Source organism: Coffea eugenioides, chromosome 10, assembly GCF_003713205.1.
Source record: "Coffea eugenioides isolate CCC68of chromosome 10, Ceug_1.0, whole genome shotgun sequence".
Taxonomy (NCBI): domain Eukaryota; kingdom Viridiplantae; phylum Streptophyta; class Magnoliopsida; order Gentianales; family Rubiaceae; genus Coffea; species Coffea eugenioides.
In genome coordinates, this window is record NC_040044.1 from 19187230 (window position 1) to 19259318 (window position 72089).

At 36.3% G+C, this 72089-nt stretch overlaps 2 protein-coding genes across 5 annotated transcripts; both read left to right on the top strand.

The window, feature by feature from the left end:
* The first annotated feature begins 31827 nt into the window (after positions 1-31827).
* On the top strand, positions 31828-46059 carry LOC113748639 (origin of replication complex subunit 3). 3 transcript variants are annotated; one of them, XM_027292140.1, is made up of 18 exons: positions 31828-32113; positions 32253-32333; positions 32751-32939; positions 33038-33224; positions 33697-33866; positions 33968-34098; positions 35293-35566; positions 35670-35747; positions 36019-36095; positions 36204-36291; positions 36796-37007; positions 37957-38026; positions 41366-41451; positions 42429-42518; positions 43236-43311; positions 44547-44674; positions 44883-45065; positions 45699-46059. In XM_027292140.1, exons 2-18 carry the CDS (start codon positions 32289-32291, stop codon positions 45802-45804), a joined length of 2190 nt encoding a protein of 729 aa, XP_027147941.1. In that variant the 5' UTR covers positions 31828-32113; positions 32253-32288; the 3' UTR covers positions 45805-46059. The 3 variants fall into 3 exon arrangements, with proteins under 3 accessions (XP_027147941.1, XP_027147942.1, XP_027147943.1); XM_027292141.1 differs by having other exon boundaries at positions 32257-32333; XM_027292142.1 differs by lacking the exon at positions 44883-45065.
* Positions 46060-50363: 4304 nt separating this feature from the next.
* LOC113749928 lies at positions 50364-52607 on the top strand. Of its 2 annotated transcripts, XM_027293807.1 has the most exons (9): positions 50364-50469; positions 50573-50779; positions 50884-50973; positions 51075-51170; positions 51248-51553; positions 51637-51720; positions 51826-51957; positions 52112-52166; positions 52431-52607. In XM_027293807.1, the coding sequence occupies exons 3-8, from the start codon at positions 50926-50928 to the stop codon at positions 52163-52165; spliced, it is 720 nt and encodes a 239-aa protein (XP_027149608.1). In that variant the 5' UTR covers positions 50364-50469; positions 50573-50779; positions 50884-50925; the 3' UTR covers position 52166; positions 52431-52607. The 2 variants fall into 2 exon arrangements, with proteins under 2 accessions (XP_027149608.1, XP_027149609.1); XM_027293808.1 differs by lacking the exon at positions 52431-52607 and having other exon boundaries at positions 52112-52320.
* Positions 52608-72089: the final 19482 nt, after the last annotated feature.

Genomic DNA, 72089 nt, shown 5'->3' on the forward strand with positions numbered 1-72089 from the left:
TTTGTCCAGTTTATCACGTTTTTTCACTAGGATCCGTACTGATTTAGCTTTTTTCCAAAACCTGAAAGTTGTAGTATTCTGACTTAGCTTTTAAATTCCTTTAAGAACACCTGAATCGGACTTTTATAACCTGAGATATGGCCATTACAGTGCAATGTGGTTAAATAGCCGACGAGTTAGATTTTGGTTCTGTAATTTGAGGATTTGACTAAGTTACATTAGAAAATGGACTAGGTGACCTTCATGAACATTGTAGCCCTGTATCTTAGCTTCGAAACGGCATAGGCTGCGTCTTAATCCGATAAGCGTAGCCTCGGATATGTTATTTCCGCATTCACACGTCAAATCTGTCTTTTGCTAGATTGAATTTCTGCACTTGTTATTATTGTGATTCTTATTCTTATGCTATTATGAGCCTATGGAGCGGCTTTTGACCTGAATTATGATATGCGTGACTTTGGGTTGTGGCTGAGGAAAAATAATGAAGCCTAAATGGCTGGAAAATTAGGTAAACACAAAGGGCATGCTGCCCGAATTTACGCTCGAGGACTAGAAAACTATACTTGTAACTTTTGTGAAGGTTAAGTGATTATCACTTAAACTAGCGAGCACCTTTACTACTTTGTTATCGAGGGTTATACGTTAAAAACCTAAACGAACTTGTACCCTTGAGGAAAAGATATAATGGCCAATGTAAACTTGTATTTCTTTGTACTTTCAACTCAAGTGTTGTTTTCCAAGTATATATACTACAAAAACCTTACGATTTGAAAAGCGAGCAAGTGTTTCACGAATGTCTTTCAAATGAATTTCAATTGGTTGATTCTTAATGAACGGAACGTTTAAGTTTCGAATCTTACTCGTGTTTCAAAGTTCTCAAATTGGATTTCTATCGCAGATCTGGATTTCAAACCTGGAGTATAGTTGAACGTGAATACTTGAAGCACTATAATTGGAGTGAGTGATCCCTCCACTGTTCCCAAAGTTACTTTTGAACTAATTCTTGCATTTATTACTCCATTGCATATCATTTGGGTTCGGGTGTGTGCCATGACATAATTTGGCTCCAATGAGTTCCTGGAAAGTCTTGTGCTTAGAACCAATGTCTCCACTATTGTTTACATATTCTTTGGAGCCCGATGGCTCCTTACTTCTGTTTCACGGTTACCTGATCTAAACGAGCATTGGATATTTAAGTACAAGAACTTCACTGGCTCACATGAGCAATAAATGAACATTTGATTACTGCATCATGACATCATATCAATGCTTTATTGTGAAATATACTTGGCTGTTGATTTTACTGGTCACTCGCTGAGCTTCTAGCTCACCCCCTACTATCTTCTTCTCCCCACAGGGATCGAAGTAAAGGAAGAACTTGTTTTTGGATCTTTGTGTGGCTGGATGGCGTACATCTTGTATAGTTTAGTTTTGGTTTTGGTTTATGTACTTTTGGGCTTGTATAAATATTTGGAATTGAATCGGATGTAAATCTACATTTTACGCTTAGAACTAGTTTCCGCTTCGCTTATGATATGTAATTTTAGAAAATTGGATGTATTATTTGAGTTGTACCTTGTAATTTACTTGAGGAATGTAGTAAGTGAATGAGTCCCGGCGAGAGCTGGGCAGGCGGTTCGCTAAACCCTTTGGTTCGCCTTAGGGGGAGGTGGGGTCGTTACAAATGGTATCAGAGCTTAGGCTTCAGATCTTTGTAGTGTATCCTAGGCTTGAAGTTTAGGATGCCGGACTGTGGGATTGGTTTGTAAGTTCAGTGCTCTTTTGGAGCGTCAGTTGTGAATCTTGAAAGTGGTACGCGTAAGATATGATTTGGTTGAATTACGCTTGAGAGCGTACGGCCTGAGCTATACAGTTTCTTAGTTTTGGATTCTTGGCTAGGGTTTTGATAGATTCTGGTGGCCGGAATTGTTGAGAAAAGTTTTGGTTTGCATTTTTCTTCTAAATTTCCTGTTTGATTAAGGTTATACCACCCGAGTGGTAAATGTTAAGATTTGAGATATTTGAACTGTCTAAGACCGACTGGACTGAGCTCATTTGAGACTTGAATTTGTATCGGCTAGTGTACCCTTACGTACACTTGATAGACCTGACCTGACTGAAAATAGGGTATCTCTTTTACTCTTGAGCAAGTATCTTGATTCATATATGATCTGTATGTGCATTTGAGTTTGATGACTGCTTGAGAGTGTGAATTACTGGGCATAAGCTAGGCGAGTGAGTTTCTCCTCGTACCCGTGTCCCTTGAACCTGAAATAATTGACCCTGCTTTTGAACCGATATACTTGAACCCTGCTTTTGACTCTGTTTCTGAACATTTTCGTACTTGTTTGGTTATAGACCGGCTACTACTCTTCTGTAGCGGTTGAACAGAACCTCTCTGGTGAGGCATTGCCTGTTGTGTTTTCAAGCACCGTCATTCTTCTGGCGAGGCATGCCTGCTGTGTTTCAAAGCACCATCAGGGATTGAAATTCTTGAACAGAACCTCTCTGATGAGGTATGGCCTGTTGTGTTTTCAAGCACCGTCATTCTTCTGGCGAGGCATGCCTGTTGTGTTTCCAAGCACCATCAGGGATGAAACTTTGACTTGAGGCTCTCTGGTGAAGCTTAGCCGTAGTGCTAGCTTGTTGTGTTTCCAAGCACCATCAGGGCCAATTTCTTGAGCTAAGATCCTCTGGTGAAGTTTAGCCGTTGTGCTAGCTTGTTGTGTTATAAAGCACCACCAAGGATGAAATTTTGAACTGAGGTTCTTTGGCGAGGTATAGCCGTTGTGCTAACCTGTTGTGTTGTCCAGCACCGCCATGGACAAAATCTTGCATCTGAGGCTCTGGTGAAGTATAGCTGAGTGCTAGCTTGTTGTGTTTTCAAGCACCACCGGGGACAAATTCCTGAGACTTTCTGGTGAAGTATAGCTGAGTGCTAGCTTGTTGTGTTTTCAAGCACCACCAGGGGTAATTTCTGACTTGAGACATCGTTATGTCCTGGACTGTTTTTACAAATATCAGGGACTTTAAGTCCGATTTCGAGCCTTTTGTATATGTATCTAGTTACTCGTCTGACTATCTATTGGATCAAGATTATTTGAGAAGTTGGATTGGATTACTTTTAGTACTTGATTGTGATGAGTGATTCTTAGAATGTGATTAACCTTTGAAATATTTGATCTGATTAGTATTTGATTATGATAAGCAAGATTGAAATGATTCTTAATACGTGATCGACTTTCGAGAACTATTTTGATCTGATTAGTACAAGTTGGAATGTCGAGGACGACATTCTTTTAAGGAGGGGAGTTGTAACGCCCCGAGGCAGAAGAAAAGGGAAAAATTTCTGGTGAATAGTGTTTTGTGGGGAATCCGGCCAGAAGCCGTGCAAATTCCTTATATTTTTCTTAAAATTTCCTTTTCTCTGACAAATACCACTTTATAATGGCCCTACTACTCAATCACCCCACAATAAGTGCCAATGAACCTAGAAAGTAGGGTTTCACGCTTCGGTTTCAAGTTTAGAGCAAAATTAGGGTTTTCGCGATTTTTCGCCGGATGAATTTTCGGTACAGAGTAAGGATTAAATTTGGAGAGTAAAAGTGACTTTTAAGTGAGAAATAATATGTGATTAGTAGCAATGATATAAGGTTAGTGAATGGGAAGTAAAAACCCTAGTACGTGAGTTTTTAAGAAAAACGGCGCGAACCGGCGGGTCCCGCGCACTACCGATTGAACGCACCACTTGACCACCATTTTTCTTACCAAACAAGCTTATTGATTTTGAGCAAAATATCTTCTTAAATTAAAGCTAAGGCTGACCGAAATTGGTGGCTAAAATGACAAGGAAAAGAAAGAGAAAAAAAAGAAAGGTGGTGGTGGCGACAAGTGTCGCCACCTAAGAGCATCTTGACCAAGACACTTTGCCTTCTTACTTAACCAATTTTCTGCACTTTCCCCTTCATTTTTCCAGTAGCTGCCGACCAAAAGAGAGAGAGAAAGTGAGAGCAAAAAAACAATTCCATCTTCTTGATTTGCTTCAACTAAGCGAGGAATTCCAATTCCAAACCGATTAAAGGGTAGGTTGTGAGTTGGGAAGCTTGAGGAACCAAGAAATCTCAAAGGGAGTGAACTATCACTCATCCAAGCCTTGCTTTTGAGGTATAAACATCTGATCATGATCCTTGTTGCTTTAAATCTTGCTTTAAGATGTTTTTTTTAGCTTAAGTTTTGGCTTGATTTCATGATTATGCAAGTGGGTGTGATGAATATGGGATGAATAAGCAAGTTAGGGTTTCATAATTTTCTGCCTAAACTTGCTGTATGATTGCACATGTTGTAAATAAGGTTATAAAAGGGGCTTTGGTAGTGATTAGCACAAGAAAATTGAGAAAGTTCCATTAAATACCAAAAATTCCAGAATCTGGAAAATTTGCCCCATCATTCTGTCCGGTTTTGTAGCCCTATGCTAGAGGCCGAATTGGCCTTAGGTCAAAGAATAAAAGTTGTATAGAATGGTATTTTATAGGTGCCTACAAAATTTCAGCTCAATCGGAGCAACGTAGGTCATGAAAAGTCCAAAATACCCTTACTGTTTTAAGTTTTTCCCCAGCAGTCCGTTTGTCCAGTTTATCACGTTTTTTCACTAGGATCCGTACTGATTTAGCTTTTTTCCAAAACCTGAAAGTTGTAGTATTCTGACTTAGCTTTTAAATTCCTTTAAGAACACCTGAATCGGACTTTTATAACCTGAGATATGGCCATTACAGTGCAATGTGGTTAAATAGCCGACGAGTTAGATTTTGGTTCTGTAATTTGAGGATTTGACTAAGTTACATTAGAAAATGGACTAGGTGACCTTCATGAACATTGTAGCCCTGTATCTTAGCTTCGAAACGGCATAGGCTGCGTCTTAATCCGATAAGCGTAGCCTCGGATATGTTATTTCCGCATTCACACGTCAAATCTGTCTTTTGCTAGATTGAATTTCTGCACTTGTTATTATTGTGATTCTTATTCTTATGCTATTATGAGCCTATGGAGCGGCTTTTGACCTGAATTATGATATGCGTGACTTTGGGTTGTGGCTGAGGAAAAATAATGAAGCCTAAATGGCTGGAAAATTAGGTAAACACAAAGGGCATGCTGCCCGAATTTACGCTCGAGGACTAGAAAACTATACTTGTAACTTTTGTGAAGGTTAAGTGATTATCACTTAAACTAGCGAGCACCTTTACTACTTTGTTATCGAGGGTCATACGTTAAAAACCTAAACGAACTTGTACCCTTGAGGAAAAGATATAATGGCCAATGTAAACTTGTATTTCTTTGTACTTTCAACTCAAGTGTTGTTTTCCAAGTATATATACTACAAAAACCTTACGATTTGAAAAGCGAGCAAGTGTTTCATGAATGTCTTTCAAATGAATTTCAATTGGTTGATTCTTAATGAACGGAACGTTTAAGTTTCGAATCTTACTCGTGTTTCAAAGTTCTCAAATTGGATTTCTATCGCAGATTTGGACTTCAAACCTAGAGTATAGTTGAACGTGAATGCTTGAAACACTATAATTGGAGTGAGTGATCCCTCGACTGTTCCCAAAGTTACTTTTGAACTAATTCTTGCATTTATTACTCCATTGCATATCATTTGGGTTCGGGTGTGTGCCATGACATAATTTGGCTCCAATGAGTTCCTGGAAAGTCTTGTGCTTAGAACCAATGTCTCCACTATTGTTTACATATTCTTTGGAGCCCGATGGCTCCTTACTTCTGTTTCACGGTTACCTGATCTAAACGAGCATTGGATATTTAAGTACAAGAACTTCACTGGCTCACATGAGCAATAAATGAACATTTGATTACTGCATCATGACATCATATCAATGCTTTATTGTGAAATATACTTGGCTGTTGATTTGACTGGTCACTCGCTGAGCTTCTAGCTCACCCCCTACTATCTTCTTCTCCCCACAGGGATCGAAGTAAAGGAAGAACTTGTTTTTGGATCTTTGTGTGGCTGGATGGCGTACATCTTGTATAGTTTAGTTTTGGTTTTGGTTTATGTACTTTTGGGCTTGTATAAATATTTGGAATTGAATCGGATGTAAATCTACATTTTACGCTTAGAACTAGTTTCCGCTTCGCTTATGATATGTAATTTTAGAAAATTGGATGTATTATTTGAGTTGTACCTTGTAATTTACTTGAGGAATGTAGTAAGTGAATGAGTCCCGGCGAGAGCTGGGCAGGCGGTTCGCTAAACCCTTTGGTTCGCCTTAGGGGGAGGTGGGGTCGTTACAAATGGTATCAGAGCTTAGGCTTCAGATCTTTGTAGTGTATCCTAGGCTTGAAGTTTAGGATGCCGGACTGTGGGATTGGTTTGTAAGTTCAGTGCTCTTTTGGAGCGTCAGTTGTGAATCTTGAAAGTGGTACGCGTAAGATATGATTTGGTTGAATTACGCTTGAGAGCGTACGGCCTGAGCTATACAGTTTCTTAGTTTTGGATTCTTGGCTAGGGTTTTGATAGATTCTGGTGGCCGGAATTGTTGAGAAAAGTTTTGGTTTGCATTTTTCTTCTAAATTTCCTGTTTGATTAAGGTTATACCACCCGAGTGGTAAATGTTAAGATTTGAGATATTTGAACTGTCTAAGACCGACTGGACTGAGCTCATTTGAGACTTGAATTTGTATCGGCTAGTGTACCCTTACGTACACTTGATAGACCTGACCTGACTGAAAATAGGGTATCTCTTTTACTCATGAGCAAATATCTTGATTCATATATGATCTGTATGTGCATTTGAGTTTGATGACTGCTTGAGAGTGTGAATTACTGGGCATAAGCTAGGCGAGTGAGTTTCTCCTCGTACCCGTGTCCCTTGAACCTGAAATAATTGACCCTGCTTTTGAACCGATATACTTGAACCCTGCTTTTGACTCTGTTTCTGAACATTTTCGTACTTGTTTGGTTATAGACCGGCTACTACTCTTCTGTAGCAGTTGAACAGAACCTCTCTGGTGAGGCATTGCCTGTTGTGTTTTCAAGCACCGTCATTCTTCTGGCGAGGCATGCCTGCTGTGTTTCAAAGCACCATCAGGGATTGAAATTCTTGAACAGAACCTCTCTGATGAGGTATGGCCTGTTGTGTTTTCAAGCACCGTCATTCTTCTGGCGAGGCATGCCTGTTGTGTTTCCAAGCACCATCAGGGATGAAACTTTGACTTGAGGCTCTCTGGTGAAGCTTAGCCGTAGTGCTAGCTTGTTGTGTTTCCAAGCACCATCAGGGCCAATTTCTTGAGCTAAGATCCTCTGGTGAAGTTTAGCCGTTGTGCTAGCTTGTTGTGTTATAAAGCACCACCAAGGATGAAATTTTGAACTGAGGTTCTTTGGCGAGGTATAGCCGTTGTGCTAACCTGTTGTGTTGTCCAGCACCGCCATGGACAAAATCTTGCATCTGAGGCTCTGGTGAAGTATAGCTGAGTGCTAGCTTGTTGTGTTTTCAAGCACCACCGGGGACAAATTCCTGAGACTTTCTGGTGAAGTATAGCTGAGTGCTAGCTTGTTGTGTTTTCAAGCACCACCAGGGGTAATTTCTGACTTGAGACATCGTTATGTCCTGGACTGTTTTTACAAATATCAGGGACTTTAAGTCCGATTTCGAGCCTTTTGTATATGTATCTAGTTACTCGTCTGACTATCTATTGGATCAAGATTATTTGAGAAGTTGGATTGGATTACTTTTAGTACTTGATTGTGATGAGTGATTCTTAGAATGTGATTAACCTTTGAAATATTTGATCTGATTAGTATTTGATTATGATAAGCAAGATTGAAATGATTCTTAATACGTGATCGACTTTCGAGAACTATTTTGATCTGATTAGTACAAGTTGGAATGTCGAGGACGACATTCTTTTAAGGAGGGGAGTTGTAACGCCCCGAGGCAGAAGAAAAGGGAAAAATTTCTGGTGAATAGTGTTTTGTGGGGAATCCGGCCAGAAGCCGTGCAAATTCCTTATATTTTTCTTAAAATTCCCTTTTCTCTGACAAATACCACTTTATAATGGTCCTACTACTCAATCACCCCACAATAAGTGCCAATGAACCTAGAAAGTAGGGTTTCACGCTTCGGTTTCAAGTTTAGAGCAAAATTAGGGTTTTTGCGATTTTTCGCCAGATGAATTTTCGGTACAGAGTAAGGATTAAATTTGGAGAGTAAAAGTGACTTTTAAGTGAGAAATAATATGTGATTAGTAGCAATGATATAAGGTTAGTGAATGGGAAGTAAAAACCCTAGTACGTGAGTTTTTAAGAAAAACGGCGCGAACCGGCGGGTCCCGCGCACTACCGATTGAACGCACCACTTGACCACCATTTTTCTTACCAAACAAGCTTATTGATTTTGAGCAAAATATCTTCTTAAATTAAAGCTAAGGCTGACCGAAATTGGTGGCTAAAATGACAAGGAAAAGAAAGAGAAAAAAAAGAAAGGTGGTGGTGGCGACAAGTGTCGCCACCTAAGAGCATCTTGACCAAGACACTTTGCCTTCTTACTTAACCAATTTTCTGCACTTTCCCCTTCATTTTTCCAGTAGCTGCCGACCAAAAGAGAGAGAGAAAGTGAGAGCAAAAAAACAATTCCATCTTCTTGATTTGCTTCAACTAAGCGAGGAATTCCAATTCCAAACCGATTAAAGGGTAGGTTGTGAGTTGGGAAGCTTGAGGAACCAAGAAATCTCAAAGGGAGTGAACTATCACTCATCCAAGCCTTGCTTTTGAGGTATAAACATCTGATCATGATCCTTGTTGCTTTAAATCTTGCTTTAAGATGTTTTTTTTAGCTTAAGTTTTGGCTTGATTTCATGATTATGCAAGTGGGTGTGATGAATATGGGATGAATAAGCAAGTTAGGGTTTCATAATTTTCTGCCTAAACTTGCTGTATGATTGCACATGTTGTAAATAAGGTTATAAAAGGGGCTTTGGTAGTGATTAGCACAAGAAAATTGAGAAAGTTCCATTAAATACCAAAAATTCCAGAATCTGGAAAATTTGCCCCATCATTCTGTCCGGTTTTGTAGCCCTATGCTAGAGGCCGAATTGGCCTTAGGTCAAAGAATAAAAGTTGTATAGAATGGTATTTTATAGGTGCCTACAAAATTTCAGCTCAATCGGAGCAACGTAGGTCATGAAAAGTCCAAAATACCCTTACTGTTTTAAGTTTTTCCCCAGCAGTCCGTTTGTCCAGTTTATCACGTTTTTTCACTAGGATCCGTACTGATTTAGCTTTTTTCCAAAACCTGAAAGTTGTAGTATTCTGACTTAGCTTTTAAATTCCTTTAAGAACACCTGAATCGGACTTTTATAACCTGAGATATGGCCATTACAGTGCAATGTGGTTAAATAGCCGACGAGTTAGATTTTGGTTCTGTAATTTGAGGATTTGACTAAGTTACATTAGAAAATGGACTAGGTGACCTTCATGAACATTGTAGCCCTGTATCTTAGCTTCGAAACGGCATAGGCTGCGTCTTAATCCGATAAGCGTAGCCTCGGATATGTTATTTCCGCATTCACACGTCAAATCTGTCTTTTGCTAGATTGAATTTCTGCACTTGTTATTATTGTGATTCTTATTCTTATGCTATTATGAGCCTATGGAGCGGCTTTTGACCTGAATTATGATATGCGTGACTTTGGGTTGTGGCTGAGGAAAAATAATGAAGCCTAAATGGCTGGAAAATTAGGTAAACACAAAGGGCATGCTGCCCGAATTTACGCTCGAGGACTAGAAAACTATACTTGTAACTTTTGTGAAGGTTAAGTGATTATCACTTAAACTAGCGAGCACCTTTACTACTTTGTTATCGAGGGTCATACGTTAAAAACCTAAACGAACTTGTACCCTTGAGGAAAAGATATAATGGCCAATGTAAACTTGTATTTCTTTGTACTTTCAACTCAAGTGTTGTTTTCCAAGTATATATACTACAAAAACCTTACGATTTGAAAAGCGAGCAAGTGTTTCACGAATGTCTTTCAAATGAATTTCAATTGGTTGATTCTTAATGAACGGAACGTTTAAGTTTCGAATCTTACTCGTGTTTCAAAGTTCTCAAATTGGATTTCTATCGCAGATCTGGATTTCAAACCTGGAGTATAGTTGAACGTGAATACTTGAAGCACTATAATTGGAGTGAGTGATCCCTCCACTGTTCCCAAAGTTACTTTTGAACTAATTCTTGCATTTATTACTCCATTGCATATCATTTGGGTTCGGGTGTGTGCCATGACATAATTTGGCTCCAATGAGTTCCTGGAAAGTCTTGTGCTTAGAACCAATGTCTCCACTATTGTTTACATATTCTTTGGAGCCCGATGGCTCCTTACTTCTGTTTCACGGTTACCTGATCTAAACGAGCATTGGATATTTAAGTACAAGAACTTCACTGGCTCACATGAGCAATAAATGAACATTTGATTACTGCATCATGACATCATATCAATGCTTTATTGTGAAATATACTTGGCTGTTGATTTGACTGGTCACTCGCTGAGCTTCTAGCTCACCCCCTACTATCTTCTTCTCCCCACAGGGATCGAAGTAAAGGAAGAACTTGTTTTTGGATCTTTGTGTGGCTGGATGGCGTACATCTTGTATAGTTTAGTTTTGGTTTTGGTTTATGTACTTTTGGGCTTGTATAAATATTTGGAATTGAATCGGATGTAAATCTACATTTTACGCTTAGAACTAGTTTCCGCTTCGCTTATGATATGTAATTTTGGAGAATTGGATGTATTATTTGAGTTGTACCTTGTAATTTACTTGAGGAATGTAGTAAGTGAATGAGTCCCGGCGAGAGTTGGGCAGGCGGTCCGCTAAACCCTTTGGTTCGTCTTAGGGGGAAGTGGGGTCGTTACTTATAGATTAGGGGCATGAGGTGGAAAATGGTTAGGGAAAAAGAAAACAACAAAAAGAAGTGAAATGGGTTCACCTTGCCAGCTGCAAAATTCTGGTTCGTGGCTCGTACGAAGGAGATGATGAATAGTTCCCTCTTTTTTTTGTTTTTGTTTTTCTGTTTTCCAAATCAATTTTAAACAACAAAATTAATTCCTAATAGAAAATTTATTTATTTTAAAGTAATTAAATCTAAAGGGCTAAAAACAAATTTTGTGAGGATTTTTCCTTCTTTCTTTTTTTCTTTTATTTTAGAAATATAATGCAAAAAATACCTTAAAATAATGAGCCTAATTTATAAAAATAATCAAAATGAACACTAACTATCATTTAATTAATAATAAAAATAGAATTGAATTAAATAACAAATAAAGCTAAAATCAAGCTAAATGAAATTTTGGTGTCTACAATGACATGTTGGATATGATATATTGTGTAATTGCCATGGTAATAAGGTTGAAAGTTGGAAGTTTTGTTGGAAAGACTTGGGGAAAATTTACTGAAATTTCTACTAGAGTTGGCCGATTAGGAGAGAGGAAATTGTTCAGCTTTTCACCATGATTTATGACTGGTAAATCTTACTTTGTTACTCAATATACTTTATAATACATTAATCTAAAGATGTGTGTTGGAATTGAGTGAAAAATTAAGAATTTTAAGGGGGGGGAACTTTGTTTCCTCAAACTCTACTTTTGCTGGAAATTTTCGCAGGAAGCTCTGTGCAACATTGGGAAATTAGCTATAACTTCGTATAGGAAAGTTGGAATTGAGCTCCGTTTGTTGCGTTTGAAACTAGACTTACAGGGCTTTTAATAGTATAAAATTCAGGGTTTTGTTCAACTCCTATAAATACCAGTAAATTTTCAAAATTTTTCTTAAAAATCATAACAATTCTGTTTTTGCACATAAGACAATAGTGAGTTTGAAATGAAAATTTGATGAACCTATGAGCTAAATTTCATAAAGATGTCTTCCAAAGGCTATTAATGCTTTGAGTCTATTTTCTAACGGTATAATATTTATGATTTTTTGACCTACGGAACTCAAGTTATGCTTTTTCAAAGAATGTTGCCCAAGATGATAATTTTATCAAATGGATTGAGTGCGACTTGAAAAACTTTGGAAAACATTTTCTGGGGTTTAAACCTTATTTTGGTGAGATTTTGGATGTTTAAATTGCTCTCCTCACTTTTAGAATACATTTAGATTTTTCCTTGATTTGTACCTTCAAATTTGCCCTTGAACCTTGCGTGTTTGAGAGGCCATCTTGCATAGGCTTGTGGCTCATAGTTGAGCCTAATATGTGAACTTTGTTCACTTAAATTTTGAATGGTTGGACCATAATATCTTTATATTGATTGTTCTTAGGGTTTGTTGGTAGGTATGAGCATAACCCGGGGACAAACTTTTGACATTTACTCTACTGATATCGGTGAGTGTCCCTTGCATATGTGTGCTTTAAATGACTATGTGAAATGTTGTGCATGTTGTCGGAATGTTAAATACTTTTCAATGATTGCTAAATAGATTTTCGATGGGCGAGTGTGTACTTTATCACACTCAACCAAAGCAAAAGTGAATTTTCAATGATTGAATGCTACTTGTGCATGAATATAAACCTTTTGGCTGAACTGGGCCCTTGCCCTTCGTTGCCAGTCGACTTGAGCCAGAAACGGATTCGGTCGAGCGGCTGATGACCCTAGAACAATGTTTGGTATACTCGAATATTATCACGAAGTCTGGTGGAGAACTGGCCAGTGAATTCAATGCAATGAAATCAATGAATGAATGACAAGAACACTGAAAGAGTTTTCACTTGAAAATGTTTTCTAATGTCGGAGGGATAAGGAAAATGGTTGGCGAATGAATGAATGAATGACTAGAATGAATGGTTTCAAGTGAGCATGTATCCTTTCAATGAATGATTGATTGATTCTTGAATGACTGCTTATTACTGTGCCAAGTGTATAAAGTGCAAAATATAAATATTTCCGTGTTTTGCCTGTTTGAATGCTTGTTTGGGAATCTCACTGGATTTTTAGCTCATTCAATTAGTTTGTTTTCCTTACAGGAGTGGAGGTTGGAGCAAGTAAGCGTGAACTAGTGTGTATAAGTTTCTTGTACTTGTACTTTTATGGATTGAATGTATTTGGGATATTTGGTAATATAAAGTTACGTTTCACTTTTGGCTTGTAAATGAAGTTGAATTATGGTTGATTTGATAACCTTACCATTTTCAAGAATGCTAGTGAATAAGTCCTGGCGAGAGTTGGGCAGGCGATACGCCAAGCCCTTGGTTTCGCCCTAGGGAGAGGTGGGGTCATCACAGGTGATATCAGAGCCACCTCATGTTGTCTCTGCACGGTGGTGAGTTTAAGCCAAGTGGTGTTATGGTCCCGATTACGTGAAAAATATAAAGGATTAGATTCTCTTCTTGAGCATAAGCTATGAATCATGAATATTATAGGTATAAACCCTTTATCTCGATTCTTGGGAAAAATTAGATATGTATGTCGGGTAGAAATCTCAAATGTGGTTAATTTGCTCTTGAGACCGGCCGATTCTAGTTGTAAATTATTTTATTTCAGATTCTTGTACCCGAGTACTCAAGAGTTGAGGGCATTTGGATGAAAGTCGATGTTACGACTACCTTTTAGGTAAATATGAATGGAAAAGGTTAACGCATATAAGATTTTAATATGTGACTTAGGAATTGAATTGATTGAGGAGAATGGATCGATGAGTAGTATAATGGACTAATCCAGTAACTGGTTGGTTAGGGTTTCTATGACTGGTGGTTAGATTGTCATGCATGTTAGAGAAGCCAGTATTGCAGACCCATCTCCTTTTAATTTGATTTTTAATTGACTACCCTTGCCTATACTTCCTTGATACCTACCCCTTGATGAAAAAGTAGGGATTTGACTTTGATTCCTATCTTACTCATATTGAGAGTTTTGGATTAGGTATGGAAGTTTTGGAGAAAAGGGTTTGGATTCTAATCTTGTATATATTATTTTGGCGAACGTAGGATGACCACTCCAATTGAGAATAGAAAGGATACTGTGGAGGCAAATAGCCATAGTATCTTTTGGGTATGGCTTTGACAATGACCATGAGTAAATTGGAGGTTGCAGACTTGAGTTTTTGCGAGCATATATTAGAATTTCGAGGACGAAATTCTTTTAAGGGGAAGAGAGTATGAGGATCCAAAATTTTCATACCTTTCATTTTAGATTACTTGCTTGCATATACAGTGAATGATAACGGACTATTGTACCTTATTGTTTCTTTTAATTGATTGTCTAACGTTTTATGGCATGACATATTTATGGAAAGAAAAAGATTTTAACACGAGTTTCAAACCCTAGTTTTGACCAAGAAAAGCAAAAAAAAGTTTTGTTCATTTTTGCTCACTTTTAGATGTTTGCAAGTTGTGTTGTAACCCGACAGTTAGTTACATGTTTTCTTTGATTTTCATTTACTTGCCTCGAATTCTTGGTAGTTTTATTACTTGAATCATGATTTTGACCTATTTTCTTATTTTACTTGGTGTATGTTTCATTTGATGCATGTTAAGTCTCATAGTGCATGATACTAGTGTGATCGACTAGTGAGGTGCGTGCGATAAATTTGGAGGATTAGAGGGAGTTTTACGCAAAAGGAATTATATGACAAGAGGTGTTAAGAGTTAATTAGAGGAGCATTAGATATGTTAGTGATTAGAGACAAATAGAGAGACAAAAAGATAGACAATACATCTTTCCTTGATATTTGTCAATTAACCAACCAAGTTTGACCAAGACCAAGCCTTTTTCTTACTTATCTTGACCAAACCTTTTTGTCTTCATCACTTTTTTCTTCTTGCACACATGATGGATGAAATTTTGAGAGAGGAAAGGGAGAGAAAACACACAAAAATCCAGCCTTGATCTCTTGCTTGAATCATGAATAAACTAAAGAAAAACCCTAATCCACTCCATAAAACCTTGAATCAATCTTGGAAGGAAGCTATCGGAGAAGTTTTGGTGGAAGAAAGCCTTGTAACCTTCTTGATTTGTTTGCTATCCTTGGGTTTGAAGGTAAAGAGGTGAACTTTGTTAGAAATCTTTCCTTATTATTGAGTTTAATTAATATATGATGTTATAGAAACTAAAGGAAGGACTTGTCCGGTGGATTTCATGATTTTCAAGTTATGTTGAGAAATTTATAGCTTTTGTTTTGTGAGGAAAAGGGAGGTAAAATTGCTATAATACCTTTCATTTCTCCATTACTTTTGGGTATTCTAGTTGTATGTTAAATTTAAGCCAAAAGGTAGGAGTTTTGTGGAAGAAAAATCACTTTTCGAAGTTATGGGTTGCTGAAATTTCGAGTTAGGGGCATGGGATGGATAGTTTTGATTTGCAGCCTTGTAATTGGAACATTAATGGATTTCTTTAGTACGAATACATGCTATATAACTCATGACATGTTGGATATGATATATTGTGTAATTGTCATGGAAATAAGATTGAAAGTTGGAAGTTTTGTTGGAAAGACTTGGGAAAATTTTACTGAAATTTCTACTAGAGTTGGCCGATTAGGAGAGAGGAAATTGTCCAGCTTTTCACCATGATTTGTGACTAGTAAATCTTACTTTGTTACTCAATATACTTTATAATACATTAATCTAAAGATGTATGATGGAATTGAGTGAAAAATTTAGAATTTTAAGGGGGGAAAACTTTGTTTCCTCAAACTCTACTTTTGCTGGAAATTTTCGCAAGAAGCTCTGTGCAGCATTGGGAAATTGGCTATAACTTCGTATAGGAAAGGCGGAATTGAGTTCAGTTTGTTGCATTTGAAACTAGACTCACAAGGCTTTCAACAGTATAAAATTCAGGGTTTCGTTCAACTCCTATAAATATCAGCAAATTTGCAAAATTTCTTTAAAATCATAACAATTCTGTTTTTGCACATGAGACAGCAATGAGTTTGAACTGAAAATTTGACTAACCTATGAGTTGAATTTCATAAAGATGTCTTCCAAAACCTATTAATGCTTTGAGTCTATTTTCTAACGGTATAAGATTTATGATTTTTTGACCTAGGAAACTCAAGTTATGTTTTTTCAAAGAACGTCGCCCAAACTAAAAATTTTATCAAATGGATTGAGTGGGACTTGAAAATTTTTGGAAAACATTTTCTGGGGTTTAAACCTTATTTTGGTGAGATTTTGGATGCTTAAATTGTTCTCCTCACTTTTGGAATACATTTAGATTTTTTCTTGATTTGCACCTTCAAATTTGCCCTTGAACTCTACATGTTTGAGAGGCCATCTTATATAGCTTTGTGACTCATAGTTGAGCCTAATATGTGAACTTTGTTCACTTAAGTTTTGGATGGTTGAACCATAATATCTTTATCTTGATTGTTCTTAGGGTTTGTTGGTGAGTATGTGTGAGGACTCGAATTTTTTCTTATTTTTATTTTATTTTACTGGCTTATTTGATTATTTATTCACCCGTTTACCCCAAATAATTTATTTCATCTGTTTCAAGTCCATTTGTATGCAAAAATGTCTATTTTATAATTTTAAAATGTTTCGTTAGCAAATTTAATTTTTCTACAGCTCGTTTAGCTAGAAATAGCGAATACTCATTTTTTGAGGTAAATTCGATCAAAGAGTACATTAGTCTTGGAGAATTAAGAATGATCAATAGTAGACTAAGAAAAGTTAATTAAGGGATTAGATGTGAGTGAGTTAAAATTTAAGCTTTTACCGCGCGCGCGTCGATAGTTTCTCGAAAGTCGGGCTGGTACGACTAATTGGAGATTTGAGGAATTAATATTAAACTAGTAAAAGTGAGTAATTACAGAGTTAAAGGAAGTACCTTAGAGGATTAGTGCACGAGTATATCAAACCCGAGAGAAAACGGTGGTACGAAACCCTCACGCGACAACTATTCCTAGTTGACTTTTGGATTGCTTAACCTTACTTTTCTCTCCAAGCTTCCAAGACAAGCCAAAACCATCACACACTCTCTCTCTTACCTCTCCATTTTCAGCCAAAGCAAGACAAGGAAGAAGGAAGAAGAAAAACTCCATTGTTTAGCTTCAAATCACTCAACAAACCTCCACCAAATCGCAAATAACTTGGAGTAACCTTCCATCTTGGAGCAAGGAGCGATCTTGTGGACTTTTCTTGGAGGAATTTCGGTTGAAAATTCTGGTTTCACCTAGGGTTTGAAGGGTAACCATCTCATCCCTTTAAACTCTTCATTTCTTCCAAGTTTTAGCGGTTAATCTCCGTGGGTTTGAAACCCTAATCGCGTATAAGTTAGCGGGCTTAAGGAAAACCATTTATCTTGCTTTAATCCTAGGCTAGTAGTCTTGAGGAGGCTTGTAGGTAGCTGACTTGAGGATTAAAATGCTTGATTATTGTTGTTTATGTGTTATATGAGCGGATTACGGTTAGAAGGACGAGAGAAAGTTAGAAAAACTGGCGGGATTCAAGCTGGCCGAAATTTCTGGTCTTACTATTCTGTTTTCATTTCAAATTTTTGATGCTTGGTGGACTGTGAAATCGATGGATATATGTTGTATATTGTGTGTATAAAGTGTCTTTCAAAAATCGTATCATTTGGTTGTGCAAAACGTGAGTTTTGGGAAGAGTTTCAAATCTGGAAATTGATAACAGTGCACTCGGACAGTGCTTCTTTGTCCGAATGTATCTCTATGTACAAAAGTCAAAATTGAGTGTCATCGATGGCATTCAAAACTAGACATTCATAGCTTTCCAACGGTATAAAAATCTCTTGCTGGTTCATTTTGAGTGAACCGTAGTGAGTCGGCAAAGTCGGCTATTCTGTTTTGACTGTTCATATGAATGAAACTGGAAGCTGCGTTTTGTGGCTTGATTTTGTCCCACTTGTGAAATGATTTTCAAAATGATGTCTTCTGATGAATTGTAGTATTTGGAACTTAGTTTCCAACACCATAAACCAATCTCAATTTAGAGTTGTATAGAGCTAGATATGGTTTGGTTTCGAAAATGCGATAAAGCTGAAAATTGGAAGAATTTCCCTTCCTTGTTGACTGAATGGTCGAATCTATTTTGGGAGATTATATTTCAAAAATTTTAGTGTCATTTAATCATAAATTGTTTATTAAATATTTCTGGAACTTTGGTTTCAAAATTGGAGCGAATTGGGGCTGATTGTGTTGGACAAAACGTTTAAAAAGGAAAGAAAAGCAAGAGGGCAGATTAGCTTTGAAACATTTTACGAACTTTGGTCGTTTCGTTAACTGCTTTCCCGTACGAATTTTTACCTGAATTTTGGTAGATAAGTAGTTCATATATATAAGTTTAAGTGTACCAAATTTGGTTTGATTTCAATGCCATTTCGATACCCAAATGATGCTCCAAAGATTGCTCTTCAAATCTGAAAATCCACTGTTCAAGTAGTGAAAATCAACCGACTTTAAGCTGTTATATCTTGATGCTCAAAACTCCAAATTTGGTTCCATTTATCGTGTTTGAAACCTTTTTTGGAACTCTTATAGTGTTACAAATTTCAAGGGCTGATTCACTTTCTGTGAATTTTTCCGAATTTCCAAAGATTACAAGAAAACCAAGACTAGTTCAAACCTGTCTTCTTGGAACTGGAACTTTGAACGGAAAAATGAATGCTTTCTGTTTGGAACCTTGAAAAGTGTCTTCTAGGAACTTTTAGTACCTTGAATCTAGTTTCCAATGGTATAAAGTTTTCCGTTTTTGGACGTACCAAACTCAAGATCTAATTTTTCAAATTTTGTCGCGTAAAGCTGAAATTTTCTGATTTCTTAAGAAACTAACTTTTAAGAACATTCAACTTCCTTTTAAGATTGATGGTTCATTTTAAACTTGATTTCATGGAGGATACAAGTTTTCCTTTGTACTTGATGTTTCCTTGTATTTAAATGAGAAACCTTAATGTTCTTTAATTATGCTTAGTTCTTGACCTAGAACTTGATTCCTCATGGTTTTATTCATACTTTTGAACTTTAAGTTTGAAAAGGCTTGATTCAAGACTATAACGACTTGCTTTATCCTTTAGTATACATTTGAGAATTATATACCAACCTCTTGTTTCTTCACTTTTTAAGTACGAAAACCCTAAGTGATGTGAAACCCCGATCTAGACAACCAAAACTCCATGGCTTAGGCAGCGGAAATTTGACCCAACTAATCCCTAGAAGTCATGAACAATTTTGATATTATCTCAACCCGTAACTACTCGAATTAACGAACCAAATTGGAGGTAGTAGAACGCCACAATCAAGGAGATACTCGATTGATAAGTTCGGGTGAATAACTTGAGAAGATTCTCAAGTATTCAAAGGCAACTCTCTTGCCAAAGAGAAAGTGAAAACTCACTAATTGTATTTAATAGTCAGAAACTGATCCCAAACAAAGAGGAAGTGGGGCTATTTATAGCCCTTACAAGCATTAACCCTAATCCAAAGGTTGACCAAACTACCCTACATACTTAAGAAAGATTTTGGGCCTTACTTACTAACAAATGGGTCGCAATTAAACTATCTTAATTACCTAGACTTTTTAAAATGAGAAATAACCAAAATCAACGAGGAAAATCAAATAATCCTACTTAACTCAAGCATTCGTGCAATCAACTAGTCTTCACTTGAATCTTCCAATTCCCCATGTGCTTGAATGGGCCTTGGTCTTTATATTCTCATCACTAAGATTTTGTTTTTCACTTCCATATAAACTTATTGGTTCTTACCTCAGGACTCGAGGGTAATCAAGGGTGTTATCCAGGAACCGAGACATATCGCACGTAACTGTGAGTGTTCCTTGTAGGTGTTTGTGACTTGAATAGTTTTACTACATGTTTACCGCATATTTCTTGTGTATTTAACTGTTAAGTGTTATCTATAATTGCTCCTATGTAATTTTTCACCGTTTTAAGGCGAGTATGTACTTTATCTCACTTGACCTACTAAAATCAAATTTCTACGATTTACCGGTTTATTTGATTACTTGCGCATGTTGTAAGCTCTTAGCTGAACTGGGTCCTGCCCTTGGTTACTAGCCTGCTCAAGCCAGGACTGGGTTCGGTCGGGTAGGTTGGAACCCTGGGCTACCATTTCGGTATACTCGAGTATTACCACTGGAGGAATAAGGCGATGGCCAGACAACCGGGGAAATTATTGGGGTTATAAGGTGTAGCTGACCAAAACAGTTCCACGTGAACACCGTATCCTTTTAATGTGTGTTTATTTCTATACAATGATAAATGTCTCATTTTAATGTGCCAATGTGAAATCTTGAACCACATATGTGTTATGCTTAATTTACTTGATCTATTAGAACTGCTTATGTGTTTTGGAACCTTACTGGGCTGTTTAGCTCATTCCATGCTTTTGTTTTCCTTAACAGGGTTCAAGACCGAGAGTGCTAACGAATAATATTAAGTTGTTTTCTTTTGGAGACTTCAAGTTGTATTATAGCAATGACTGTAGTACATATTCTTTTGGTTTGTATTTAAGCTTGAAGGTTAGCAAATTTTAAGTATTAATATTTTGGAGTACTTTAAATATATATTGAAAATATTTGAAGTATTTCTGGTTTTTAAATTATGGATTGTAGTGAGCCCCGATGAGAGCTGGGCAGGCGTTCCGCGGATACCTTAGGGTTCGCCCTAAGAAGAAGTGAGGGCGTCACAATATGAGCATAACCCGGGGATGAATTTTTGACATTTACTCTACTGATATCGGTGAGTGTTCCTTGCATGTGTATGTTTTAAATGACTATGTAAAATGTTGTGAATGTTACCAGAATGTTAAATGTTTTCCAATGATTGCCAAATGAATTTTCGATAAGCGAGTGTGAATTTTCAATAATCGAATGCAACTTTTGCATGAATGTAAGTCTTTTGGCTGAATTGGGTCATTGCCCTTTGTTGCCAGTCGACTCGAACCAGAAGCGGATTCGGTCGGGCGGTTGGTGACCATGGGACAATGTTTGGTATACTCAAGTATTACCACGAAATCTAGTGGAGAACTGGCCAGTGAATTCAATGCAATGCAATCAATAAATGAATGACAAGAACACTGAAAAAGTTTTCATTTGGAAATGTTTTTTAATGTCAGAGGGATAAGGAAAATGGTTGGCGAATGAATGAATGACTTGAATGAATGGCTCCAAGTGAGCACGTATCCTTTCAATGAATGAATGATTGATTTTTGAATGACTGTTTATTACTGTGCCAAGTGTGCAAAGTACTAAATATAAATGTTTCGGTGTTTTGCCTGCTTGAATGCTTGTTTGGGAATCTCACTAGATTTTTTGCTCATTCAATTTGCTTGTTTTCCTTATAGGGGTGGAGGCTGGAGCAAGTAAGCGTGAACTAGTGTGTATAAGTTTTTTGTACTTGTACTTTTATGGATTGAATGTATTTGGGATATTTGGCAATGTAAAACTACGTTTCACTTTTGGCTTGTAAATGAAGTTGAATTATGGTTGATTTGAGAACCTTACCATTTTCAAGAATGCTAGTGAGTGAATCATGGCGAGAGTTGGGCAGGCGGTCCGTCAAACCGTTGGGTTCACCCTAGGGAGAGGTGGGGTCATCACACTAAGGGCATGTATTATGAATTTTGGTGAAGTTGGGGTCAGTACTTGATCTTGATTGAATTCGCATATAACAATAATTATCATTCATCCATTCAAATACCTCCATATGAAGCTCTCTATGGAAGGAAGTGCAAACCACCGATTTATTGAGATGAAGTAGGAGAAAGAAAAATTTTAGATCCTTCAAGTAATGGTACCATGGGTTGAGAGGAAGCTTATGAGAAGGTGAAATTAATGCGCCAAAGAATTCAAATGGCTTAAAATAGATAGAAAAGTTATGCGGATAATTGGAGGAAAGATTTGGAATTTGAAGTTGGAGATAGACTGTTCCTTAAAATCACATCACTAAAAAGTGTCACGACCGGAAAGGGCAAGAAGCTAAAATCGGAATATGTGAGACACTTTAAAAATTTTCAACGAGTGGAAAAAGTTGCTTATTGGTTGGAGTTACCCATGAGTTTGTCCAGAATTCATGATGTTTTTCATGTCTCATTGCTAAAGAAGTACCATCCAGATCCAACTCATGTGCTCCAACAAAAAAATATTGAAATTGACGAGACCCTAACCTACGAGGAACGACCCGTACAACTTTTAGATTGAAAGGTGAAATAACTAAGAAACAAGCAAATTTCCCTGGTTAAAGTTCTTTGGAAGAATCACAAATTGGAAGAAGCAATTTGGGAAGTAGAAGAAGAAATGCAAAAGAAATATTTTGAACTATTTGCAAGACAAGGTGAGAATTTCGATGACGAAATTCTTTTTAGGGGGAAAGAGTGTGAGGATCTGAAAATTTTGTCATTATATCCATTTTAACTCCATTGCATTTTATTCATTTAGTTATTTATTTATTTGTTTATAGATTTGATAATAATTTTAGTTTTAATGATTTTATTAAATTTTACATGCGAGGAGTTAGTGAATGGGGTAACTGCGACTTTTAGTAGGGTGTGAAAGAAAACCTTAATGAACAAAAGAGGGAGTTTATTGCAATAAGAGAGAATTGAGATATTTGGAGTAAGAAACTACAAGTCAACACTTGGCACAATAGGAACCAAGTTTTATTTCTTTAAGACTTCTTTGACCAAACCTTTCTTATAATTTTTCTTCCATTTCTTGTCTTAAAACAAAACAAAACAAACAACAAAAGAAAGAAAGAGAGAGGGCCGAGATCTTAGGGAAAAAAAGGAGAAGAAAACTTCATCCAATCAAGCTTTAATCATGCTTAGATTTTGTGAAAAAATGAAGGAGAGATCTTGGTTTTTCCATCAACCTTGGCTTAAACTTAGAGAGGAAGAAGATTTGGTGGATTGTGGGTTGGGTTCATCTTGGTTGGAAAGCAAAAGAGGTAAAATGCTAGATTATCCTTCTTTCTTTACCTTATATTGAAAATAAGTTTGATTGTTGGATTAAAGACAAGATTGGTGGTAATTCTTGGAAGTTTCCTAAGTTGATGATTTTTGTACTTCATTGAGTTTTAGGGTTTGGATATATATATATATATATATATGATTATGGTGGTTTTCTTGTTGAGATTTTGACTTTATATATATCTATTATTATGTTGGTGGTGAAATCTTATGGATTTGCTAGGTATGTTTGGTTGAAAATTTGGGAAATTAGTTGGAGGGATGTTGAAAAAAAAGTGGAAAAATTGCTGCTTGCTAGCTGGAATTTCAGCCTTGATTTCTAAATTTTCATGATGATTTTAAGTTCAATCTTGCTCAAAACACTCTATAAAACTTTAAACTGTAAATGTGTGTTGGATTTGAACCAAAATCATGAACTTTAAGTTGTTTAAACTCCATTTCTTTCACTGTTTTCATGGCTAGAAATCTGCTCAAAGTTGGCCGATAGAGAGAGAGCTTTTGTTAGCTTTACTCTTGGTTTTATGTGGTGAAATTTTCTTGTTAATACCTAGACATTTGATTATACTTTAACCCTAGTATAAGTGATGGATTTGAGAGCAAAATGATAGGCTTTAAGAGGTGAAAAACCTCACTTTTCCGGCCTATAAACAAAATTTATTTGGGCAGTTTTAAGCTCAAAATTTGTGAAGGAAATGAGAAGTTTTTGTACTACCATTTACTTAAACCATTAACCTAGCGTACACATGGATGTTCCCCTCGAATTGAACTAGAATCATGTGATTTAGGGTGAGATTACTTAGTTGGTTTGGAAGTAGTTTCCTTTAAATATTGTGGCTTGGAGCAGTGGTTCTTATTGGACTCTATATACTTGATTCTAGGGCTTGGAAATGAAGTCGAAGTTGCACCTGAGGCAGACATTTAAGCTTTGCTTTAAGTGGTGAGTGTTCTAAGTGCTTATAAAGTACTTAAGTGCCATGTTTACTAGCTTGAATGACCTATTTTCTTGGTTAAGATACTTGTACTTGAATTGATATTGTTTGGGCGATTGTGTATCTTATCATACTCGACCCTTCTTGGCTAGATTCCTGATATTTGTATCAAATGAATTGCTTTACTTGTGCTTGACTTAAGAGTCATTTGGGATGATTCCATCGACTCCATTGCGTGTTTGGGGCCCCAAACCCCGTTAGCTAGTTGGTCTGGTCGAGCCGGCAAGGGCTTGGTTGACGAGATCAATGAACCATAGGTCTTGTCACTGGAAATTGAACTTGAACTTGCACTTGCACTTGAGCTCTTGAATTTGAACTTGAACAGGTATACTCGAATATTATCCTTCTTCATTTTGATGTGCGGGCCCAAAAAGGGGTTGAACGGTGGTTGGAGAATGACGTGAAGTGGTGAAATACTTGATAGTATTATGGAATAACATTGACGGAGTGTCAGCAAAATCTTTGGATCTTGATCAAGCTACTTGAACAAGCTCATGAGAGCCCCGTATCCTTTTAAATGAATATGTTAATTCTTAATTGAAGTGTAATTGCTCGATCTTGTGGTGAATTACATTCTTTGTGGCTTGAATATTATATTATTGTTTCCATGATCTTCTTGGAACCCCAATGAGCAAAAACTCACTCTTTTAATTTTGTTTTCCTTACAAGGTGCTAGCGCTTGGGCGAGTGACCAGGAAGTACCGAGTTTTATCTAAATCTTTTGCTTTAGCATAGTTGTACCGACTCTAAATTTTGTTTTTGTGAGTTGGGAACTCGACTTTTGTAAGCTGAATTAGTAGTGTATGTGGCGACCCCACTTCCCCCTAAGGCGAACCAGAGGGTTGGCGGGCCGTCTGCCTAACTCTCGCCAGGACTCACGCAAGCACACTAACCCAAAACCTTCCGAAGATTAACCTAAGCTATTACAATAGCAAATCTTCCAAAATAAATCAATTGTTAACATCACATTAACTTCAAAGATAACAGCATCCGAAGTTAGCCAATCGGCGGCTCCTAAACACCTCACGCGTTACATTCAAGAAGTAAAGTCTTACAGTTTCCAAAACATAAAATTTCATACAGCCCGAATATATATACACATACAAGCCAAATATTATAATCAGGGTTTACACTTTTCCAGCTTCAAGTGGCAATCCCAAAACAAAACTATATCGTTTAATTCAAATACATTACAAGCCACAAAACGAAGTAGATACATTCTTAAGAAGATATAAGTAGCTCAGATTTCTCAAACCTCAAGACTTGTCAAGGAAAACGAATAAACGTGGGGTGAGCTAAAGCTCAGTGGTGCCCCAAAACATGCAATTAAATAAAACAACTAACACGTATTGATTTCAACTGAAGTAAACAACTAGGAAAGCGTATAACAGCACAAGGTAGGATACAGGGCTCTCAGGAGCCATTTGCCTCGCTTGATCAAAAGTTATCGTAGTTGACCCTCCGTCAACTCTCACTACTTACAGTCCATGTAGATTCTCTTATTTTTCTTACTCCGGCCACCAGACATACCCCAGCTCCGGGCCCGCACGACAAAATAAAGGAAGCAGTATACTCGAGATATACCCTTAGGAAATTGGTCGAGGGATTCACCCAGCGACGTTATGTCCAACACGTGGTTACCAGGTCAGGATAAGAGGCCCTCCCACCCTTAAGGTGTGGTACATTCCCCTGCCTGGTGATTTAGTACTTGAGATTGGATAAGAGGCCCTCCCACCCTCAGGTGTGGTACATTCCCCTACTCAGTACGTAGCAAGTATTCCAAGGTTTTAGCACTTGAGATAGGATAAGAGGCCCTCCCACCCTCAGGTGTGGTACATTCCCCTACTCAATGCTTAGCAAGTGCAAGCAAGATATTTCACGAAAGTATTTCAAGCAAGTCACCACTCGAAAGAACTAGTGCGATAAAGTACACACTGCCCACTTCGATGGATCAGAAAAACCATTTTCCGATTATCACATATCAAGTCAAGAAAGCACTTTAATCAAGTAGGCGTAGAACAAGCAGGGACACTCACCACGAGTGAAGTTCAAAAGTCAAGCTGGGAATCGTAGTCCACGTCTTCGTTAAACCCTAGAAAATTCAAGTTTTAAAAACTATAAGTTTTACTAAACGAACCCTTGGTTTATAAATAAAAGATTATCTTGTATGAAACTAGCTTAATTCCTCGAAACAAATCAATAACCTTCTCTTAAAATTAAAACTGGGAAAGGAATAAAATGGTCCGTGTGGTTTCTTTTTAAAGGTATTTCCCTCTTAGAAGCAAACTAGAGCCACATTAGTTTTAAACAAGGTTTCTTGCCGAACAAATTTTCTATGTCTTTTGTTTTGAAATTATTCGAATCTAGTGTTTTTAACAAATTTTCTCTAAACAACTAGTTAAGGTAATTTTACGAAAACTTAAAGTTTAGTAGTTATGGCAATTACTCCCTAAAAGTAATAAAACTGGTTTAAGCAAAGAAAAGCATAACTAGTCGGCAAGGTTTTAAAAGTCCCAATATCTAAGTTTTAATATTAACGTACTAAACTTAATATATATAACTTAATATTAGGGCAAAATATTCCCACAAGATTTTATTTAAAGATACTTGAATTCAAAAGACTAGAACGGACTTCACGATTCCAATTCATTTGCACATTATATTCCAAGTCGCCAATATAGAAAAAACACAATTCGAACATCAATTTCACTAGGGCTTCATCAATCATTAGCCCTAGGTCTCAACAGATTCAATTCTAATCAAAATCAACCAAAGGAAGTCCAAAGTATTAAAACAATTCCAAATCACAAATCGTGGACCTTCCAAATGCATTTCAACCAATCACTTGAACAAATTCACCAAAAATTAAATTATTGCAAAACTACTCAAATGGTCAAGAGCTTCATCAATCATTAGCTCTTGACAACCAATACTCACTTTCAAACACCAATCCATTCAAAACAAGAAGAAAAACTACAGCCAACTAATTGATCATCAATCCAACTTTTCCTTGACTAAATCAGTCTTTTAAATACTCAAGTTCAACATGCAAACACTTAGCTAGCTAATTAACATCTCTCGTTCAAAATCAGATTCAATTGACAACTACAAACATCCCAAAAATCCAGAAATTCATTCGGCTCTTCTTGGATAATCTTGCATGCAGCAGATTTTCTTGTTTATTTTTGTTTCTAGCTTAGCCGGACCAAAACACTTCATGCAAGGCTTAATCATTTAATTTTAATTAGTCAAACACCTAACCAAGTGGAAATCAAACACGTTCCAGTAAATTTCATGCTAAAATACCCAAGCAATTTCCAAAACAACTTCAACGGCTAATCTGGAAAAATTAGTTCATCAGCCCAGAAATTTTCTAATAAGTTTTCCAGCCATGCGACCGAAACTCCTAGCCATAAAGTTCACATGCAACACTAAGTAAGGAACTTATCTATCAGATTGATCCAAGATTAAGCTCAAATCATCACAACCCAACAAATTAAAACCAAAATTTCCAGCTCAAGCTCTCGGCAGCTTCATTTTCTTCTCAAACAGATTTTTCTATAACATAAGTTATCATCTAGCCACACAATCTCACATACACGCTTATAGTCAGCTTCATCAACCCATAAACATCTCCTCTAAGTTCAGAAATTACCTTAGCTTGAAGCCTAAAACACACGACTAGCTGCTGCAAACTCTTCCCTCTCAGTCAGCCCAGAAATGCAGCCCGTCACTCCCCCTCTCTCTTGTCCAAGCTTGCGACTGAAATGGAGAATGTTTAGCTCTCAGTCCTCTTCACTAACTCACGGCTAGATTAAAGAGTGAACAGCAGGTCTCCCTCCCTCTTCTTTTTAATTTACGGCCGGAAGGAAACAACGAGACACTCAGCTCTCCCTCTCGGTCGATACTTCCAAGGTAGTTGTTTCCTCACAGCTCACGGCAGAAAGCAAATGGAAGTGTACTATTATAGTGGATTGGAAATGGTATAGTGTGGAGTGTATGGTTAATGGGGTGTATATATTGAGGTTATCGTGAGTGGGGTTGGTCGGCAAAAGAAATGGAAGATGCTGGAATGAACCGACAGAAATTGGAATTGTTTGGAAATGAGTTGCTTCTAGCATTTTTTTTTCTTCGTGGCTGCATGGTGATTTTAACTTGGAAAAGGCTAATTTGGTCTTTTTACATTTCATCCAAATTTCCACTTAAGCCCTTCAATCCTAAACTAACTCCAAGATTTCCTAAATATAAATCAAATGCCTACTAATATACCAACCTTGAAAAATTCAATTATCGAGATACAACGTCCCTAAAATAATTATAAAGAGCTTTAACCTAAACGTTTCGTCTTAATTCTAGTTTTCCTTAGCACCTATCGTCGTTAATACTTAAAATTAGTTATTGGAACCAAAGAATTAAAATATAAACAATGGCACACTCAACATCAAGAAAAATTACCTTTACTTGGCAAAAATTCAAATAATCTAATATCTTGCACAATTGAATTATTTGTAATCTAAAACAAATTATTTTTGCACACTTATTTAAGACCAGATAATAACAACGTTTATTAAAGATCTAAAATGTACATGCAACACGTACATATATGTATATTTATAATTTCAAGGTTTTTACGTTCTTGGCGAACTTAGTATACTTGTATCGATTTTATCTAGAATTTACCAAATTCATCTTATTACTAAGGTTCCTATTAACACTTAACATTATTAACGATTAAAACTAGCTATCGGAATTCAAAGAAATTAATTGTTAAATCAATGAAATAATTTACCTTCGAAATATGAATTTAATGTAACTAAACTAGGAAATTTAATAGTTTAGCACAATTCTTTTATTTTGCACATAAAATTTATTTCTACGCACTTATTTAAAAACAATTAGATTTAATGCTAAAATCTATTAAAGAATTATAAATGCAAATGAAATATGCACTAATATTTATATATATATTTTCAGGGTTCTCACAGTGTATCTTAAGATTGAATTGATCACTATCTTATGTGTTTGTCCAATGATCGTTTTGTACTATCGTATTGAATATATGACTCTTGCTTTGAAGGTAGTTACACTTGTAACTAAGGTTTATTAATAAGTTAGTATTTGAGTCCTAATGAGAGTTGGGCAGACTACTCGCCGAACCCTTTGGTTTGCCTTAGGAGAAGGTGGGGTTGTCACATCTTCACATCATTGTTTTACATTAGTCGTGGCAAATCATCCATAGGGTGACATCCATAATTTTATCAAATAAAGGGTGACAACAATCATCTGAAAGTTTAGAAAATATACAGGTTAATTACTCTTATATTAAGAGTGTATATACTAATAAATTTGGATATATATACCACATGTGCACTAGACAGCTAGTATATAAACTGTTGTTGCAAGAAAAAATTATTCATATATATAACATCACTAAGAAGTAGAATAGCGCACACACACACACACATATGTATATATGTATGTATGTATGTATATATAGATGGATTAATTTTATATACACTAACGGTATATATATTATTAGGATTGAGTGCATGATAACTAAAAAAAATTTAAAAAGATTAAAAAATCCAACTTTGAGATAAAATTCGAATTTTGTATATGATATATGTATCAAATCGTGATAGTATATGCACTGTTAATATATATATATATATATAAAAGATTTATTAATATATACATTTATAAGAGTGTGTTTATTAAATTAGATAACATGAAAGCGACACATATTTTATGCATATTTGTGATGTATAATTTATTACATAGTGCAAATTTCAATATAATTGTATTCCATAAAAAATATGTATATCAATATTAAATAAAAAATATTAAAATAGCACAAATCATATGTTCATTTCATAACACAAATTTCAATGTAATTGTGTCATGTGAAAACTAAAAATTAAGAGCAAATTTCATACAAATTCCAAAAATTAAAAATGAGGAAGTACTTTCTACAATATAGGGCTTGTTTGGCAAACGAGATTTTTGCCAAGTTTTTTTTAACAATTTAGTTATATAATCTAAAAAAATTTATCAAAAATTTTAAAATGCACACTCAAAATACTCAAAAACACACACAAAATTTCCCTTCTTTCCTTTCTCTTTCTTCCTCCTCCACCTCAATGCACCACCTCGCTGTTGCACAACTCCTATCTTTTTTTTGCTTTGCTTCCTTTCTCTCCTGTCTCCCTCTTCTCACTCTCTCTCTCTCTCTAGCCACCTCCTTGCCCCTCTCTCTCTCTGCCACCCTTCCCTTTACACCAACGCAAAGCTGGTTGTCGGACTAGAGCGGGTCAGTGATCATAGTGACCAGATCTGGTCGCGTGACCAAATCTGGCTGTGCGACCAGGGTTGCGCGAGGGAAGAGGGTGGCCAGGTGAGGGAAGGGGAAGGAAATGGCGGGGGAGAGGGAAGGAGTTTTTATTTTGCCATTTGGCCAATTTTAACTTTTTATTTGAGTAGTTTTTAAGTAGTATATTTTTAGTAACAATTATTTTTATTTTTATTTTTTTCACCCACTTTTTTTTTTCCTTTTTCACTTTCTTAACCATAGCACCTTTAAATCAATCATTTAATTTCTTGCTTTATATACATTTGTATTAATTATGCCTTTCTAAACCTTTTTGTCAATTACCTCATAAATTTTCTATTTTTTAATTATTTCCGTAATCACATTTTCTATCCTTATTATTTGATTTTATTATATATTACTATTACTAAAATTTGAATAATTTTCACTCTTTCTAAAATTCAGTATTAGTTCCTATTTTGAGAGGTTGTTGAGTTGGTTACTCTGACTTTTCGCCAAGTGGACATTCTATCTTTTTGCCACATGGCTAAGTTTAATTTTTTAATTTAGTAGATTTTACATATTTTATTTTTGGTAATAATTAATTCTATCTTTATTTGTTCATATTCTCTTTTCTTTTTTGACTTCCTTAACTATAGCAACTTTTAAAGCATTTAAATATTTTGTTCTTGGTAATAATCAATTCTGTCTTTATTTTTTCGCCTACTTATTCATTTTTTTCTTTTTTCACTTCCTTAACTATAGCAACTTTCAATCAACCTTTAATTATTGACTTTATATAAGTTTGTATTAATTATGCCTTTGTAAACTTTTTCGTCAATCACCTCGTTGTTTTTGTTTTTTAATTCTTTTTCAATCACTTTTTCTATCCTTGTTAATTATTTGGTTTGATTATATAGTCCTATCAATAAAATTTGAATATTTTCTAGTCTTTCTAAAATTTAGTACATCTATCATAACTTTCAATAAATTTATCATATCATAGAATATGTCATTGAATAATTAATTGTTCAGTTTTCTATATGGCAAGTTGGTGACTTGACTACTCTAATATTATACTAAGTGGAAGCCCTATCTTTTTGCCACATGTACATATTTCATAATTTATTTGCTCAGTCTTTAGTGTTTTATTTTTCTAACAAGAATTAATCCTATCTTTTTTTCACCAACTTTTTTACTTCAATTTTCATAATTATTGTGTTTTCCACCAGTAATTCAAGTAAGCAAAATTGAATATCCCATTCATGAATTAACAATTTTTTATTGTATTTAACTTCAATATTTTTACTTAGTATTTTAAATTCTTTGATATCAGTATTTGTTACAAAGGAAAAGATAAAAAAAATCTAGAAGATAAAAATGCTCGTATAAATACACAGATGAATATCTAGTCAAAAAAAATTGAAGAATGATGCTGTATAATAATTTCTAAAACTGAATAGCACTCAGCCCACCCAATTATCAAAATCCACCCAAATGGCATTTTTAACGAAACAACTTATGTCATTGTAGCCCATTGCCAATACCCACTCCAACCCAGCAGCCACTTCCGCTCTCCTCTCCGGTCTCCACCTTTTCCCTCCATTCTTGTCGACTGAAATAGACATCGTCCTAATGGATGCCTGGAAACAAGGCCTAAAGAAGGCCTGGTGGTAACTTTCCTTTCCCCAGTGGTTTCCTGGAAACAAGGCCTAAAGAAGCGCCCTTCACCTGCTCCTTGCATATGGATGCCTCAGTCGCCCTTCTCACTCCCCATTTCATTCCTCTTCTGCTCCTTCTTTTCTCTCGGACCCACTCGCTGTTCTTTAGAAGGGTTTTCAAAAGACAAGTTTTGCCTAAAGACTGGTTCGGAGATCTGTTGCTTACTGGTTTTTGCTTGTATTTTTCCTTGCATTGATTTTGTCCAATGGGTTTTAGTTTAACAATGTTTTTGTGATGTTCTTGGGGGATTGTCTTTGTCTTTTCTGTAACTGTTGTTATGCAGACAGGTTTCTTGATTTGGTCCTGAGTTGAAGCTCACATGGCGACAAGCAATCCAGTAGTTGTGGATGAAAATAGCCTCCAGGTATTTTGATTCTCTACCTTTAGTTACCACTGCTTATCAATATGGTCGAAGTGGCACATCACAACAAATGTAGTATCTTTACTCTTAGTTCTGAGGCAAAATAGACTAAGGAGTTTTTTTAATCTCAGTTCATGGAGCATTTAGCTAAACAAGTTGAAATTAAGAAAGAATAAAAATCAAAGGGGGCAATAAAGTGGGGAAGTTTAATATGATTGCCACGCTTGGTTAGTATGTCTAAATATCACAGTCAGTGTAATAGTGATGCCTGTTTTTATAGCTTGAAGGCATGCAGGAGGGTATCGCTTTAATGAATTTGCTTAGTGGTCGTGTAATGTTAATATGTCGGCTAAAGGTTGAATAAGTCTGACTTATTAGAGTGCTACTGTTGATTGAACATTTTTCTTTGCTTTTCTGCAGCCCTTTTTTGTTCTGCACAAGGCATCACAGCCACCACGCAAGACTTCTGGAAAAACCAAAAGAAGGATTGACTTATCACCTCTAGATCCCCACAAATCCAACAATGGCTCTGTGGAAGATTTGGATTGTTTTGGAATGCGCTTGCAGACTTTCCATTTCTTTTGGTCCAAAATCGAAGTTGTTACTAAGGTTGGCCCTCCTTTTTCTACTTAATATCTCTATGCTTAAGGTAGAAAAATTAGAATGATGATGTGTCAAATTTGCTGATAAGTAGTAATTGATTCCAGGATGTGTTGAGAGAGATCAATGGCGATGTTTTTGATAAGATAGGTTGCTGGATACGCGAGTCGTTTGATGCTATTTCATCATGCAAAGTATCTGATCTCTCGCAGGCAACAAATTCATATCCTCTTCTACTTCCAGCCAGTCATCTTACTTTGTCTAAGCAACTCTTTACTGGTCTTGTTTGTACTAGTAAGTTGCACTTTCTAGAATCACATAATAGAATGTGCAATATTTTGGTGCCCTGCTTTGTATTTCTCTCAATTGAATATCATGTCTTCTGTTTCACATGTCCCGTCAAAATTTGACTACTGATGATTTTGTGCTAATCATTACTGTATATCCTGTTTCTCTATGGTCTTCATTCTTGCTGTTAAAATCTTAATTATCTTAATGAAAAGTGACAAAGCTCTTCTTTGAATATCTCATGAAAAGGGATACTTTGGAATCTGTGAAAATGTGAAAAGGACTTATTTTCTTTTTGAATAAAAAGTCATTTAGTTTGGATTCAAGTTTAGGGCTCTGGTATTTGAGTGCAGTCGACTGGTTCAGGTTTTGAACCTCATGCGTATTTATGCTGCCCCAATAAAATCTGTAATTTCAAAAGCATTTTTTTCTGTTCATTTCATGTTCTGTAATTGAGGATGTGGTTGACCATCTGCAGAAAATATGGAGTTTGTTGATGATATTCCCACATTTACGGAGCTCGCGCAACATCTGAAGTCTTGCGGATGCCATGTAGCTAATCTTTCATCCTTGGACTTTTATGAGAAGAATGGAATAAGTAATTGTCTCAGAAATTTGTTGCGGCAGTTTCTAACGGGTAGCACCGATGTAAGTGACAAAGCTATCCCTGTGTGTTTTGGCCTGAATTAATTGTGTCAGTTAAAATGCTTTGTGATACATATTCATGTTGTCATTTTTGGGTTCCCTAGGCTGCTGATATTTCTAGCTTAGCTTCATGGTATCATGAACAAGATAGATACGAAAACCCTATTATTGTGATTATTGAGGGTATAGAGAGGTGCTGTGAGTCTGTCCTGTCTGATTTCATCACTCTATTAAGGTACGTTAGTTTCTTAATGATCTTTCTTAGAAGACATCCTTTTCTCAGTTGACATTAGTTTCTTAATTATCTTTCTTAGAAAACATGCTCTCCTCAGTTGATAGGTTGGCTGAAACTTGTGGTAAAATTTCCTGCCTTTACTTCCATCTTTTCATTCTTAGTTCATCTTGGAATTGAAATAGCAGTTTTTTATAACTACCATTAATAATTTGTCATTGTGCTGTCTTTCACTTATCATTCCTGCAATCAATTTTGATTGCTGACTTTCCTTTCAGGTTTTTTGGATGCTAAAATTTTGATGAATTATAGGATTACTACTTACAATCTGCAGTTTTAATCACAACTGAATGTTATCCATGGACTGACTGTGAGCTAACGTAAATTTTGCATATGGATTCTGCATTAGATAGGCTTACACGATGTTGAAAAACCCCATTGCCAAGTTTGCATGTACAACCGTCTTAGGTTGAAAAGCAAATTCTACTACACTAATTGTTATATTGCTTCCTCATGAAAAGTAAATAGTTGTGTTGATTTGTGTTAGTTACCCAATATGAATTGCAAAACTCGTTGTGTGTATCAAATAGGTGATGGCTAGTAATAGCTGATGAAGCTAACTATAGTGGTGAGGTAATCACATAAATTTGTTAAAAACACAAAGACGAACTTCTTGGGCTTGATTAATCCAGTTGCCTAATTTTTCTGAATCGTTTGTAGACAACATGAAGTAGCGCAATTTAAACCTTGAACCTCTGTTGTCCATTCTGGATGATCAGACATCATATAGTTCTTTCTTGCAGAGGCAACCTTCCTTTTCTCAACTAAGAAATTTAGCATTACTAGGTTAATCATCCTTTCCCCATTCAATTGACCGAAAACTAGATGCCGTTTCGACAAATAAGGTTTTTCATACAAAGTATGTATCTCTGCATGCGTATTGTGATTATTCCTTTTCACTATCTTGAACATAAGTTTAACTGGTAAAGCTTCTTATTGGATATTACAAAAATTAAAGACTTGCACTAGCCAGATGCTGAGCTGTCAAATAGCCCTCTATAAACAGAAATAGGAAGTTCTGTTACACAGATTTTTGCAACATGCATGTTTGTCTGTGAACTCCTCAATGTGCTTTGGTTTTGGCAACATTTTGTTTTCTGCGGTGTATTAACATGCTTACTGATATGCTCTTATCAGTGAATGGACTGTTAAACTTCCTATAATCCTGATAATGGGAGTCACAACCATTGTTGATGCACTGAGAGATATATTGCCTTCAAGCACACTTCAGTATCTGTCACCTTCTAAATTTGTGTTGGAATCACCAACTGAGAGGATGGATGCAGTCATCGAGTCTGTCCTTGTTAAATATGGTACTTGTTTCTGCTTGGGCCATGAGGTAGCAACTTTCCTCAGAAACTACTTCTTAAGGGAAGACGGAACACTTACATCATTTATTAGAGCCTTCAAGGTTGGTATGCAGTGTATGTCTTGAAGATAGCTTACTGAAGCCAAACACAATGCTTATGTGTCTTTTTAACTGTTTTCTTCTTCCAATAACCTGTCCATTGCAGATGGCCTGTGCCCAGCATTTCATCTTATATCCATCAGGCCTTGCAATTTCTGGGTTACTAGAGAATAAATACTCTCATGTAAGATCTATGTGTCGACTTTTCTTAGTTCTTTTTTTTTTGGGGTACTTCAACCTCATTAACGTGGGACTGCTCGTAGGATTGTATTTCCACTTTGGTATCTATTTTGTCATGTTGTACTCTGGTTTCTTAGGCAGTTGAGCTTTGGTTGATGGTGTTGAGAAAGTAATTAGGCATAAACAAATTCTTTAGCCATTTGGGCTTTGATGGCTAGTAAGCTTTGAATCAGAAGAAAAATATGTCTCATATGTCATGCTATTGATTGTCCTAGGACCTGAGCTATGGTACTATTGCTTCACTCCAAGGAAGTATAGTCAAGCAGGCCTTTGGTCTTCCATCTCAGCTTAGGTACCTAAGGAAGCTGTTTCTGAACTTTAGTCTTCTGATGAACAATGAATACATGATATCACAGAAAGAGAGTATGGCTTTCTAAGTTTGGTTTACATATTTTGGTAGGAATAATCAAGTTGAACCAGATGGAGATATATTCCATGATCTGACAGAAATACAGAGGCATTGGCATCTATGGAGCTCTTTGGTTATGGTACATTTTATTCTCCATTCTCGGCTATTGCTAGCATCTTTACTGTAGCTTCTTGGTTATTGGCAGAAAGCTGGAACATTTTAGTGTTACTAATTGATTTAATATGGGTTAGCTACATGGTTATCCTTCTAGTATTTTCGCTTAATATTCTGCGGTTTGAAATGAATTTCTGTGCAGTTATTATTAAGAATATAAAGCACAACATTTGCCCTTGCAGGCTTATTGGCATCTCATTTATCTATATCAGTCTTGGAGATATTTTGGTTACACTTGTAGCCTTAGTGGCATCTCATTATTTTGCATCCAAATAGTTTTTTTAACACTCTTCACTCTTGTTTAAACTTAAAATTTTTTTTGAGAATTATGTTATAGTTTTTTCTTCTTGCCCTGTATCCTTCTCCGGTTTTATATATTGAGAGATTTTTTTTTTGGTGAATACTTATTTTAAGGAAGTTAGGTCTAGCAATCATTTCACCAATTTTTGACAGATAAACTTTGTTGCAGTGCATTTATGAAGCTGCAAAGTATCAGAAAACTACATTGTTGGATTTATACTGTGAGGTTCTTGATCCTCAGCTGTACAAGACTGAGGCTTCTGGTGATCAGGTTGCATCCAGATACAGTGGTAGCCTGTGTTCAAAAAGTCACTGTTTATTGGGAAAGCATCCTTCCTTGGAAATGTGCGGTTCCATTTGTCAGGCAGCCCGTGGACTAAGGTATGTGGTTGCAGTTTCTTTTGGTCAGGAACACACTAAATTATTTCATTTCATTGAGCTAAGAAGTACATCCAGAATTCTGTTCTGTCTTGTCAGTGTTCTAGGCAACTAAATGTCCGTGCTTTTCTTTAAACATGTGCTCTAGTTCACTCAGCTGCAGCTTGACCTAGATGAAGTACAGATGTTCGAGCTCTTAATCTTGTTCACAAAGACTTAAGTAGACAAATGCAGCCTCATTTTTAAGCATTTTAATCCATAAGATATTTTGTATGTCAAGTAGATCAAAGAAATGAAGGTTTGTAGAAACCTAGTAATTGAATATGACTCCAGGCAGTAGAATTTAAAGCAATTGTTCATTGTCTGTTTTTTGCCTGGAAATCGTTTTAGGATGCCTAAAAGAAGCATCATATTCCATGTTTCTTTTATGTACTCCAGCAATCTGGATAGTTACTCTTGATAGAGTTTAGTTCTGAATATTGAAGGTATATATATATATATTTGGACATTAGCATGATGTGGATAGGGTGTTGACATCTTTTCTGCCCAAGTGGATTAAATGTAACCTTCAGCTACATGATATTTTTTTATTTGTCAAATCAACTAATACAACTTCTCATCTCCATATACTGCTCTCAATTTTTCAAGTGAAATTCTTGTTTTACATTGTGCACTACTAAAGCTTAGGATATTCAGTTTTCTGTGATATTCCCTCTTGATGGCAAATGTCTGAGGTGTCTTTCTCATTAATGAACTGTATACTTTAAACCTAACTGCCCAAAAAATTGATGTGTTGATATCGTGCTCTTAAACATGCTAAGATTGGAGTACTGCACAAAATTGCTATTAACCAATCACATATACTGTATGTGGGACAAACTTGTCACAAAAATATTTATGTCATGCCATTGAATTATAGCGTCATCAACCAATTGATTTGTTGTATTCTTAGGGATTTACCAGCTAAGGAGTTGTGGCAGTTGCTGATGAAATGGAGTGAACTGACCAATGGCACAAGTGAGGTGAGCTTATTGTTCTTCTTTACTTTAAGTTGAGGCCTTCTTGTGGTAGTAACTTCTTGTTGTTGATAGAGCTCTTGTAGCTCTTATTTTGGGATGTCTATATCATTTATTTGTTTAGTCATCTGAAACCTAGATTAGAAGTTTTCTTTGAATATGAACATCATGATTCCTTCTAAAGATGTCATTTGGTCACAGAACTAAGCATCTTATTTGCAATTTATAACCATATTTTATTAGAAAGGGTCATGCCTAGCAAACTTCTTGGACCAAAGTAATAGATCAAACTATTTAAGCAACTTGGTTGACAATGGTTATAAACAGTAGTCTGAGTCCCACTTGATGATTGAGCGAATCATGGTTGTGATCATTTTATTCATGTGTTCTGTCACATAGATGAAGTAATGTGCATTTTCAATAGTTTCAGCTATAAGATTAACTGCTTAACTGCTTTGAGCTGTTAAGAGTGGAGAATTATCTTTTTTTTTTTTTTTTTTTAAGTTCCATATCTTTTATTGATACCCCCAGTACCAAAAGTCAGGGATTTTTAGGCCATTGCAATTGAAAAAGTCATTGTGTACAGTAGGAAAACCAAAACTGCTACACTACGTACAAAAACAGTCAAAACAGGATAAAAAAACAGCAAGAGAGATTCCTAGTTCCAAACAGAAATTCTATTTAGCCTGCTGCCTAGTCGCTGGTCTCCAACCAAGCAAAATGCTTCTGATACCCATCAATGACCTTTTGCTGAGTCCTGAAACATGTCTAAGCAACATTAGAAGTGCGTTCAATTGATCCAATATCGGTGAATCTAGGAAGCAGGATTCAGTTTTGTCAAAACGTGTGGAATATCTTACTTTTTTTGGGCAGATTGCATTTCCTCATTCAGCTAGCAATGCTAGTAGAAATTTGTAGAACTATTCCAAGTAATTCTGCTAGGAGAGATGGCTGAGTGGTTGATAGGCCTGGTCAGAAGAAGAGGGTTTGATCTAAATGAATGAAACAGAAGAAATCCAAGTGAAAAAGGAGGGCCAACTATTTTGATTTTAATCTTAGTAAAGGCAAGAAAGATAAAAAAATCCAGTTTCATAATGGTGACATTTAATTGCTTGAATTTTCTAACAAAATCATGTTATTATCCTCTGCCTCCGCAACTCATATACAGCAGTAGCAAGAGCTATCCTTCTATACAACTTATAAAATTGTCCTGAGAGCAATGTGGGATATATGTTGCAACTTACCGGCCCATCCTGCAATGGGCTTAAACAATAGACACTTCTCAAATAGCTTTCTGAACAAGGTAAGAGAAACACAAGAAGAATAAAGGATCTAGTGTTTTAGCAGCTTGTGAACATAAAACGCACATCAGATCCACATCAATTCCCCTGGCAAGTAATCTGTCCTTGTTAGATAGCCTTATTGTTCAATAAACTTCTAAACGACAGATAGTGACTGATTATACTATCTACTTGTTGGACCTTGATATTATTGAATTTGTCAAGTCCATTTTCAATCTGTCATTTTTTTAATTTGTGCTTATATAATTTTTTCTGCAAGCTTTAATCTATTCTGGTGATTTTAAAATGTATTTAGAGTTACAATAAAAGGTGAAATGGTTGGCAAGAATTATCTTGCTTTTCTTTGATGGTCTAATACTGTTGTTAATTGGAACTTGGAATGAAGATATTAAGATAAAAGAAGAATTATCTTACTAAAATGTATTTAGTTTGTTAATTTTTTTGGAATCTTTTTCTAGATTCAATTTCTGCGAGGTTTATTCCATTTTGTGGTAAGATCATGCATGCAAATCTATTATCAATTGGATAGATATATCATGAGGGATTGCACTGATCCTTTTGTGTTCTGGCCATGTCCTTTTCCTCTCATGAGAAGGTTTACATATCTTGTGAGGAACATTATAGTAGTTATTACTGTTGTAGGATTTTGAGTAGTTAGGAAATTAAAACCAGTTCTGTCAGGGTTGATTCTAGCTATGTTAATTTCGGGACCCCACTTGACTAGGGGTTTAGATTTTCCTGTAATGTTTGTCGGTATTACGAGTTAAAGATTTTATATGCATAAGGTGTTAATACTTACAAATGATAATGTTAGAAACCAAACTTTTACTTAGCAAACTTGTTTAGAAGAGAATAAATACTTCATCATTGCTAATGGATTATTGACTGTTCATAGAAAGACCAGTTGTCCAAAGATGAAATGCAAACATAGAGATTTTTACTTGGCAAATTTTTCACTTAGCAAACTTGTTTAGAAGAGAAAACAAATACTTCATCATTGCTAATCGATTATTGACTGTTCATAGAAAGACCAGTTGTCCAAAGATGAAATGCAAACATAGAGATTTTCTTTCCTGAAGGAATTAGGTTTGCACGGCCAATTTGTTTTCTTAAGATCTGGGAATCCCAGTTGACTTTGGAAGCAAATTGGGATGTTCTAAGTTTTACTTTAAATTTCTTATGGTTCTGAGTTCTCTACCAAAATAGTCAGTGTCAATGACATTCAAAACTATATTTCTGGTTATTAGCAATGAATACTGTCCTTGGTGTCAAAAGAGGAGAAGATGATTTTTACAGCGTTGAATTGTTACTGCCTTAAACTTTTAAAAGTTTATAACTAGAAATTCCTTTTGTAAATTTCTTTATTGTGTAATACTTGAGGTAATCATGTTGCAAACCATGTAAAATACTTTTGCTCCTGTTGTCATGTATATTTCTTTTCAGATCACATCTGATCCTCCTATTTGAATTGGGATGTTGGTTATTATTTTTTTTTCAATCTTAGTGCAGTATCTTTCAAACTCATGCATGTCAATTGTCCAAAAGCTTTGAGTTTATGCTAATGCATGTTCTTCTTGATATCACATATAGCTTAGTAATCAACAGATTTAGGCTCCACCACTCATCAATTTGTCTTAACAACGAAGTTTTGTTCTATTTTATTTGAGATATTTGCCCTTATGATCTTTGTATTTGCAAGAAAAGTTGGGTGCTTGTACAGTAGCATCTTGCAGTCTCTGTATACTTGGCATCTAACAATTAGCCATATACATGCTTTAATGTCTTAAAATGCCCTGGTCATGTTCTCACACTTACTTTTACAGCAGATTCTTGTGGAAATTTTACCCTTTCTGTGTACTTGGATTCTTCCTTTTCTATTTTGCATTTTTCAGCATGTCTTTACCTTTCAACTATGACTTGCATTCTTGTGGCCGGGGAAGTCTGCAGTGCTACTTGATAGCAGACTTAAATCAATCTTGTTTCTACTTGGCCTGTACATCAATTGATGCTTGATGTAGCCTTAATTATGTAAACCATCATACAGGTCCATGAGAAAATAAAGGAGTTGCAATCTTTGGCACGGTCTGAGGACAGGATGCATTTGTCTATGCAGCCAATGGACATGTCCAAGTATGTTTCTACTTATTTTTTCTTTGATATGAATAGTGGTATTTTCTAGTGATAGTTCCATTTTCCTTTAACCATAATTACATAATTTTAGTGGGAGATGGAATGATGGTGCATCATATTATCAGAAAGCTCTTCCTCAAAAGTGTATGCCAGTCTAGTTGTGGAAGCTTCTGGTGCAAAGTCAATATTTGAAAACTAGAGTTATTTTAAAATTTGCTTGGGATATCTCATTTCCTTTCCTTTTCCATATGGTTCCTATACTAAGAATATTGCAGAAATGAGGTTTCTAGGTATGTATATTTTATGAGGGTGCATATTGTTTCAATCTCTTGGCCATGGTCCACTAGGCAGTTCTTGTCTTCCATGTCACTGATATTGGCATCTATAGTTAATGTTGCATAATGCTTTATTGAAGACTAGATAATCAACAGGGTATCAATAGTAAGGATCAGATATTGTCCGAAAATGGTTCTTCAAATTGAATTTGATGGCCTAAACACCATCACACGAGAGAACCAGGGCCTATTCAAACTTTCCATGATTAGCGAATATTTTTTGCATTTTTCATGTGGAAATATCTTCAGCTACTGCTGTAGAAGTATTGATCCCCAAGGAACCAGTGGTCTTTAGTTTCACAAGTGAGGTGAGAAAAGTCAGATCAGAAGAATGATGCCAATATGATCTCCTCTACTTCCATTTACTCTGTTGTTACGTAAATGGAGATAGGGCTTTTCTGTTTAAAAGTATTAACTTTAATACTTGGCACATGGATTTTTTAAGCTTTGATTCATATTTATTCCTTTTATTCTTCTCTCCTCAGAATGCCCAGAATTCCATCATGTACTGTTTCTTTTAGCTCCTATATTTATCCAGTTCTTCTATCAATAGCAAATATACAAGTTGTATGTCACATATCGCTTACAGTTGACTTTGTCATTCATCAGCACATTGATGGACATTTTCTCTTCTTGTCATAGTATACATACAACTCGTGGCAACTTAATTTCAGGAAAGGATATGGCCAAACTGAGTGAACAAGCTGCAAGATTGGCCGGTTGTATGGTGTGGTAAGTAGGTCATATTCCTACTTTATGCATTTGGTGCCTTTGTTGTTGAGTGATGAATTGTCAAGAGAAATGTATATTTAGAATGTAACTAGGGGACTGGGAGGAGAGGGAATATATATCTGGTGGGATGGTGAGGACGATGAAACTGTAATGGGAAACCCTGTAAAAGGTGCTCTGGAAGGCTGCAGCAAGGTAAAACCTTGGGTACTCTCTAATTACCTAAAAGGTCACTGAAACTACTTGTGATTGTTCGATTTGTTGACCAAAAGTACAATCAAGAAAAGTGTACTTGAGACTGCACAATGCACAGTATGGACATCATTTTAGAACTTCTATGTTCTTCCTATCTTGATCCTATTAATTTCAAAATTCAACTCCTGTCTAAAGGTCTTGTAAACATATCTATGATAACTCTACACAATGGAACATTTAAAATCTGTAAGTGCTTAAAAGAGAGTTACCAAATATGCTGCAAATTAAACAATTCTTGAAACTGGAGCAAAAGCCTATTTTGCTGATGTTTTATGTTTATTCTGTTGTATTGTTATACCTATTTTTAGCCACACACAGATTTGCAGGCCCATGTAGAGAGAGTTTATGTAACTTTTTGTGTAGACTGCTGCAGCTTATGTTAAAATTATTAACTGATATTCGTGGTTTTAGTTTTATTTGTGCGCTCTCCTTGTTGAAGTTTTACCAACTTTTGATGTTTTCCAGGGAATACATGGAGCCAATTGAGTGTATTCCTTTGCATGAAGTTATCTGCTTCAAGAATGTTGACAAACTTCAATCAGTTAAGTTTCGAGGATTACTTTGATCATGTATTTGTTTTAGCTTACAGGTTTCCACTTATCCAATCTTCCCATTCTTTTCAAAGACTGTTTTAGACATTTTGGAGTTCTCTTCAAACTCTTAAGTGGTTTAAAATCATATTATATGTAGCATTGCAGGGCACCAGATTTGATCCAATTAATTAGTAAATTTAGCTTGGAGGTTAACTTCATTACCCAATATCTCTCTCTTTTGATTCTCTGGAAATTGTCTAGTGAATCCAGTTAGATAGTCTACTTCTAACAGAGTGAACAAGAGTACAATCTAGGCTAGTAATTTATAAGCCTGTAGTTGTAACTATATGGAATACATGTAGTTATTGTTATACAGCGTACTTGGGTGTGGAATTCCAAAAACTATGTGTGTGTCTGATGAAAGTGAAGAAGCTCAATCTAGCTGGTATTATCTTGTATGAGAGAGCTTTTACAGATAGAAAACACCTTATCAGAGTACAGAGAATGATAAGAGAGGAGTGTCCCTTGTAAAAAATAAGACTGAAGAAGACAAATCATGTGAGAAGCTCAATCTTGCTTCTAAGAATGTCTTTACTGTAGTCCACTGGCTTTAAATTGTATACACTTAAATTGACTGCGAGTATACAGGGTGGTTATTTAGTAGGGAAGCTTCCTAAATATTAATAATAGGTTTGACCAGTGAGGATTATGTACCAAAACTAGTATTAGGCACCACAAAAAAATGGATATATGTAGTACTTTATTGTTATCCTTTTGCACCCAAAATTCTACTTCTCTTTGTACTAATTAAGATTTTATTCTGAGAGCACGTCTGTTTTTGTTCATGCTGAAGTTGAAGTTCCAGTATTCCACAATAGAACAGTTGGTGTTCTTGCTTCTTTGCTTGCATCAGATTCAAAAACTAACAGTTATGCAATAATAAAAGGGTTCCTTATTTAGCACCACAATCTCAGTGGACTATCTTCCCTAGCAGTGACTCCTGCAATTTCTTATAGTTAGAGTAAGCCAGTTTCTAATAATCCAAACAGCCTATAGCACCACTAAAGCTTCCTTCATTCTCCATGTAGAACTCAGACAAATTTCATAGATCTTGTGCTGGGTACCTGCTATTGTAATTTCATTATGGGGTTACCATGTAAAATTTCTTATTTGGTATTTTGATAATAAAAAGTGAAACAAGTAATATCCATTGGCTTACTTGTCTTTTTCTGCTTCGTGTTAGGCCTTGATTGGAGACCCTAGGACAAGAATTCAAATTGATCTGTTGGAGTCTCAGAAATTCCTCAAGTGTAGTTGCTGCAGAGAAAATGCCTGCATATCATTGCCATCCATACATGATACCTCAATAATGTAAGTCTTATCTAAGTTTCTCAATTAGATTTTGTTCATAGTTTAATTCAGATAGATTTAAGAGTTATCTGCCTGTGTAATAATCTATTGCAACAAAAGCTCATTACCTTTTCTTATGTCAAGGATATGTAAATTATATTGACAAAATTTCCGTACATGCTGTCCTGAGTCACCAGTTTGACAGGGTTATTTTCACATATTTTCTCAGATATAGCTTAGCTCAAGAACATGGTGACCTTATCAATATCCATGACTGGTTTCAATCTTTTAAAGTGACAATCTCTAAGTCAGGCATGAGAACTAAAAGTAGATTGAAGCAGTCACAGTCACCCTCACCAAAGAAGAGAAAACCTTCGAATGAACCACAAAAGATAAGCGAAGCATCTATTCAGTATCCTTTCACTTTTCCTTTGTTCATGTTTATTGTCATCTTTCAAATTATTGTAGACATTGTCTGCTTATTTGTTTTCTTTAACCTTTTTTTTCCACGGACTATTAAGGATATCGCGTCAGTGAAAGCATTGGTTATATGTTTATATTGCATCCAGAAGTCGTCAATTCATGCTATTCTACAGGTTTCCCCAGTGGTTTCTCATTATTCTAGGAAGTATGTACTTTGTTAGGGCTCTCTACGACTCACACTTAATGTTCCAGAAGTTGTCTTTCAGAATCATAGCTGGTCTCAGAGTCTCCTTAATTTCTAGCATTGTCATTGACCACAGTTATTTTTTGCACATGAAAATGAAAGAGAAATATGATCTTCACAAACCTAAATGCTACGTACAAGCTTGCAATGCCCCCACTCCCCCTAAAACATCCAACGCTTATTTTGCATAAATGAACATTTTTAACTCGCATAGTGAATGTGGACAAAGTGCACATATATTTATTTGAGTTCCTGCAGTCTTGTGTAGACTTCTAATTATGCATCTCTCAGCAATAGATGTTGCATTGAAAGTTTACTTGAAGATTAGGCACAAAATCTGGTGATTCTTCGTATTGATATCCTTAATTATTTCTATAGAGCCAGGTTCTGCAGGGCAGTCTCTGAGCTGCAAATTACAGGATTGATAAGGATGCCTTCAAAGAGACGCCAGGATTATGTTCAGCGAGTTGCATTTGGATTGTGACAAGGACGCAACTGTTGTGTGCTGAATCATACATTTGATGAATAGGATCTGTAAATTCTCATTATTTTTTTTCTAGAAACGATAGACGATTTTATTATATTTGTGTATGAACCATACACTTAGTGAGCAAAGGCTCAATTCTCCTCCATTGTTGTTCTCTTGCTTTGATCATTGCAAGTTTAAGAGCCACTACATTGTCCAGCAGACTATTCCCTGCGCTATATTCTTTGAGTGCTTACTGAGCTCTCTGAATAATCTTGAATGACGGTCTTCTGCTCTCTTTAAATACTCTCTCATTTCTTGCCTTCAAGATTTGCCAAAGAATATTTACGGTTAGTGGAATATGTTCCATTCCTGCAGGTCTACTCCTGGCTTCAATTAGAGCATTCCACCATCTTTTAAAGTTCCCTCTTTGGTCTTCAATTCCATCCCGTTTCACTGGTGATAGGTGCCAAACTTCCTCAGCAATTCTGCTGTGAAAGAGCAGATGTTCCATTGTTTCTATGTCTTTACCACAGCTTTCACATATTGGAGATCCCTTCTTTGTTCTATTGAAAATAACTTTATTCAATGGTAAAGCTTTATTCAAACATTTCCAAATGAAGATCTTCAACTTGTGCATTGCATTGAATTTTCATAGGTGTTTCCAGAGGTGTTTTTCTTCCAAGCTGGATTCTTCTCCTGGCTGCCCTTTTTGGCATTGATTTCTTTCTTGCATGCTAAGTTTCTTGTAACCTAATGCAATCGTGTACTAGCCATTTGCATTATGTATCCAGAAATGACAATCCTCCCTGTTAGCCAGACTTGTGGGTATTCTCAGAATTCTCTTGGCCTCTTCTTCATTAAATAGCCTGAACACTAACATTTGAAGTCTTGGATCAGGTCTTCCACTTTCTGTACTTAACAATTTTGAGGTCTAGTTGACACAAGCTTCCGTTGGGGATTCTTTGGTATCCAAATGTCGTTCCAAATTTTTGTACTTCTCTCATACACTATTTTCTTCCTGGTGCCCTTCTGCACATCCTCTCTCACTATCACTTCCCTTGGGGATTCTTTGGTATCCAAATGTCATTCCAAATTTTTGTACTTCTCCCATACCCTATTTTCTTCCTGGTGCCCTTCTGCACATCCTCTCTCACTACCATTAGACTTTGACAAATCCATGATGCATTGTTTTGGGCCTTACAGTCGAAGATTGTCTCCTTTGGGTAGTATTTTGTTTTCATCACTTTAAGTTGGGCATTGTTATGAGACTCCAGATTTGCTTACCTAGCATAGCTTTGTTGAAATTCTATAGGTCTCTGAAGCCTAAACCACTACAACAGAATTGGCCATTTGCGGCACTTTCAATGCGGCACATAGCTAATTTGCTGCAATAAAGTGGTATTATTTTGATTATGCTGAAATATTGACCCCGTATTTGGCTTTTCGTGTCAAATTAACGGCACAATTAAATTCCACCACTAATTGCGCAACTAAACGATGTCGTTGTTGTGAGCTGTCCAAGCATTAAACGAATAATTGCTGAATCATATTCATGGTAAGTAATCTTTCCATTTTCTCAGTCCTCCCACTTCTTCTCCCCTCTCAATTTTTCTAAATTTCTTCTATAGTCCGAGAACCTATGCCTCAAATTTCTCTTCCAAAACTTTCGATTTTGCCTCTGCTCATCCCTAATTTCTCATTCTATCTCTCTATTTTTCATGAAACAGGTAATTACTTAATCCTTTAGCAGATTGACACAGGATGTTTTTACAATTAATAGCGATGACGAGAAGTAGCAATAGCACCTGAAGTATTGTTTTATCAAAGACGATGCCGTGTTCTATCAAAATCGGTGCACTTTTTTCTCTTCTTCTGTTCTTATCCAAGTCTCCACTGATGAAACCAATCTAATTTGAGCGAAACTTTTGAAGCTGTACTAGCGAGGTAATTAATCTCAATTTCTTTGTGATATTTTCACTTTACTCATTTCAACTTGTGGTATTTGCTATCAATATTGCTGATTAATTGCTCTGACATTCCTTTGTTTGTCTCCTCCTAAATTTCTGGGGCTATCTGGTCTCATACTTAATTTGCTTGCTTTTTTTATCCTCTTCTCTTACCTGATTTGGATATACCACATCGTATGCATATGCCGTTTCGTTTCAGTGACTACTTTTTGCTTTTTGTTACAAGCTAAGATGTTGTTCTCATAATATCACATCTTCATTGTCCTTCGTTATGCGTCATTCTGGTTATGATTTCATCTTTAGTGGTTGTTTGACCAATATGTTGCTTGTTGCTTGTGAGTTATAGTACTGCACATGCTAGTGCTTGATTATCGTTTGGAAACTTTGAAAGCTTTCTTATCTTGATTCTATGTGGAGTATTCCTAATATTAAATAAGAACTATCAGTTCTCCCAAAAAACGAAGAGGAATTTAGTGATTAGTAATGGTCAACTTGAGTTATTTATGCTTTTTTTTGGGTTAAGATGGAGAACGACTATATGATTTTTAAATGTGGATTTTAATGGGTTTTTTCAATTATTTGAGACTTAATGTGATTTAAGGTGGAATTCTAGAGTTTCAGTTTGAAAATTTGGACTTCTGTGTAGATTGTTATGTTGTCATGCATTTGTTACTTCTCCTTTTTTTTTGCCACTTTTGTCCGGATTATGTCTTTTTCAATACAGTATACAAGTTCTTGTACATAGTTGAACAGCAATCTAACTATCTAAATTGCCCATAACCATCATATTTATCTGCCTTGCAATTGTAGCTTGCTAGCAATCAAAATAGTGGTGTATTTGTGAATGCTAGTGCCAATAGTTTCGCTAGTACAAAGGATAAGAACCCTATATCTGGAATTTTAGAATACTATGGGGTCTTAGTGGATATTGTTGAGTTGAGATACTCAAATGACATTAAATTTGTGATGTTCAAGTGTGATTGGGTTGATAATGTCACTGGAATGAAACAAGATGAACACAACTTCACACTTGTTAACTTTGATCATATATTGTACAAGCAAAACACGAAGAATGATGAGCCTTTCATCCTTGCCTCTCAAGCACAGCAAACTTGGTATGTTCGGGATGCATTGGAACCTGAATGGAATATAGTTGTCAAGATGACCCCTCGAGATCTTTTCATTATTGATCCAGAAATTAACATATGTGAAGATATCTAGGATGAGCATTCTGCTTGGCAACATGTTAATAACAATAATTCTGAGGATAGTAATGTTTCATGGGTTAGGGAAGGTGTTGATGGAGTTATACTTGATGCACAAACTACAAAATCCAAGGCACACGTTGCTGACGTTGATGATGGATTCTTCTCTGATGAGGATAATCTTAGGATTGACAATACGATTGATGATACAAGTGATGATGATGATTTTTTTGATAAAGCCCAACAAGGAGACAAGGCTGATGATTGACTCTAATTTTGGAATATAATCCTAACATTTTGTTATATGAAGTTTAGAATGCCAATATTAGATGAAGTTATTGATTAGTATGAAAAATATTAATTGTGGGATCATTTTCACTGCCTTGGATGTCAATTTATGATTCCTTATGTTCATATTAGCAAGTTGGTAATGCTGGTTTCATTGGGTTATCGTTCCTTAATATGAATATATTCTTTGTGTTTGTAGATTTTAGAAATTTAAACTCCAAAAGTAAGATGATACAACACTCTCTTGCTGAATTATGTGATTGGTTTCTAAAAAAAGCCAGTAAAATTAATCATCTTACTTAACTTTGCCTTCAAAAATCAGAAGCTGCTTTTATAGGTTTTCCATGGCACCAAGTATGAAGGGGCCCCGCAAAGTTGTTGGGCCAATGTCCGGAGCGCATATTGAGTCCACTAATAGTTTGAACCCTGTTTCACAGTCAAGCTCTCAATCTTATCAGATTCACCCAAATCATTATTCAAAGCCTCCAGCACATAAATTCATTGGGGCAATGCCTGGAATATGCATAGACCCTACATCTAGCTCAAACTCTGTTTCTCGACCTAATTGTCAAGCGAAATCACATGACTCCAATTCTAGCTTTATTTCTGCTTCTCAGTTCAACTCTAAAGCCAAATCATATCAGTTGAACTCCAAGGCTGATTCTCAACTAAATTCCCATCCTAATTCACATATCGGTCAAGGCTTTCATTCTCAACCACTAGTAGACCATCGTGAGCAACCAGATTCCTTTGATAACAATGATTCTGAAGCTGGATCAGGTTCTTCATATGATTCAGAAGACATAGAGGATGTCTTTGATGGTACTTTTGATGATGATGATTCTAGTGAAGAAGGTCGGTTGGAAAAGAAAAGATTACCACAAATAGTTTTGAGTCTAGCATTCCTTATTATAAGCTTTGTATAATATTCATAAAAAAATTATATGAATCACAATTTCTTCTTTTGTATGTGTATGTGTTTTTTGTACACAGGAGACAATAATGGTAGAGGACTAGCCAGACGAAGTGCTGGTTGGGGTGGTGGAAAGAAATTGGAGTTAGTTTGGAATGCACGGGGCCAAGTAATTGGTCCTAATGCTACATAGTATATAAGTCAAGTAGGAATCTTAGTAAAGGATGGTAATAAATTACCACTCACGTACACAGATTGGAGGGCCATGCCTGAAGGATCTAAGGAGAGATTTTGGGAAGATATTAAGGTATTTTGACTCACTATCAAAGTTAGCAACATTTTTTTCTTTTTATTTCATACAATCTTGTAGCTTGTGAATGTTTAAACTTTTGTTTTGTAATTTTTGATAGAGAAATACAAATATTGATGATACATGCAAGAAAGTACAAATGATAAGGGTTAGCAAATTGTGGAGAAATTGGAAATCAAAAGTCAAGAGCATGTATTTCACTCCTTATAGGAGGCACAGGTCATGGCTATTAGCACACTGTCCTGCAAGAGTTGAGGAGGATCAATGGCCTATTTTGGTTGATTATTGGAGCTCAGAAGATGTCAAGGCATGTATTTATTGTCACATCTCTTTTGCTTTTGAATTAAATTCTAGTGCTATTATGATTTTGATGTGTTGTTAACTACCTTTTTCTGTTTTGTACATAATTAGAAGCAAAGCAAGATTAATAGCAAGAATCGAAAAAAATAAAAGATGCCACATCGAACAGGGCGAAAAGATCATGTGAACCTCAGGGAAGAGGTATATTAAATTCTAATGCTTATGTTTCTAGCAATTTTTTCTGGAACATAGTCTTATTTAGAAATATTAACACTTTAGTTTGTACATTGAATATGTGGCAGCTTCGGATTAAAACTGGAAAAGAGCCTTCGAAACTAGACGTTTTTATTCATTCAAGACAAGGAAAACAAATGGATGAGTTGACTTCACAAACAATTGTAAGAATAGCTTTTAGTCACTTTTTATTGGTTTTACTTCATAAATAATTCTTTCTTCTGTCTGTTTTTCAATTTAGGCAACTATGAATGAGGAAATACAAAAACTGCCAGAGACATCCAGGGATGATAATTTTGTGAAAGATATACTCTATGAAAATATTCTTGGACCTGAAAAACCAGGTCGTCTTCGAACTTATGGGGTAGGTGCGACTCCAAAAGACGTGTATAGGATGTCAGATAACATGAATGATGGACAAAAGAAAGCATTTGAGGATGCAGTGAATGAGAAAGTGGAAATCATACGTGGTGAACTACGAGAAGAAATGAATTCGAAATTGGCAGATTTTAAGGAGGAGTTGATTGCTCAATTTGAAGCAAGAATGGTTTGGGATAACTATTTTGTTAAATATTATAGTTTTTCTAATTTTTTTATTGCTTTAGTTACTATTTATCTTTGTTCTTCCAGAGGGCATCCACATGTGACTTGGCATCACTCCAAAGAAGAGAAATGAATGCAGCAAAACAATCTCAAATTTCAGACTCATTAGAGGTTGTATATTAATTCATACAATTCGATTTTGTGTTCAAACTCTCTGAAATATCAGCAGCTATGGCCTGATTTTCTTTTCTTCACACTTTGTTGATAATGTAACAGGTTGGTGATAGAATGAACAGGGAAGTTGGAACAAATGATGCTGAAATGTACAAGGAAGTTGGAACAAATGATGCTGAAATAAACAAGTGTGAAATGAATAAAAAAGTTTCTTCAATTGCTGATATTCTTGAGGTATAATATGCGTACTTTGAGTTGGTCCTTCTATAGAAGACCAATTTTGCTGAGTTCCTTGTTGATATTGAATTGTGCATGACTTCCTTGTTGATGACTATTTGTGCATGAGCTCCTTGTTGATATTTAATTGACTAGTCTTTTGTTATATCAGAACCACCATACAAAGAAGAAAAGGAGCAGGACTACTTGCAAACGACTTGCTTGAGGTACTGGAAAAGTTTCTGGAAATAACTCTATTCTGTCAAGTTTTCCATTGAGTATTTGTATGATTGGGAAGACGAGCTGTTTTTGTTAAGATTTAGCCAGCTATTTATGGGACATAATGTAGTAGAAGTGGTCTTAATTTTCAGTGTCTGTGAAAAGGTTGAATTACAAATTCCGTTTCAGTATCTATTGTTATATTAACGTTTTCTTCATGCTTAATGGGCTGGGGTTATATGAGCAGGAGACTAATAGAATACACTTTGCAGCCCTGGACTTGATGGTACATAGGAAGCACGCGGATTGGGAGATATGAAGATGTTTTTGAGAGATGTATGATGAAGTGTTGTACTTTTGAAGACAAGCACATTTTGGAATATATGAAACATCTTGTAATTGGAGCGAACAATATTAAATGATAAAGTTTGTAGAATTTGACTAAAACAATGTATGATACTTTATTCTAGTGTATTGTGGAACTATATTTTGTTATAATATTTGATTTTAGGATATTTGAGCATGATAATTATTGTACCATGAAAAAATTGATTTCTGGTCTTTATATTGGTGACTTTTTTGCGACGCAAGTTTTTGTTGCATGACATTGTGGACATTTTATAGCGCATTTTTTGTACCGCAAGTAGAGTGGTGACACTCAAATTGGCGTCACAAAGAGTGATGCAAATGCATGCGACATGTTGAAAAATTGTGTCGTTTTCTTTTGTAACGGCTACTTTTGTGATACAATTTAATTCCGTCGCATTTGTGCCGCAAAAAGGTTTTCGCGGCGGTTTTTAGACTTTTTGCAGCACATTTCTGGCGTCGTGAAAAGTCAGTTTTCTTGTAGTGAACCACAACTTTTTCTATCCAAGGTTAACTTTTGGCACGAGCACCAATGCATCTTCCTTTTCCCATTTTCCTTTCCCTACCAGTAGTTAGACATCATTTGACTCAGTTCTTTGCATAATCTAACTGGTAGTTTGAAGCAAGACATTGCATAGGTGGGCATTGCCATAATTATTGCCTTGAGTAGAACTCCTTTACTAGCTTTACTCCATAAACTCTTCTGCTTCTTTGGGATCTGCTTTGCTAAAGATAAGGGAGTCATCTGCAAAAAAATAAGTGAGTGATTGTTGGTCCTTGCCTGCAAATCTTCATCCCTGTGATCTTTCTTTCCCTTTCTACTTTCTTCTCGAGCAAGTTGGTGAAACCTTCTGAGGATAATAACAACATATAAGGAGATAAGGGATCTTCTTGTCTGATTCCTCTCATTGGGGGTTACATGGCCTTTTATCTCACCATTAACATTGAAAGAATAGATAACTGTTTTGAAGCAATTCATTATCCGGCTGATCCACTTGTCACAGAAGCCCATTCGTTTCATTATTTCCTCCAAGAACTTCCACTCTAATCTATCATAAGCTTTAGACATGTTTAATTGCAAAGCAAAAAAATCCATTTCTTCCTTGCCATTTTTTTTAAGTAGTGAAGAAATTTGTGAGAAATAACGACATTATCTAAAATTTGCCTACCAAGGACAAAAGTTGCTTGATTTCTACTGATGCACACATCCAGCACTTTCTTTAGTCTATTTGCAAGGATTTTAGATATAATTTTGTTATTCTTGATTTTGATGATCACAAAGGTCTTTGAAATGTTTGTTTAACTCTCTTCAAATATAAGTGTTTTCTGCCTATCAAAGAATCAGGTACGAATATGTCAAGAATTGAAAATCAACCAAAAGAAGAAGCAAAAACAGGACACTCATGTCGGACGTCCTAAGGAATTGGTCGGACGTCCGAAAGGATGAAGATCATTAAGAAGAAGATTCTGTCGGACGCTCATGAGGAAGCATCGGACGTCCGGATGGATCGGACGTACTCCTCGGAATCACATCGAACGTGTCGGACGTCCTAAAAATTCCACAAAATGTTGATGACTCTCTGCCAAGACTCTGTCGGACGCTCGTAAGGAAGCATCGGACGTCCTGAAGGATCGGACGCATGCTTCGGACGCACATCAATCTCATTGGACGTCCTAAAAATTCCACGAAGATTTGATAACTCTCTGGACGACGTTCGGACACAGAAGCTCGGACGATAAAATACCATCGGACGTCCGAACAACAACTTGACTGAGTTTCGGACGATGGGATCGGACGATGACTAAGACGTCGGACGTCCGACAGATCCAACGGCTAGCTGACTCTTCATCTGCCTTCTATCCGTTGGAAGTATTAATGAAGCTCATTTTGGCTCCCTTTAAATACAAACGATTCTGATTCAGAAGAGGACTTTTGCACACTTTGTTTACAAGATCTCAAGAGTTATTTTAGCTAGAAAATAGTCTCCAAAGCTAGATTTGTTCTCCAAGTGGTGTGAATTTCTTGTGAGCTTTTCTCTTGTGGTTGAAAGTTTCATTAGTGTAGCTTTGTTGAGGGTTATCTGAGTGATTGTAAAACTTCTTAGCTTGACTAAGTGAGGCTTAGGGCAAGGAGGAAGTGCTCCCTCCATTGTACATCTAGTTGATCATCTTTCATCAAAGAGAAGTTGCTCAACCTAGTGATTGGTCTTCAAGTTTGAGGAAAGCTTGGTAGACAATCGGTTTGATATTCTATCTTATTCTTTTTGTTTAATAAAATTCTCATTGCTTATCTATACTTGTTTTTCGAATCAATATTGCTCTCTTCTTCTAATCTACTTGATTGATTATTACTAGAAAAGAAGGTAAATTTTTATTAAGCCAAAAATTGCATAAATTTGATTAAGATTTTAATCAACCTAATTCACCCCCCCTCTTAGGTTGTCTTTGGGCCTTACAATTGGTATCAGAGCTTGGTCTCCTAGAGATTAAGCTCTAACGGCTTGGAGTAAAGATGACAACCAGTCATGCTATGTTTGTTGAGGGGCAATCTGTTACTAGGCCTCCCATGTTCAGTGGCTCCAATTATGTTAGCTGGAAAGAAAGGATGATTATCTTTTTGCAATCTATTGATATTGAGCTATGGTTTATTGTGAGTGAAGGACCGCATGAAGCTAACTTTCTTGATGCAGATACAGGGTTGCTTCGGCCAAAAAGAAGAGCTGAAATGAATGCTCAAGATAGGACTAATCTCACATTGAATGCCAAAGCCATGAATGTTCTTTATAGTGCCTTAGATTCAAATGAATCAATTAGAGTAAAAGGCTGTAAATCAGCCAAAGAAATGTGGGATAAGCTAAGAGAAATCCATGAGGGTGGTGACAACGTGAGAGAACAGAAAAAGGCTATCTTGGTCACAAAGTATGAATCATTTAAAATTGAACCTCTTGAGGATATTGACAAAATGTATTGCAGGTTCAATGACTTGATCAAAGATCTCGAGGTGTTGGGCAAAGAGTACACCTTGGGAGAGAAGAACAGGAAAATTCTCAATGCATTGGGCAAAGAATGGGAAAATAAAGTGACTGCAATAGAGGAGGCTAAGGATTTAAATTCTGTGCCTATTGAATCTCTCATTAACTCACTAACCTCTTATGAGTTGAAACTGAAATCTAAAGTGCAGGAGGAAGAGGATGCTAGAGCAAAGAGAAATATTGCTCTGAAGACTACTCAAAGTGAAGATGATCCAGCTCACTTGGATGATGAAGACTCAGATGGTGATGATAATGATCTTGCTCTCATCACAAGAGGTTTCAAGAGAATCTTGAATAAAAGGAAGTTTAGAAAGGGAGGTCCTAGCAATCAATTTCAAAATTATTCATCAAATGCAAGGAACAAAGGAAAACAAGAATTCAACAAGAAGCTAGTGGATAAATGCTATGAATGTGGACAGCCTGGACACTATGCAAACGAATGCCCCATGAAGAAAATGAAAGATGGGAAAGCTGATCGAAAGCCAAGATTCAACAACTTCCAGATTACTTGGAATGAATGCAACTCTGAAGGGGAAGTTGAAGAAGAGGAAGAATCAGCTCAAATGGCCTTCATGGCTATTGGAGATAATGAGGTAACTTCCATACACTCTCAATCTGAAAGTGATGATGAAGAAGATGATGATCTTGAATCCTTTGTTGAAAACCTGCATAATGTCTTGAAGGAATCTTATGATAAAAACAAGCAGCTAAAACAGAAAATTACTTTTCTCATTCATGAAAATACAAGTCTTCTTCAACAAAATAAGCAACTAAAGACTGACAATGATTGTCTTGTAAGAGCCGGATTTAATGTTCAAAATGAGCTTGATAGAAAGACAAATATTTGTAGAATGCTGAAGGAAAGACATTGTGATTTGAAAAAAAGGATGGACAACTTGGATGACACTTTGAAAGCTAGAAAACAAGATTTTCTCAAAAAGAACATGTCATCTACCTTTCTTACTGCTCATCAAAGAACATTAGCACGCAACAAAAATGCACATGGTTTCACTACATATAGAAGAAATGGATTGAGATATGTCAAACCAGTACATGTTAAGGACTCTTCCATTATGTGTGATTTTTGTTGTCAAAAAGGGCATTTGAAAGGAGATTGCTATGTGAAAAGAAATCTGAACAGAGGGATAAAATGCATGTGGTTAGTAAGATACAATGCTAACTATTGTGGACCCAAAAATTAAAAAGGGTACCAAACATTTTCTCTTTTCAGGAAAAAGGCTCAAACAAGTCCAAATGGTTTATTGATAGCGGCTGCTCAAGGCATATGACCGGTGATCCCTCTTTGTTCATAAAGCTAAAATCAAAATCAAGTGGTAAGGTGACATTCGGTGATGATGTGAAAGCTAAGACAATTGGAATAGGTGATGTTGGTAAGGATGGTGAAACTTTTGTTCATAATGTGCTCTTAGTTGATAATTTAGGTTATAACTTGCTTAGTGTTAGTCAATTGTGTGACAAAGACTTGAATGTGTTGTTTAAAAAACATGAATGCATTGTGCTTGATTCCAAATATAATGCTGTGTTCAAAGGTAAGAGGTTTAACGACATATATATTGTGGTTCTTGATAAAATTGATTCTTCTAGCCTCAAATGTCTTAAAGCTTCAAATGAAGATCCTTGGTTGTGGCATAGGAGACTTTGTCATTTTAACATGGATTTACTAAAGGAAATTTCGAAAAAGGAGCTGGTTAGAGGTTTGCCAAAAATATGTTTTGAAAAGGATAAAATTTGTGATGCATGTCAATTTGGAAAGCAAACAAAAGTTTCTTTTAAACCAAAGAAGTGTGTTTCAACTTCTAAACCTTTAGAACTCTTGCATCTTGACTTATTTGGTCCTATTCAGATCACTAGCTTGGGAGGTAAGAAATACTGCTTTGTGATTGTGGATGATTATTCTAGATATACTTGGGTGATATTTCTTGCTCATAAGGATGATGCCTTCAAGAATTTCACTTCATTGTTTGCTAAAGTGCAAAATCTGCTTGGCTTAAAAATTGTTAGGATTAGAAGTGATAATGGAACGGAGTTCAAGTATTGTGGTTTTCCAGATTTCTGTGATCATAATAGCATAACACATGAGTTTTCAATTGCTAGAACTCCACAACAAAATGGTGTTGTAGAAAGGAAAAATAGGACACTACAAGAGGCTGCTAGAACTATGTTAAGTGAATGTAGTTTGCCAAAATACCTTTGGGCTGAAGCGGTAAACACTGCATGTTATGTGATGAACAGAATCCTTTTGAGACCCATCTTGAATAAGACTTCTTATGAACTGATTTTTGATAAAAAACCTACGGTTGGATATTTCAAAGTCTTTGGTTGTAAATGTTTTATTTTAAATTTAAAGGATCATCTTGGTAAGTTTGAGAAAAAATCTGATGAAGGAATATTTTTGGGTTATTGTGAGAACAAAAGAGGATATAGAGTCTTTAATAGAAGGACTCTTGTGATAGAAGAAGCCATTCACATAACATTTGATGAAACTAATGATGATAATTCCAAAAGTTCGTGTGAGGATGATGATGTAGGTGTTCGTGAGGGAATGGAAAAGCTGAAAATTGGTGATGAAGGAATATCTAAACCAGCAGCAATGGAAATGATGGATGAAGCTCATAATGATCAAGAAAAGGGTGATGAAGATGAGAATGATGATTCAGTCAAAGACCTTCCCAATGCTTGGAAATTCAGCCAAAATCATCCAAGAGAGCTTATAATTGGTGATCCATCCGAAAAGGTAAAGACTCGTTCTTCATCTAGAATATTGATAGACAATTTTGCTTTAGTTTCTCTTTTTGAACCCAAAAACATCAATGATGCTTTAAAGGATGATAACTGGATTTTGGCTATGCAAGAGGAACTTAACCAATTTGAGAGAAATAAGGTTTGGACACTTGTTGATAGACCTCAAAATCAACCTATCATTGGCACAAAGTGGATATTTAGAAATAAATTGGATGATAAAGGTGTTGTTATAAGGAATAAAGCCAGATTAGTTGCTAAAGGATATGCACAAGAAGAAGGAATTGATTTTGATGAAACATTTGCTCCCGTAGCAAGATTAGAATCTATTAGAATGCTTCTTGCTTTTGCTTGTTTCAAAGGTTTCAAATTGTTTCAAATGGATGTTAAAAGTGCCTTTTTAAATGGTTTTATTGATCAAGAAGTATATGTGGATCAACCCCCCGGTTTTGAAAATACAAAATTTCCAAGTCATGTGTTTAAACTATCTAAAGCATTATATGGTTTAAAACAGGCTCCAAGAGCTTGGTATGAAAGATTAAGTGGTTTCTTGATTGAAAATGGTTTCAAAAGAGGTTTTGTGGACACCACACTGTTTACTAAGCAAGTGTTAAATGACCTTCTTATTGTGCAAATATATGTTGATGATATTATTTTTGGTGCTACTAATGAGTATCTATGCAAGGATTTTTCCACCACTATGCAAAGTGAATTTGAAATGAGTATGATGGGAGAATTAAATTTCTTCCTTGGACTTCAAATACATCAAGCCCTTGAGGGAATTTTTATAAATCAAGCAAAATATACCAAGGAATTGCTGAAAAAGTTTGGCATGGAAGACTCAAAGCAAGTTGGAACTCCAATGTGCACTTCTACAAAACTTGACAAAGATGAAGAAGGTAATCATGTGGATGAAAAGCACTATAGAGGTATGATCGGAAGCTTACTCTATTTAACCGCAAGTAGACCTGATATTATGTTTGCTGTTTGCTTGTGTGCTAGATTTCAATCTTGTCCAAAAGAATCACATTTAAATGCTGTTAAAAGAATTTTTAGGTATTTGAAAGGTACATTAGACTATGGTCTTTGGTATGCTAGATCTTGTGAATTTGCTTTATATGGATATTCGGATGCGGATTTTGGTGGTTGTCGTGTGGACAGAAAAAGTACTAGTGGAACTTGTCACTTTCTTGGTAATTGCTTAGTTTCTTGGTTTAGCAAAAAGCAAAATGCAATATCTTTGTCTACAACCGAAGCGGAATATATTGCCGCTAGTGCATGTTGTGCTCAACTTTTATGGATGAAGCATACCTTGAATGATTTTGGATTGTTATATGACTGCATGCCTATATTCTGTGATAACACTAGTGCTATTAATTTGACCAAAAATCCAATTCAACATTCTAGGACAAAGCATATAGATATAAAGCACCACTTTATTCGAGATCTTGTTCAAAAAGGTGAAATTTGTGTAAATTATGTTTGTTCTAAAGATCAATTTGCTGATATTTTTACCAAAGCTTTGCCATTAGATCAGTTCACTCATCTAAGATCAGAATTGGGACTAATCGAAAAATCATCTTAAAATTTCTCAAAGTCTTCGGACGTCCGAAAGAAGATGAACGGACGTCCGATAATGTTCTTCAGCTATTTTTTCCAGAAAACACCTGTTCGGACGAATATGTCGGACGCACGACTTCGTTTGGCCTTCCGACAGTGCAACGGTACACTTTTTAAAGTAACTTTCTTCCTCATTTGCTTCAAACTCTTCTTCTTCTATTTCCTCTCGGACGAGAACTCTCTCATCTCTCACTCTCAAATTCATACCATTCTGAAGCTCTCATTCCCAAATTGACTCAACCAAAACTTTTCCTGATCGATTGCGACTCGTTTCTCCTGATCATTTCACCGAATCGCATAACATTTCGTAAAGTCCCAAATTTCCCTTAAAACCCTACTTTCTCATAACCGCTCTGTCAAATCTTGTTCAAGGCCTGTTTGTCCCAAAATTTCTGTGCGATTCACTTCGCTACTACTGTGTGCATCATTTGCATCCTTCATTCCACACATTTCGCACAATGGTGAATCTAAGAGGAGGAAAGGTTACTGCCGGACGCAAGCATCCACTCAGGGATGAGGAGGAGGATCTTCCTACGGTCAAACGTTCATCCAAACGCTTCAAGAGAGGAGCCGTAAAAGGTCAAATGTCAAGGCCTACTCCACAACCCACCTCTCAACCTGAATCTGGACAGGGAACCTCTTCTCAACTGCCTCCAAAATCAGCCACACTCCCTACATTCTTTGATGATGCGGCAAAAGACAAACACTCCTGGATATCCCAGAAAGGTGTCATCCCTCAACGAATTGTAAACTCTTCTGAATTTCGCCACATAGGTTTAGAATCCATTCTGAGTCTATTTGCTTTCCAGAAATGGTCACATCTCGTTTCTATGCCCAATGTTTATTACCCTGAAATGCTGTATCAATTCTTTGCTAATCTTAGGAAAGGCACTGATCAGACTGAGATTATGTCCAGGGTTAATGGGGTAGACTTAGTCTTTGATTCTGAAATTGTGAATGATATTTTAAAAACTACCATTGAACCTGGATGCAAGGACAAAATTGCAAATTTCTTTTCCTATGAAGAGCACCCTACTGCTGATAATCATTTTGATGGGGCTAAAATGTTAACTTATTTTAAAAGAAGTTTTACCTCCCCTGCTGATGCTAAACTGAATGATCTTGCTCCTGTGAATCTAATTGCCTTTTCAATCATTTCAAACCTGCTTGTACCCACTGATGGCCATAGAACTGATGCAAACAAAATGGAGTTGTATCTCTTTTACTGTTTTCGAGAAAAAATTCGTATTGATTTTGGTTTTGTCATGTGCAAGTTTTTACTTCGCTATGCCACTGATTCTCGCAGAAAATTATCTTATGGAAAGTTTCTTCAAAAGATTTTTGAGTTTTACAAAGTTCCAATTCTAGGTGTTTGTCCCAAAGAAGCATCTTCTTATGCCTTTACCAAAGGATATTTTGAAAGGAAAAATCTTGTTTTTAAAGATAATCTGTGGGCTTATAAGGGGGCATCATCTAGTGAACAGAGGTCTAAGACTGCACATGATCCTTCATCTGTTTCACTCACTCCCATTCATCCCAGGAAGTCTGCCACTAAAGCAGCTTCCTCCTCCAATGATGAAGTGATTGAGTTCCTTCGTGAACTCAAACAGCATGTTCTTCTTCTAGAACAAGGTCTAATGCTCACCATGTCCTCTGAGCAACAAACAGCCTTCCAAGACAAAAAGAACCTTCTTTTTCCCCCACCTGTGGTTGAGGAAGTTTCCCATGACAAAGAACCACACCCCACTGATCCAAGCTCATCAATTCCAGACCCTGGTTCATCAACTCCTGTGACTCCTCATGGCCCTTTCACAACAGATAAAGGCAAGGCACCAGTTGAAGAGGCTGCTGCAGATGATGAAGAAACTGAAGAGGAGGACCTCTCCCAATATCAGCTCTCTCGAAGAACACCTGGATCCACATAGTTCACCATTTAGGACATTTGCATTTTGGTTATTTCATGTGTTTGTGGTGTTCAACAATGGATATGTAGATGAATTCAACATTTGGTTATGATTATGTTTATGTTTCTTTTGGTACTGTTTGATGATTGCGTGGATGTAATGAATTTTGTGGATGATTGTGTGAATGTTTAAGTATTTTGAATGATGATTGTGTGGATGTAATGAATTTTGTGGATGATTGTGTGAATGTTTAAGTATTTTTGAATGATATTTGTGGATGAGATGGATGTGATTGCCCTTTTGTGATGACAAAAAGGGGGAGAGGACTGGATTGATTGATGATTGATGATTTGATCATGATTGATGATTTGATCAAATTTGGATTGGCTGATGGATTGAATTGGTAAAATGCTGGATGTTGGCTGCTTAATTGTCATATTTTGGATAATTGTTTAATTCGGTTGGGCAGCCAAGTGAGGGGGAGTTTTTCAAAATTTTTTTTATGATTCACTAAGTAAGGGGGAGTTCTAGTCTATTGAGAAAGGGGGAGTTTTTTATTGCAATCATCAAATCTCATTTCAAACCTTTGTTTTGTCATCATCAAAAAGGGGGAGAATGTTATTCTTGATTTTGATGATCACAAAGGTCTTTGAAATGTTTGTTTAACTCTCTTCAAATATAAGTGTTTTCTGCCTATCAAAGAATCAGGTACGAATATGTCAAGAATTGAAAATCAACCAAAAGAAGAAGCAAAAACAGGACACTCATGTCGGACGTCCTAAGGAATTGGTCGGACGTCCGAAAGGATGAAGATCATTAAGAAGAAGATTCTGTCGGACGCTCGTGAGGAAGCATCGGACGTCCGGATGGATCGGACGTACTCCTCGGACGCACATCGAACGTGTCGGACGTCCTAAAAATTCCACAAAATGTTGATGACTCTCTGCCAAGACTCTGTCGGACGCTCGTAAGGAAGCATCGGACGTCCTGAAGGATCGGACGCATGCTTCGGACGCACATCAATCTCATCGGACGTCCTAAAAATTCCACGAAGATTTGATAACTCTCTGGACGACGTTCGGACACAGAAGCTCGGACGATAAAATACCATCGGACGTCCGAACAACAACTTGACTGAGTTTCGGACGATGGGATCGGACGATGACTAAGACGTCGGACGTCCGACAGATCCAACGGCTAGCTGACTCTTCATCTGCCTTCTATCCGTTGGAAGTATTAATGAAGCTCATTTTGGCTCCCTTTAAATACAAACGATTCTGATTCAGAAGAGGACTTTTGCACACTTTGTTTACAAGATCTCAAGAGTTATTTTAGCTAGAAAATAGTCTCCAAAGCTAGATTTGTTCTCCAAGTGGTGTGAATTTCTTGTGAGCTTTTCTCTTGTGGTTGAAAGTTTCATTAGTGTAGCTTTGTTGAGGGTTATCTGAGTGATTGAAAAACTTCTTAGCTTGACTAAGTGAGGCTTAGGGCAAGGAGGAAGTGCTCCCTCCATTGTACATCTAGTTGATCATCTTTCATCAAAGAGAAGTTGCTCAACCTAGTGATTGGTCTTCAAGTTTGAGGAAAGCTTGGTAGACAATCGGTTTGATATTCTATCTTATTCTTTTTGTTTAATAAAATTCTCATTGCTTATCTATACTTGTTTTTCGAATCAATATTGCTCTCTTCTTCTAATCTACTTGATTGATTATTACTAGAAAAGAAGGTAAATTTTTATTAACCAAAAATTACATAAATTTGATTAAGATTTTAATCAACCTAATTCACCCCCCCTCTTAGGTTGTCTTTGGGCCTTACAAATTTTGTGCTGGACCTTTCAAAGGCGTAAAGGTTTGTAATACTTTAGGGTAGTGGGGTTATCTACTTAGAAATTTGTGAGATCACAGTGTGATTTAGGGTTTTGAGCGTGTGATACAAATCTTGTTAATGACAAGAATCGCGACAATGAACCCTAGATCGATGGTGATGTTTCCAAGCTTGAATTTGTTGGATGTTCCTACTCCGGACCCCTCTAATCCCGGTGATTGCGAACCTAATTGACCCACAATCAAACGAACTGGTGAACCCTAGGAATTTGTTAGAAGACGCCACAATCAAGAATGTTATTCTTGATTGATAAGCCGAAATTGAACACTAGATGACTCTAGATGTTCAAAGAAAGCTCGTAGAGCCAAAGAGAGGAATTCTCCCAAGAACGACTTCACCAAAATTCGTATTCTCCCCTTGAAAGTGGAAAACGATGTTTTATGTGTTTTACACTATAATTCCCTAACACAACTAATGGACCTTGAAACTTGGACCATAACCCTAACTAAAGGAATAATTCCAAGCTTAAGAGTTGGTCCATTTTATTAACTACTAATGCGGCCCAAATAATGATTAACTATGGACTAAGCTACATTTGGCCATAACTAGAAACAAAATTAGTGAAACTTGAACCGGAAAATTCAGTCCTTAATCTCTTTCTACCAAACAACTTCGAGCAGCCCCTTTAATGAGCAAGTAATTTGACACTTGAGACTCGGTGCTCACATCAAGCCTCTTCTCTCGAAGGGGATTTGTCCTCGAATTGAAGAATTGCTTACAATAGAGCACATTAGAGAATGTCTTGATGAATGCGAGCCAAGAAACATGCCTTCTACTCAACTTGATCATGAATTAATATGCACGTTCCAACTCACATTTCCTTCGCTAGAACCTCAAACTAGTTATAGCTTGGGCAGCCTCAATCACCACTTGTTGAGGCTTACATGTGCGACTTGTCATCACCTTTTGAACTTGCATTAACTCAACAAAAACACTAGTTAAGAGACATGAAGAGTGTTAGTAGAAAACAAGTCTTTCTCCTCACTTTTGACTATTCCTAACCACTCTTGTTTTTCCTCATCTTGCACAACAAATCTCTCAATCTCAAGTGAGCTCTCTAATTTTGCAATGATTGACTCATTCTCACTCAATTCTAGCTCTAGTTCACTCTCTTTTTCTTTCATGCTCCCCTTGAATCTTACCGCATATCTCACAATCTCATTTTGCATCTCACACAATGTCTCTCCAACTAGCTCTTGATTAGTAACTAATTTAGATGAAAATTCAGATACAACTGGTTCATGATCAAAGCTTGGATGCAAAACAATGGTATCCTTCTCAACCAATGGTGCGATAAGGTCCTTAGTTGGAGATCTAATTTGTTTGCTCATTCTTCTCCCTTTCTTCAATGATGCCACCTTGATCCTGTCAGAAAGAATTTCATCAACTTGCATTGCTTCTCCTTTTCTTGATTTTCCTTTTCTTTACTGTTATCCTCTCTCTTCTTCCTCTTCATCTGCTCTGAAAGAGTTAGAGTGTCATTTTGCAGGTCCTTTGCTTCATTGGCTTCACCTTCTCCTAGGTTGTTGTTGTTATTTTCGACTTTTTATTTGCGTGTGCACTTTTGGTTGCCATCACTTGGTTTTGCCTGGTGACTGGGCTGCAAGCTTTTCTACCCTAGTGTGTCCCCATTTGTGACTATTGTCCACATATCCCCCTTTCTTCCTTGGTTTGTTGTTCAGATATTCCATCTCTAGTCTCAGCAGATGTTGCAGACTCCCCCTCTGATATTTGTGTTGCCTTGTCTTCCCTCACTTATCTGCTTGTTTTGTTGGTTCTATTCTCTCCACGTTGGCATTTTGGAAACCAGTTCATTATTTCTTATGCCTTAGTGAATTTTGTCACCTATGTATTTACTTTGAGATTGCTCTTTCTAGGGTGAGCTCTTCCCTCCACCTGCTATTATCCAGGGATCATATTGATTCTCTAATTAGCCTTTTTCCACTGTCACTTCTGTTTTACAGTTTCTCTGTAAAATAGAGAAGGGATTAGTACTAACGCATTACAGCTCATTAAGATCATAAGCTCACCTACAAATGGTGAGATTAATGCAACTTAAAGTTGGATTAATCTAACAACAGATTTAACTTAGGTACTCTATTCTCAAGATTTTAACTCAAGTTGTTTCACTCCTAATCCGAGGCTACATTTCCTTTAATGTATTCTCTAATTATTTGAACTTTTTAAGTATTGCAACAAAAAGCGGGGGGAAAAAAGGATCACGATATGCTTATATGACATTTCTATTGGTGAAAGAATTAAGTTTATTTCTAGTGAAGTTTTCTTGGGGTAGACATATCCTAATTTTTTAAAAATTACACATGGAAATCTTGTAAGTAGCATAGGGCTGCAACATATTCGAGTAGCTTGGCTTGACCTCTCGAGTAATTCGGTGTAGCATCCCATGTTGGAATTGTAAGAGGAAAGGAATTGGTTTAAGTACGTGGGATGCTTGGACTATTGAGTAATTTGGGTTATCCATTTTAGAACAGTGGATTTCGGTACAAAATTTACTTGGGCCAACCCTCAAACTCAGGTCATGACAGTTGGTATCAAAGCGAACCTCGCATGGTCTCTATGTACGGTGAGCCTGGGCCAGCGGTTTACGGTTCTAACTACGCAAGGGGGTACAAGGAGCTAAGTGTTTTGTGGGGCTAAGTGCCACATTCAAGAGGGCCCATCTCTAGAACCTACGAGACTAAATATGACATCAGGTGGGAGTCATCTCTAGAGTCCGTACGAGCCACATCTAGAGTCCAAATATGACCGAGTGGATAGTCTGGATTCTAACGAGTTTTGCAAGGATGCAAAGTCCTCAAGGTGGGGAAAATGTAGAATCCCATATCAGAATTGTAAGAGGAAAGGAATGCGTTTAAGTACTTGGGGTGCTATTGAGTAATTTGGGTTAACCATTTTAGGCCAGCCAGTGGATTTCAATCCAAAAATTATTTGGGCCAATCCTCAGACTTTGGTCGTGACACTCGGTCAGCTGCTTAAGTAGAGGTCGATCTACTCGTTTGGATCTGCGAGTCGAGCTTGCACAAGATCAAATAATCTGTACTTGTGAGCTCGACGAGCTCTAATGACTACTTGCGCTAATTATTAATTAATACTTTAGAAATAATCAAATGACTTCTTTGGGTTGCTTATTTGAAATAATTATGATCATAACCTGAATTGTTATAAAATTTGTAAAGGGTAAATGAGTCATTTCACTATAAAAAATAATGGAATTGAGGATTAAAGAAAAGAATTGTCACAAAATAAGAAGTTCTTCAAGAAACTTCTTTCTTCCTCCCATAGTAGTCTTGCTTCGACTTCGAGCTTGGAAGAAGCTAATCACCTGGTGCTCCACCCGAACTCGATAGCTTCCACGGCCACCAGCTTGGGCTTCACTAGACAGTAACGGCGAACGGCGTTGACTATAACTTGAAGGGGGTGAATATAGCAAGGGCCGAAATTAAAGAGGTGGAGGAGTGGAGTTTGCAGCCGATAATGTGAAGTTCCATTAATTGCATTGCTATTATTTGAGGTATTTGTGTTGTACTTATGTATGAAACATGTTAATTATTAGTCCATTTTTGCTAATTTAGGGAGAATTTGTTAAACCTAAAACCCTAACACCAAAATTGAGGGTGACAATTGTGAAGGTATTTCGGAGCACAGAGGAGAGCTGGGTTGTTGTCTTGTGATTGGGGAAGTAATAAGTGTGACGACCCCCCCTCTCCTTAAGGTGAACCAAAGGGTTTAGTGGACCGCCTGCCCAACTCTCATCAGGACTCACTATAATCCACAAGCCAATAACAAGAAGTACTTTAAGGGTTTCAAAAATAATAACCTTGAGGTCCTCCAAAATACATTGCTTACAAACCAAGGAAAAGCGAGTAACAACTAGTTCCATAATGTATTAATGTCCTTCAAATACAAAATACTTCCAACCCACAATTCAACTCACATACATTCAAAAGATTAAATATTAGGTACAACCACCAAATACTACTCGAGTATACCAAGGCCAGTAACAAGATACAAGACCCATGGTTCGTCGGTCATCTCGACCAAGCCCTTGTTGGCTTAATTTGACCAACCAGCTGATGGGGTTTGGGACCCCAATCACAAGTATAGTCGATGAGATAACATCTCTAACCGACTTTCAAGTCATGCACAGATATATCAGTTCACTTGTAAATAGGTTGACAAGAGTTCAAGCAAGTTAGGTCGAGTGTGATAAAGTACACACTCGCTTTTTCAATATCAAGTCAAGATATCTAGCAATCTCAACAACAAGTCACTTGAAGCATCACATAATCTTAATCATGCAGTTGGAGCACTCACCCATATAATGAAAACTTCACATTTCAGTACCGGGCTCACGTTCTTGCCTGCTTTCAAGTCCTGAGACCAAAAGAATATATCCAAAGTTCACAATTTCAAACTACCACATTTGAGACATGTCAATTTTCAAAACTTGTTCAAAAGATCATAAGATTTTCGTGTTTGAAACAAGGGAAAAACCACGTGCAAGTTAGATCAATAGTTGTCAGTGGTATACGAAGCAAAAGAGATTGATTATGGCCAAGGGATTTAAAGAAAATTGGATAAAATTTCATCCCTTCTCTCAGTTCCAAAACTAGAAGTGTACCATCAAGAAAAGGAGTTCAAAAGGTGAGTTACTTTCCACTTAAAACACTTGGTTTCTACTTAACAAATCACACATATATGTGAGAGTAAAGTCTTATACAATATATAGAACAAATTTGTCCAAGATCACCATGAAATTTTGAAAATAGACACGAAAATCCTTTCTTTCTCTTCCTCAGCCAAACACAATTTCTAGCAAACACTTTCAAAATTTTTGTCGAGATCCAGCTTTTCACTTGTTCAAAATACCAAACTCATAATATCTTTCACATTCGACATAGAAAGAAACATATAGCATAAGTTGTTAGCAATGAAATCCATCAATCTCACAAATATACAATCATAATCAAAGCTATTTATCATGAGTTTAAAATCATGAATTTTCATCAAGGAAAGTTGAAATTCGTAGCCTTCGAGTACCTTTGAAACTGAAAGTTTTCGGCAAGCATCATCCTTTGAAAAATCATAATTTGAGTTATAAATGTCAAAAAATCATACAACTTACCCCGTTAAAAACTAGACTCGAAGTACTAACAATCTTTAGAAGACACCTCAAAGAGATTCAGTTCATAAATTGGTCCAAATTGAGTCGAAAGCTACTACAATATTCCAGTTTTTACTTGTACAGGGTAGAATTTTCAATCAACTTTGCCGATTTTCTGGTGTGTATATAAAATGAACCACAGTTCAAATTTTATACCGTTAGAAAGCTCTCTAAGTCTAGTTTCAAATGCAATTGACGGTACTCAAATTCAATTTTTTTACACTAAGTTATGATCATTTTACTAAAACTGCCCAGAGGTGACTGTCACCTGAAGTTCCAAGCTTTAACTTGTTTGAAAATACCAAATACACCACATATGGTATATCCAACATAAAATGAAGCAATTAACAAAATCTGTTTCTAGTGTGTACTTGTTTCAGCCAAGCATTTCACCAAAAACTTCACAAAATCTGTCATCAATTACCATAATAAAGCTGTCATCAGCTAAGCAGAATTTCTAGCAAGAAAATTGAAACTTTTCTTCACCAAAACTCATTCTTTTCTGCCCAAACTCAACTTACATCCTTTAAACTTAAAAAGGCATGGAAGAAGGAAGGATTTACAACCCTTTTTACCTTATTTTCCTCAAGAAATTGAAGAATCAAGGCTAGCAACTCTCCACTCTTTTTCTCTCTCTCTCGGCTGCAACAAGAAGGATGGAGCAAAAATTTCAAGCTTTCTTTCTCTCGATTTTCTTGGCTAAAAGAGTTGAAATTTTTTCTTGTTTCTTGGTTGATGTTCATGGATGAAAAATGAAGAAGGCCCCTGGTTTAATCTTGTGGTTTTTCCTCGATTTTTAGCAAACAAAGGAGGAGAAGGAATTTGTTTCTTCCTAACTCTCTCTCTCTCTCTCTCTCGGTTGGACATGGACAGGACAAGGGCAAGGAAACTTCTCCATCTCTTTTCTCTCTTTCTCTCGGTTAAGATAAAGGAAAGAAACAAGAAAGAATGAATTTTGATTTGGTCAATTTTTGCATGCCATTATGGATAAATTTTCTCTTAGTCAAAAATCGTGGCAAGGAGCAAGACTAAAGAAAATTTCTGGTCAAAATGTTTTGTGGTTGAGCAAGATATCTTATACTTGACACACACTCACCCACTTGTCACTCATACATGAATCAAGAATTTAATCTAACAATTACCCCACATCTCTCTATTATCATGTTATGACCCAACTAATTTCTCATTCTAGTTGGTGTTAAGTCCTGTTGGTTTTTATCCTACACTAATTGAGGGTGCATTCAAGTCATCTGATCACATGAAACAAGCAAACATGGAAATTAAATAATATAATGCAAAGTACAACACATTCAAATTCTAGATGAAATCATAGATGACAAACATAATTTTCGGGCTCTCACAATAAGGAGCTAGGAAAATGCAGGAGGATATAGCTCAATTCATCGGACATTGGACGCCCATGTTGGCGCAGTAGCAGCAAGGGCCACTGGAGTAGGTAAGTCAACAAATGAAGCTGCTTTACTACTTTTCTTTCTTGAGAATGTCACATAATTCATGCTGCCCTCTTGCTTTCTTGTTTGGAAGACGAAGAAAAAGAAATTTAAACAGTGACAACTTTTGAGAATTTGAGTCATGGTTGAATAAAAGCTTACATTGCAGGACTATTGTCATTATTCTTGAGCATAATCGCTATACAAACCAATCTGCTACACCACAATGCTTAAGAATCTTTACTTGTTGTCCTTAAAAGGTCAAAATGCAGTTTTAGTTGGTAAATTTAGGCATTTGTTTTCTTTGTTTTATGAGAGATTTACAACTCCGATGAATTTGAGATTAATACTAGCTAATGTTAATCAATATTCACTACCAAACACTAGAATTTGATGAAAGGTGGAATTCATGTCATTTTGGGCGATTCGTTTTTTCATTATGTATATATTCAAACTTGTAGTTCTTAGATTTATTTTGTGCATCTTTGTTGAAGCGATAAAGTCACACTTTAATTTATAAGTCTTAGTTAAAGTGTTTGTTAAAGTCAAACTTTAGCTAGTAAAGTTTTTCAATTCGTCTTTAATTTACCAGGAGTTTGTTTCTTTGCTTAGTATAGTAGTATTTTGTCATAACTCATAAGAATTAGCAAAGGTCAATAGTGTTAACAAACAGCTTTTCTATATGGTTTTTAGGTCTACAATTATTCATCAATTTAACTTATTTTTTTATTTTAAAGGCATGTCGATTAGCTCCCCCTCCCCAAGGTTTCCTCAATGCCACAACCATGTGTATCTATTGCCGATTCATCCACTCCATTGATGTTGGAAAGCCCAATATTTGTCTTTGTGAGTAATGGCAACGCAGGAAATGAAGTTATTGCTCCTAGAAATGAAAGTGGTACTATGAATACCAATACAGGACAATCGACTACCGGGGACAAGAATGCTCAAGAAGGAGCGGCAAGTGAAGGTGATGGTCAATTTCACTTGCCTAAAAGAAATAAAATATCAGAGACATGGGAGGACTTTGACGAATTTCAAGAAAGAGCAATTTGTTATGCCATTTGCAAACATTGCCGAAAAAAATATCTCAGGGCAAAACAAAGCAAACAACTAGTATGTGGAGGCATCTAGGTAGCTGTGCAGCTAGAAAAGCTAAATTGAAAAATGCCGAGCAGCAAACAAAATTAAATTTCCAGCCAACGGATGAAGTTTTTCCAATTGTACCACCATTGCATTCAGGGAAATTCAACACGGAAAAAAATGAGGGAGGCAGCTGCACATTGGATCTTGATGCAAGAGTATCCTTTCACCATTTTGGAGTAAAAGGGTTTCAACCTTATGATGAAGTCTGGATTTTCGAAGTGGCAAAAATCTCTCGAATGACAGCAAAAAAGGATTGTGCACAAGTGTATGAATTGGAAAAAAAAGAAGCTAAAGAACATGTTGAGATGTACGAAAAGTTAGCTTGACAACTGATTTATGGAAATCAAAGAATCGAAAGATTGAGTACATGGTCGTGACCGGGCATTGGATTGATGCTAGTTGGAAACTTCAAACAAGGGTGTTAAGTTCCATTCATACCCCACCACCTCGATGCAGAGTTGAGATTTCTGCTGCCCTCTTCAAATGTACGAAGGAGTGGGGAATTGAGTAGAAAATCCATACTATTTGAGTCTACAATGCTGCTAGTAATGATGTGGCCATTGTGAGAACCCGTCAAAGT

Bases quoted from the DNA above. Each gene is read 5' to 3' on its own strand.
- LOC113748639 (XM_027292140.1), top strand. From the start codon at position 32,289: ATGGCGACAAGCAATCCAGTAGTTGTGGATGAAAATAGCCTCCAG. The intron at 32,334-32,750 runs GTATTTTGATTC...GCTTTTCTGCAG, and splicing joins TGGATGAAAATAGCCTCCAG to CCCTTTTTTGTTCTGCACAA. The intron at 44,675-44,882 runs GTAAGTCTTATC...ATATTTTCTCAG, and splicing joins ATACATGATACCTCAATAAT to ATATAGCTTAGCTCAAGAAC.
- LOC113749928 (XM_027293807.1), top strand. From the start codon at position 50,926: ATGCCACATCGAACAGGGCGAAAAGATCATGTGAACCTCAGGGAAGAG. The intron at 51,554-51,636 runs GTTTGGGATAAC...TTGTTCTTCCAG, and splicing joins CTCAATTTGAAGCAAGAATG to AGGGCATCCACATGTGACTT. The intron at 51,721-51,825 runs GTTGTATATTAA...ATAATGTAACAG, and splicing joins AAATTTCAGACTCATTAGAG to GTTGGTGATAGAATGAACAG.